The sequence below is a fragment of the Coccinella septempunctata genome, chromosome 8 (genome assembly GCF_907165205.1).
Source record: "Coccinella septempunctata chromosome 8, icCocSept1.1, whole genome shotgun sequence".
In the NCBI taxonomy this organism is placed as follows: domain Eukaryota; kingdom Metazoa; phylum Arthropoda; class Insecta; order Coleoptera; family Coccinellidae; genus Coccinella; species Coccinella septempunctata.
The window spans coordinates 1,967,973-2,040,061 of record NC_058196.1 but is presented as its reverse complement, the minus strand read 5'-3'; the positions used below and the strand labels follow the sequence as shown (position 1 = coordinate 2,040,061).

Below are 72,089 nucleotides of genomic sequence, written 5' to 3'. Positions count from 1 at the left end.
TCAACAAAACAGATATAAATAAGAGAAATCTAAACCGACACAGCCAAGTTCTAAAAAATGCCCTGAAGGACATGAGAACAAATAGATGGAACAAAAGAGTTCAAGAACTAAATACTATCGATCATTCTGCATGGAAAATGCAAAAATGTCTGAGAAGAGAAAAGACTAAAATACCACCTCTCCACGGAGAAAGAGGAATGGCATATACGAATATCGATAAAGCAGAAGCACTGGCGGACTCGATAGAAAGAGAATCGAGAATAAATTACAGACCTGATGACGATAATGACGAGCTGGAAGATCTTGTAGAGAACAACGAAGAAGAAATGGACGAACCACCAGTAGACGACAAAATAGAAAAACCAACTTCTCCATTTGAAATAAAAGAGATAATCAGAAGCTTGAAAAATAGAAAAGCTCCCGGAAGTGATAAAATATGCTATGTTGAAGAAATTACCTAGAAAAGGTATAGCTGCTCTCACAAATATTGCAAACGGTATAATGAGGACTGAACACTATCCGGAAAAGTGGAAAACTGCAGAAGTCATAGTGTTCAACAAACCAGGCAAAGATAAAAAATTCCCCCAAAACTACAGGCTGATAAGTTTATTGTCCGCCCTAGGAAAAGTAGTAGAAAGGGTAATCGCTAGGAGGCTTACAGAAGAAACTGAAAATCTGAATCTCATTCCAGCAGAGCAATTCGGATTCAGAAGAGACCACTCAACTGAACAGCAATTACTGAGACTCACAGAATACATAACAGAAGGATTCCAAAATAAACAAGCAACCGGTCTTGTACTACTAGATGTCGCCAGAGCATTCGACAGGACAGAGTATGGCATGAAGGATTGATTTACAAAATGAGATATGCTGGATATTCAATGAAACTGTGCAAGTTGATTAGGAATTATTTGAGGAACAGAAGATTCTACGTGAAAGTGGAAGGAGAAAACTCCACAACCAGATATATGGAAGCAGGGGTGCCCCAAGGGTCAGTACTTGGGCCGTTACTGTATAACATATATATTCACGATATACCAAAATCTCCAAGGACTGTGCTGACACTATATGCCGACGACACAGGAATCGCAATGCGACATCGCAAGCCAGAAATCATAGAAGGAATATTACAAGAAGCTATAGATGAAATAAATGACTGGTGTATTAAATGGAAAATAAAGCTCAACGGACAAAAGAGCCAAGCGATATTACTGCAGAAGAGGAGACTAAGAACTACAACAAATCTAGAGGTAGATGGAGAAGAAATCGAATGGAAAAACGAAGCGAAATATTTAGGTATCACCCTAGACAAAGGTCTAACATGGAGAAGCCATATCAAACAAGCCGTTGACAAAACCAAGGCAGCGATGAATATGCTCTACCCGCTGATAGGTAGAAAGAGCCACATGTCAAATGAGACAAAATTGAAAATAATCAAAGCCGTTGCTAGACCGCAACTGACTTATGGATCAGGTGCTTGGGGATTCGCGGCAAAGAGCCATATACAAAGAATTCAGGCAACAGAAAACAAGCTACTACGAAGTGCCATAGATGCGCCTTGGTTTGTCAGGAACAAACAGATACATCGAGATTTGAAGTGGGAAACCATCACCGAATTTATGAAGAGGAAAGCTGAAAAGTTATTCGAAACAGCGAAGGAACATCCAAACGAAGAACTCAGGAGACTAGTGGACTACGATCCGGAGGAAGACAGAAGAAGAATGAGAATTTACAAAAGGAGACCGCGAGATCAATTGAGGAGAGATTAAAATGAGTACGAAAACTTATTAAAACTATACTTAGAAGAGATATCCGAAATGGACGAACATGAAACCCCTAGCACGACAATGTGCAAGAATATATTAATCGATTAAGGGATAAATGGTTTATAGGCAAATGCCCGAAACCAATAAAAAGCAGGTTAGGTTTAGTGGGTCGCGAACTCAGGAGAGTGAGTAACCCCACAGTGTTCCCTAGAAATGGGTTCCTCTGGGCGAGAGATAGAGCCCCGTGTTTTCACGGTCGCAGATTCCCCCTGCTATAAAAAAAAAAAAAGGAACGACATTTGGTGGGACTCTGTGACAGGTGGCGTGATTCAAGGAACTTGATCACAAGTCCTAACAAGAACTGGGCATCTCTTGTGTTCTCTGCTAGAATAAGGAGGTCGTCGGCATAGCCCATGACGGAGATGTTAGTATTGCCCATCTGAATACCTCTCCTAATCCTGAGGCTGGCGATGATCTCATCCATAATCATGTTAAAGATTATGGGCGCCAGTGGGTCCCCTTGCTTGACACCCCTTCTCAGGGCGAGGGTGGTGACATCAGTGCCATTGCACGAGACCGTGGTGGTCTGGTCAAAATATGTCGCCATTACATATTCAGTGGTGTTTGGGTCAACCCTGAATCTTCTCAAAGCCCTTCGGATGGAGTTGTGGGATATCCTGTCAAATGCTTTTTGGATGTCAAGTGTTATGATGGTAAATGGACGACCCTGTTTCCTTCGTTCCTTGATGATTGTTTGCAAGGTGATGTTATTTGCAAAACCACCATCCACGCTGGTGAATCCTCGCTGGCACTCATCCAGGGTTATGTTGTCAGAGAGCCTCCTAGCGATAATAACATTGAGCAGACGGATCAGGATTGACGCGATGGTAATTGGTCTCCAGTTTTCCACCCGCTCAAGGTCCCCTGATGACTTGGGGATGAGGATTGTCCGACTTTGCCTGAGAGCTTTGGGGATGTATTTGGAAAACAACACTAAGTTGCACAGAATTTCCAACTTGGAGATTGGGATTTTAGTTAGTCTTCTTGAGTCGATCCCGTCTGGCCCACCGGCGGTTTTCCCCATGCTCTTGCGAGCCAACTCTATGTCTTGCCGAGATATGGGCGAATATACGTTGCAAGGTGTTGGTACAAAGTCATAGATAGGGTTTTCATCTTCGGGAGAGTCTGCGGAAAACACTTCCTCGTAGTGTTTCCTTATCTCCTCCGCACTCGGCCTGATGTTACTGGCTGAAATGGCGGCATTGTCGAGGATTTCGTGGGCTAAGTCCCTAGTGTTCTGGGAGAATTTATGCTGCATATATTTGTACAGTTTAGCTCTGTACTTGCGTCGTCCACAGTGGTCAGGATCTGGCCTAAGGGGGATGTTTTTAGGACCGGTCTTGGATTTCCTGCCGTGCTCTCGACAAATTCCCTCTGTCCAGGCGTCAAATGCCTGTTAAAAACCCTCCGCACGTGTGCAGACTTTCTGGCACACTTCAATCGCCTCAACATCATCAGACTCAGTGCACAGAGTCAGCAGATGCATAAGGACCGGATCTTGTAACAGCTCAGCTTCTCTCTGTTCTTCCATTTGTGGTGCTGCAGCCTCATCGGTTGGTGGTGGTTCCGATAGGTCGTTCTCCTCTGCTTCGCTCTCGGAATCATGCTCAGCATTGCCTGAGCCTGAGGGAGCCCCCGGGACGAGGGTTATAATATCCTCGCTCTCATCGGCCCCTTGGAGACGCGAAATTATGGCCAGATATTTTTCCTGCCGCCGTCTTTTCTTGATGGCTTCCTTGGTACGCCCCATATGCCTTGCTAGATGGTCAAGCAGGCTATCTCCCTCGTACTCCAGCTCTACGAGAGCCATCTCCTCCATTTCGCCATCTGTCCATAAGTTCTTCCTGGGCTTGCCCTCAACTTCCGCAACGAGCTCATCGTTGTATGCGTCAGGATGTGCTTGACGCATATGCTGCCTCATTGAAGCGTACGAGTTGTAATTGTTATGGCAAACTGGACATTGCCCTTCATTGCCGGTGGGGGGGCCTCTGCAAAATCTCCTCTGATGGTCCTTGAGATTTCGTTGTGTCGCATATGATTTACCGCAGACACATGGGAAAGGCATTTTGGATCAGATGTCGCCAAGCGGAAAAATACTCGCTTCGACTAAAGAAATAAAAGTTTAAAAATACACCTGCCAATAGTGTCCAAAACACAACTCTCCTCAAATATGGTATGACGGGGGGGGACCATAAAGTCCCTCCGATGGTGCTCCCGTGCCCAGAAAACCCATTTTCCAACCCCTTGTGACCAAATTCTAAGTTTGAAAATTTTTGACCCGGCGCATCCGCCAATTCAAAAATCGGGGGTCAGAAGGAATAAAAATGTACCCCCGAAACCCGATAACTTACGGTGGTTTTTTCACTCGTAGATGGTCCGCTGGTTCATTGCGCACATTTTGAGTCCAAGGCGCCATCTCCAGGACTGCTCTGCTGGCTGGAATCGGCTCGGGACTGGATCAAGTCAGGATCAACCATAAAAATGTGTGCAGTCTAGAATATGCGTCCTGGATCTTGCATCTCGGGTGGGTTAACATGCAGCCGGGTAGCCGGGCTGCGGTGCATCGGAAAAGCTCCGGTCGCAAAGCTCGAAAGCTCGGAAGCTCAAAGTTTCCCAATTATGAAAAAGCTCAAAAGCTCTAAAGTTCAAAAGCTCGAAAGCTCGAATTTGATGTCCGGCAAAAAGCTCCGGGGAGCTTTTGGGTAGTTTGAGCTCAATTGGTGCAAGAAGCTCACCTGGCCACATTGTGCGACTTCTCCTCCATCTCACTGGCGGAATACATTTGGAAGCAAGTAGGGGGGCCAGGAAGAACTCTGTCCCCAGTCGCTTTTTTAACTACGTCAATGAAGTCAATTTAAAACGTAGAATTGACGAATTCCTTTCCGCTCGATATGTTGGAATGAAATGAGACGGAGGGGAATGCGGCGATTGTCCGTGATGTTGTGGACATGTGGAGCGGTAGAAAAACGTCTTCGCGCACATTGTTTACTTGAATGGCCGGTCTTTGATACAGCGAAAAATGGAAAATTCGTTATGTTCAACCTGCCATAACTTTTGAACGGCTGAACCGACTTCACTCAAATTTCGCACAGAACTTGTCACTACATTTGCGCTTCTGATGACACAAAGATCACCCCGGTGGGGTGCACAGAACCCGAAAAATTTACTCAGACATCCGAGCGCTCCTCGCACGTCTGTCTCCCCCGACGGTTCGAAAGAGAGTCATAGTTACTCCCGCCGTTTACCCGCGCTTGCTTGAATTTCTTCACGTTGACATTCAGAGCACTGGGCAGAAATCACATTGCGTCAACACCCGCTGGGGCCATTGCATGTAAAGATCTACTCATAAAACAAAAAGACATACTGATAGAGGAATTGCATGATAAAATCAATATCCTTAAAAAGCAGGTGAACCTTCTTGAAAACTTCGAGTTATTGAAAGGGGTTGATCAAAATTTGACAAAAAAACGCAAAAGCAAAAATAATAGTCCAATATTGAAATCTGTAAACAAATCTCTATCCTTATCAGATTCATCAGGTAATTATGTGATATCAACATATAGTGGAGTAGATGAATTGTTGACACTAGAGAGAGAGAGAACAGAACAAAAATAAAGGAGAGGAACAGGATTGAAAAATTGTAGAAACTAAGAAGAGTAGGTCAATTAAATCGAACATTGATCCAATTGCTCTCAATAATGTCGATAAAACGACATCTGACACACAGATCGACATCGTAAATATAAACAATACTAACAAGTCCAATAACAAAACATTGAAGACCAAAAGACATCACCTGGCCTGATGAAGCATACATATCGAAATTTTCTCTGCAGAAACTGACAAGGGCATAAATAATGTAATTATTCCCGATAACGACCGATTGATTAATCACATTCAAAATGTTGATAGTCTCAATTTATTACATTTAAATGCTCAATGTATCAGAAACAAAATAAATGACTTGGAGGGTATGATTTACGCTCAACCAATAAAATATGACGTGATATGCCTTACCGAACATTGGCTCAAGGAGGAGTAATCCAAGGGCATGTGCATTGACGATTGGTATGTAGGACATGCCTTCACTAGGCAAACATTAAAACAAGGAGGAACAATGATACTGGTAAATTCCCAAATGGTCTGTTCAGAGTGTTCAACCATTGAACATAACTATCAGGGGAAAATCAATAGAATTACACTGCGAGTTGTCCGCTGTCAAGCTTCTCGATACAGGCTTCATAATTATATGTATTTACTCATCACCATCTAGAAACTTTGATATGTTCATTTCGAACTTAGAGTCGGTCCTTAATTGCTTCAGTGTTAGGAAAGATAGAGTAATAATATGTGGGGACTTTAATGTCAAGTTTAGTAAAAGTTGTGATGTTGATTTTGTTTTAGATGGGGAGGCAAAAGCAGTTGTTGATCTTTTGACGACTTTTGGTTTTAAACAAAAAATATTCGAACCAACCAGAAATAAGGCTTGCATTGATAACATATTCACAAACTTCAATACACATAATGAGCACATGGGTGTGATAGCAACAGAGTTTTCAGATCATGATGCTCAGTTTTTGCAGGTAAGCAGCTCTGGCTTAAGATCTAACAATGTCCACAGGGCAATAAGGCCTCTAACACAGAGAGGTTTTAACACTATGCATCATGAACTCGAAAAAGTCAATTGGAGTTTTGTGGGTGCTGAATCTGATTGTAACGAGTGTTTTCAAAAATTTCATGATATAATTGTGGATATCTTCAAGATGTCCTTTCTTATGCGGAATGAAAGGGTGAATAACTCGAATAAGGATAGTGGGTGGTTTTCTCGAGAGCTTCGAGAGATGAGATCGTCATTGCTACTTGTTCGGGAATTGTACGCAAGGTATAGGTCGGACAATCTTCTAAGTATTAGAAACAATCTGACTAGGAGATACAGAAAGGAAATAAGGAAAGCTAAAGTTTCCTACTATGATGGTAAAATAAAACGCTCGAATAATAAATGTAAAACAGCGTGGCAATTAGTAAATGACCATTTACAAGAAACAAAAGCTTCAACTCCTATAGGAATTGCTCCAGATGTGTTGAATCATTATTTCTCAACAATTCCGGAGGAAATCGTATCACATCTTCCCAGACCTACAATAGAATTTGATGAATCATTCAAAAAACAAGTGCCGCCCACCATCAAGTTTGAATTCCGTGAGGTAAGTTTCAATGAGGTGCGCGAAGTAATGAAAAATATGAAAAATAGCCGAAGCACTGACTTCTACGGTTTATCAGTTCGGATAATTGAATCCAATATAAACGGAATCATACTTCCTCTCACTAAACTCATAAACAAATGTTTAACAGCAGGATGCTTTCCAGAATGCTTGAAAATCTCTAAAGTAATCCCTATTCACAAAAAAGGTGATCGTAGCGATGAAGGAAATTATAGGCCCATTTCACTAGTTCCAATATTCTCCAAAATTATTGAAAAAATAATAGCCACCCAAGTGATAAAATATTTCGAGGAAAATGAACTATTTTCAAGTAGTCAATTCGGCTATAGAAGAGGTAAAAACACGATACAGGCGATTATCAACTTTGTTGATTTCACAGTTGAATGTTTTGAACAGGGTAAACATTGCTTGGCCTCATTCATAGACCTGTCCAAAGCTTTTGATTGTGTTGCAGCGGACAAGCTTCTTTATAAGTTAAAGAAATATGGATTCGATCTCTCGGCGATAAAGCACATCGGTTCCTTTCTGAGCGACAGAAGGCAGGTGGTTTTGGCGGATGGGATTTATTCGGGTATGAGAGACTTGACCATTGGAGTTACACAAGGGTCCAATCTTGGTCCTGCTTTATTCATAGTTTATATTAACGATCTGCCTGATTATGTTCCTGAAGTCAAGATCATACAATTTATTGATGACACCACAGTGGAGATTGGTACAGAGGATATTGAGAGTTTGTATGAAATGGAGCGAGCTACTCTGGCGGGGACTTTAGAGTGGTTCATATCTAATGGTCTAAGCATGAAAAACAGCAAGACACAATCTCTATTCCTGAGTCTGAGATGTAAGAACGATAGAAATATCACTGACATAGTAAAGTTTTTGGGCGTACATCTTGATGTTTCGCTCACATGGAATGCTCATGCGGATGAGCTGACATCGACTCTCAGCAGAAATACATTTGCCTTGAGAGTTGTAACGTGGTTACTCGGAGAAACCTAATCTCGAGCGCCAGCTATTCTTTTCAATAGGAAGAATAGCAAACCTACCAGAGTAGCTGCTAGCCGGAGACAGAGCTCGCTGTTATCTAGGGTGGTAGCGACAACGAAGAAGTCAAAATCGAATTATGTAAAAGTTTATTCACACCTTCGGAAACTAATTATATGTACAAGGGAGATATGTGTAGGTATGAAAGATTAGTGATTCTATAAGCGAACATACATTCGGGAAATCCTATCCGATCACGAGCACTTTATGGAATTTATACCGGGTGTAGTGAAAAATTAAAGGTTCAATAAAAATGCGCCAACCAGAACTGACGGAACGAATACTAAGGACTGGCTATACGGTATCGGGATGTAGTTGTATTTCTCCGGAAATGAAACACAACCAGGGCGGATCTATTCGAGCCTTTTATTCGCTACCCCAAGGGCTATAACGCACCATGACTGATAGCGAAGAAAAGGTCTATTTTTAGCTCAACCACGGAATTTCACTGACTACGAGCGGTATCTCTTATTCTCTGCCCCAAGGGCTATAACGCGTCATGACTGACAGAAAAGAAGAGATTTCGGATTCAACACTTATGACGCGGAACGCGGACAGAGGGGTTGACGGGACTTTCCCTTCAGTACCCCAAGGGCTTACGCACCATGACTGATAGCGAAGGGAAAAGTCAGACTCGCGAAACAGTGTAAAGAACGATAAAATACAACAGAAAGCGATACAGTACAGCAGTGTCAAAGTTAAAGAAGTAACGGCGTAGGTCTAACAAAGAAACTGAACGATACAGACGGGGACCTACCTCCTTTGTTTCAAGCACTCCGGAAACTCAAAGGAAAGAAAAGAAAACTAAAAAATTAATTCTAAGTAGCACTGATGCAAACACAAAATAATTATTCTTCAACGGCGAAAATACGGAAAATTAACTGAATTAAAAGAGAACTGAATTTGAAACAGAAGTCACCACGTTGAAAAGCGAAAAATCGAAATACTGAAGTAAAGTCAAAGATTAAGTCGAAGAACAGAAGTAAAAGTGACCGTCGCGGGGGAAAACTTGCCTTCATAGGCAAATCCCCTCTCACGGTAAAAATCTGAAAATTCCAGAATGCGACAAGAATGAAAAACGTTGCCAGCTCCGGTCTATCGCACATCAACAGATGAAAAACGTCGAAATCTTCAGCGGCATGTAAGAAAAACAACGCGAAACACAGACAAACGGTTTCCCACATTTACTCTGCCCATCGGAATGAACGTACGGAATATTCGAGAACCAAAATATTTTCAAAGACGGAAATCTAAAACGAAAGAAATGCACCAAAATGAACTCCAACTTTCCTCAGAAAACTGGACTTCATTACACCCTCCCTAGTTCGGAATAAATTAACTTACGATGAAATAGTGAGTTTAATTTCACGACTCTATCTACCCCTAGAAATAGTGACCTTACTTTCGCGCGCGCCACCTATATACTCGTGACCAGTTCACAAGTCAATCAAGTACTTATTCCTCTCTATCTCTCAAAGAACTTTGTTCAGCGTTCCGTGGATACATGATGTGGGTGTATAATAGTGGAAAATCTTCTTTCTCTATGTGGAAATCCATCTTCATCGCTGGTCGGAAACGTGCCATGCTTCATCCCTCCGGTGAGTACCTAATTTAACTGTGTTTGGCGGGTGTTTGAATTCCACCGTGGTTTGTAGGTTACCCAGGATTCGTGGGAGCTGCAACAGGTGGAAAGCCTCCAACAGCTCGACGTGGGGGCTCAATGGACTGGTATGACCCGGCTGTACGGACGTTGAGACTCTCGAATCCGGTATGAGACTTACAGGTGGGTAATTTCTAACAATAAACTCTCCGATCTTCATCGTTCCTCGTGGTCAACCTTTCTTCTTGGAACGGTTTTTCTCTGCTTTCTGTTTTCAGGTAGACGGTGTTTTCTTCAGGTAGACAGTGTTAAATTGACGGTACAATAATTTCGGTTCGGTTCAGAATAGAAATTGGTTAGATCTATTGGATTAATAGACGGATATACTCAGTTGTAATGTGAAACAGTATCCTTTATTGGTATTCCTTACATAAATAACAGATTTTTCAGACAGTTTTAACAGGTTTGATTTATAATTGCATGCTGAACGGATGAAAATCTGTAGATACAGTATTTCGGTCAACGGTGGTGCATGTACGGAATTTGAACGGAATTGTTACGGTGTAATCGGTTATAACGATCTTTAGTAACGGGCTTCAGATTTACGAGATTTCTCCTTGCAGGTGGCCTTGGTTTCTTGGACAGGCACGGAGGGCTAATTCCCTACTGGTTGGCATGCGGAACTTGTTCAACTTCTTTCGGGGTGGTTCTATCCGTTGATTCTTGGAGACAGATTGTCTGGATGCACTGGTTCTGGTTAGTTGAGCAACAACAGTTACTCAGATAAACAGGTAAACGGAAAATAATAATATAATCGGTAACAGAAAAAAAAATATATATATTCGGTAACGGATAAAAATAACGAATTTCCTCCTTTCAGAGGTTATTTCTATAGAACGGTTAACGGATCATGACAGTAATATATATTATGCATGAAATGGTTTTAGATCTTTAATGTGTATGTTAGTGATTTTTTTACCCCCTGTATCTTTCAGGTCATAGACGACAGGTGAAACAACTTTAACGACGGTAAACGGTCCGGAAAACTTCGGAGCCAACTTGGCGGCGAAACTGTCAACGGCCGAGGATAAAGGACGGTCCCGGCGTAGAACTTTATCTCCCACATGGTATCGGATTTCTCTTCGTCGAAGATTGTAGTGGTGAGCCTGTTGCTGGAAGGCACGGTACAGTTTAGTACGAACGAACTCATAAGCCTCCTGGAGATGTTTGATCTGTTGATGAGTACGGTAAGTCATGTCTTCATTTTCTTCTTCTGTACGGTTGGATTCCGTTCATTCCTTCATTGTGGGGGTTTGTCGAATAAATCGCCCTCGGGACTTCTAGTTCCCTTCCATAATTTAAAAATGCCGGTGTAAATCCAGTAGACTCCTGTTTAGCGGTGTTGATGGCAAACGTTAACTCTCCTATCTTTTCATCCCAGGTTCGTTGATCGGCTTCACAAAACTGTGCTATCATGGTCTTTAGGGTACGGTTAGCTCTTTCTACAGGGTTGCACTGAGGAGTATACGGTGGTGTGAAACGGTGAGCGATGTTCAGCTCTCGGAGACTGTTCTTGAATAGTCTGCTGTCAAATTGTACTCCATTGTCGGATATTACTAGTTTTGGGCAACCATATTTCAGGATAACTTGTTCGTAGAGGGCCGAATAAACAGTTTTGGCGGTGGCTTTCCGCAACGGACGACACTCTACCCACTTTGTGAACCGGTCTTGCATTACCACGATGTAGGAGTTTCCCTTTTTTGTCCGTGGCAATGGTCCTACAATGTCCGTGGATACTTCTTTGAACGGCGCATCCGCCATTTGGTGTGGTTGCATCTTCCCGGGGGTTTTCTGTTGCGAAACTTTGTACTTTTGGCACGATGTGCAGTTCCTCACGTATTTCGCAATGTCTCTAAACATCCCTGGCCAGTAGTAGTTTCTGGCTATCCGTGCAATCGTCTTGGCAATTCCCATGTGACCTGTTAGTTCTGAGTCGTGGTTTTCCTTCAGTACTTCGGTTCGCTGTTCGGTTGGTACACAGAATTTCCAGGATTGGCCGGTTCCATCTTCTGTGAAGTCGGATGAGTCCCAGAAATGTCGCAACAGTTTTCCATTTTCAACGGCGTAGTCAGGAAAATTTGCTGGGTCCTTTTCCACCTCCTGTAACTTCTTTTTGTACCATTTGCACTGGGTTGTTTCTATCTCGGCCAGGTATACGGAATCTACGGACGGTAACGGTTTAGGTGATGGGTTGTCCGCAGGTGGATTCCGGGATTTTCTCCGGCCCTGCACCCCAACAGCTTCTTGAATTTTCGGTGTTGGTTTGGCAATCAGTCAACCTTCCAGGTAACAGTCCGCGGTACTAAGTTTAATGGAAAAATTGAACCTTCCTAATACGTCCATTCCTAGAATGAGGTCAACTGGTAAATCAGGCACCAACAAAAATTTTATGTCGGTCAAGGAATAATCAGCCAGGTGAACGGCGGTAGTGTAGAGTTTGGGTGTTGTCGTGGGTTGACCATTTGCAACCACCACGAAACCATTCTCAACATGTTGTCCGGTGATTCCCTTGCTTTCACATTGTTTTGCCACTTTCCGACTTACGAAACTCTTCGTGGCTCCCGTGTCAATTAATGCTTTGTAGTGCTTTCCGGCTATCTTAACTTCGACAAGCGGTCGGTTATCATTCCAGGCAGTCGATGTCATGGGAGTCAGTGTGTTGGGAGATATGGTCGACTCCTTCTCCATACCTCCGTCTAGTTTTCCGGACGGCAGGGACAATCTCGTGAGAGAATGTTCTCCCTCTGGCATCGAGAACAGAAAATTTTCGGTGGCCAGCGACATTCTCGACGCATGTGGCCATATCCACCACATCGGAAACACTGTGTCTGGAAGGACACTCTCCTCCCTGATGATGATTCGGTCCGGTCAGCGTGGCTATTTTCGGCTCGACGGCGGGGTGGCGGTGTTGAAGTTCCGGATCTACCTTCGGACCTGTCTTCAGGAGTCTGACGGTGTGATTCCTGTTGATGTACTGTTGACTCTCAGGATCTGGGTGGCTTTGGACGGCTTTCCCTCGGCGGAGAAAGTCGTGTCTGGTTGGCTGGTGTCGGCGGGACTGATTCCCTGTGATCAGTTGCTTGTGCCTGTTCTCCGGTATCCACAGAAAAACTCGCCTGATATCGGTTCAGCTGACGGGGAGTGTACGTTAGGTGAGGTTCCTCCACGAAACCTGGTTTTGAGGGCGGCCGGGTGTACTGGCTCATCTGCCACTGGACTAGTTCAAAAACTTTTCCCTTACGGAGAAGTTCATCATAAGTCTTGGTCTCCTGGAAGGCCAAGGCCTGCTGTAAGGGCGCAGTCAACCTCTGTCGGATGAGTCGGATCTGCTCCACCTCGGATGGTTTTGTATAGGTGAGTTTCTGGAATAAGTTCTGCATCCGGGTAACATACAGAAGCAGCTTTTCTTCAGGACCTTGTGTTCGTCTTTTTATTTCCTCCAACAGATTCTTCTCATAGTTAACTGGCAGAAATGCTTCCTTCAGTTCGTTGCTGAAATCCTCCCAGTCGTTGAAAGTACCTCTCCTGGGAATAAACCAATCCCTTGCATCCTTTCGTAGTAATTCATAAACTGATTCAAAAACTTGTTCCAGGGACACTTTACGGGATTCAGCCAGCCTCTCCACTTCTTCAAGGAATCCGGTCACACTTCCAGTGCCATCAAATGAAATGTTCCACTTGTGTACAGGGACAGTCGGTATTGTTGATCGGGACTCCGGTTCTGATCTGGCAGGTGTTGTGATGACTGGTCGGTCAGGATTTATCCAAGGTGCAGGTAAGTGTGGAAAAGACACCCTTCGTGTAGAATTAATCCATCTATCCTGTGTCGGACCCTCAGGTGTTGCTGTCCCACAGTCCTGTGACTGTGTGAGAGGTATCGCTGGTAACTGTCGCAGTAATGCTCTACATGTCTGCCTTGTCTCATTCATGACCTCTTCTAATGTTGGATTCCTTACAGGTGTAACAGTACGTGAGACATTGGCTACTACAGGAGGATCGACACCATCTCCCAAGTCGATAAGTGATGTCTCGACCCTTGACATCCTCTCCGGTTGGATCGGTGACACTCCAGGTGAACTGGGCACCTCCACATCTATAAGAGACCTCTGATCTCGGCTGGATGGCTGCGGTTGTTCACGATTGCTCCCTTTACGCAGCTCCCTCAGTGTCTCCAATGCCCTAGCTGTAGTTGCCTTCATTTGTCCAACTAGTTTTAACTGTGTTGTGTCTGCAGTGGCAATAAAGTCCAGCCTTCCTTGAATGTGTATTAATCGGGTGTAAATTCGCGAAAATTCGTTAGCCGCATTCTCATGATTGAAGTTCTGAAGGGATTCCACCAAATCGGTGAGTTTATTTTCGCAAATCTCAATCTCGGAGGCGGGATTCAATGATGTTGGGGGTAGTAGAGGTTCATTAGACTGAAGTACTTGTCGTAGCAGACTCCGTTTAGTCATCACAGTACCCGGTATCGATTGTCCTCTCAGTTGTAATTCGTATGTAAGTTCATCACTGAGTAACCGGTTTACATCCATGTTCGACATATTATATTCAACTAAGTCCGATTCAGAACGCACCAATATTTCACACTCGGTATGTCTTTCACAATCTGTTTAAGTTCTAAGTCCAACCCGGTAAGCTAATCGTTGGCTAACCTATTCACTTAAGCTCGAAGTGGGTATCGGTGTAACCCCAAAAAAAAAATTAAAGTCTAAGTCCCGGCGTATCAGAAAAGAAAAAAAGTTCAAGTCCCGGCGCACCAAAAGCAATCTAAGTCCCGATGTATCACACTAAAAATTTTACAAGTCCGACGTTACTCGAAAAAAATTTCAATCAGTCCCACTAGTGTCCGAAAATATTCGCGAAATACCGCACACACTCGCAAGTCGTTTCGTATAGTCCGGAAAATTTCTCGAAATTCGAATCGCACCAGAACGCACAAGTTAAAGTTCAAACAGTTTTTCAAGTTCAATATCCAGAAAATAAATCGCAATAATCGAATTCCAGTTTTCAGAAGAATCAGAAATAATTGGTAAGTTTCAACAGTACTGGTCAAAAGAAAATATAAAACAGGTAGACAAGTTATCAACAGGGTAATAGGTGATTCACTATTACCGATAGGTAAATCAAACCTATTAAATTTCACCAAATGTGACAATAAATTTTCGATGTTCGGAAATTCACTCACCTTCAACGCGAAATTAAAACAGTTCAATTCAATAAAGCAGAAATAATAAGAAATCGGAAATAATTTTCACTGATTTAACGGCGCAATAACAGTTCAGTTTTCAATAACTCAATACAGTAATCAGCGAAACGAATAATCACAAATTATTTCCAATGGGTTTCAACAATAGGAAAATTTTCAAACTACAGTCCAATTCAAATCACAGTATAACAGTTCAATACAGAGTGGCAGGTAATAAAACACAAATAAAGTTTATCTTTCACAGTTTTCCATTCAAGAAACAGTTACTCACCGTTCCTAGGTTTCACTCACTGTTTCGGGAATTCACTCACTGTCCGGTTGATGTTTCTCACCTCTGTTGTTTCCTACTAGATTTTGCACGGTCCCTGCTCGGGCGCCATTTTTGTAACGTGGTTACTCGGAGAAACCTAATCTCGAGCGCCAGCTATTCTTTTCAATAGGAAGAATAGCAAACCTACCAGAGTAGCTGCTAGCCGGAGACAGAGCTCGCTGTTATCTAGGGTGGTAGCGACAACGAAGAAGTCAAAATCGAATTATGTAAAAGTTTATTCACACCTTCGGAAACTAATTATATGTACAAGGGAGATATGTGTAGGTATGAAAGATTAGTGATTCTATAAGCGAACATACATTCGGGAAATCCTATCCGGTCACGAGCACTTTATGGAATTTATACCGGGTGTAGTGAAAAATTAAAGGTTCAATAAAAATGCGCCAACCAGAACTGACGGAACGAATACTAAGGACTGGCTATACGGTATCGTGATGTAGTTGTATTTCTCCGGAAATGAAACACAACCAGGGCGGATCTATTCGAGACTTTTATTCATTTATTTATTTATTTATTTATTAACGGTACATGACCTTTTAGTTAAGAAAAAAAATACAAATCAATCCATCAAAACACAAAAGAGAGTAGACGTAGAGTAAATTCAAGTATACATACATATAAATATATACATCAAAACAGAAAGAAGACAATAGAGCAACAACTCAAATGTATCCAAAATATCACAGTCTTATCAGGTACTTCAAATCTCTTCTCAACCTCGAAATGGAATCATGAAATATATCAACTCCTAAGGAGTCCACGACATTAGCGTTTCTCATCATCCTCGAAACCGGAGAATTTAAACAATAATTAGTCCTCGACTGTGCGAGTCGAAACAAATCAAACCTTCGGATGGGTCTAGGAGGAACATACAGACTGAATTGCGATAACAAGTCAGGGGAGTACAAAAGACCTTGAAAGAGCTTAGCAATTAATATCACATCCGCATGAAACCTCCTCGTTCTCAAAGAGGACAGTCCAAGACGGTCGCGCATTCGACTAGCTGAGAAAGTATAGACCGAGAAAGTACCCATTCTAACAGCAGCACACCTGAGAAACCTGTTCTGAACCCTCTCCAGCAAAGAAACATCGATCGATAAGTATGGAGACCACACGACAGAAGAGAACTCCAACATAGGTCTAACTAAAGATATATAAAGATGTTGCAGAGTCTCGACGTTGAAGTCCCTAGCATTTCTAATAACGAATCCCAAAGTCCTGAGAGATGACGCAGAAATGGCCTGAATATGTGCCCTAAAAGACAATGTGCTATCATATGAAACACCCAGATCCTTGAAAACAAACACTCTGTAACGATACTTGATTGTTTTAATAAAAATCAAGCCTCGTTTTAAATATCCGTTTCCCTGAATTTTCCAGTTGAAACAATGCAACACCGTCTGATGGTGATTTCAGTTTCAATATAGTTATTCCGTTTCATTTTGGAAATATTTTTCAGAATCCTGATTATTAAATTCAAATTCCGTATAATTGAAATTTCCATCGTTAATCCGCCGTAAGAATCCAAAATAAAGAAAAAGTGTCTTTCTGCATTCGGCGTTGTTTTTCCGTCCACAAAAACACACCGAATTCAGTATAAAACAACGTGGATTGCAGATAACGACAGTTTCTTTTACCGATAAAGAGATAACCGCCACCGAGAATATTTCTTCTGGGGAGAATATTCGAGAATTCCGAATTTTTGAATGCAATTTTGATCACGTGACCGTCCACATGTTGGAGAGTTAATAAATAGGACCGCACCACCAGACGAGAAGAATTCATGATTATTCATTCGGTAGTCATTCTGCGATTCTGTTTTCAGTCTTGATTCGGTAGTGATTCTTTTCTTGATTTCTTCGTGATTCTTTAATTCATTTCCGCTTTAATTAAGTCTGTCTTCGTATTGAAGTTTTCCTTTGCTTTTCTTTATTTTTTTCTGCTAAGTGGTGGTGTGACCGTACCGGAACAAACTGTAAGTCTCTTCTTGATACCGCATACTTCGTGATTCAAAGTTGCATTCTTTTATTTGTTAAATTGTGTTAATCCTTGTTGTTAATCCTCCTGTTTAACGCAGACTTCTGTCGCCTGGTTCTCTGGTGAACCAAGACCAGTCGACGGAAATCTCGAAGTTTTTCTACTGGTAATGCTTGGCGTGTGACACCCAAGGTTGCCACAGAAAGACCACAGTAACCTATCCCGTCCTACCCCATTTGTGTTCCGTTTAGACTTCCCGTTTAACGCAGACTTCTGTCGCCTGGCTATCTGGTGACGGAAACCAATCGGCAGAGGTCTCGAAGTTTTTCTACTGGTAATGCTTGGCGTGTGACACCCAAGGTTGCCATAGAAAGACCGCAGTAACTTATACCGTACTACCCCTGTTGTGTTCCGTGTAGATTTCCCGTTTACCGCAGACTTCTCTCGCCTGGCTATCTGGTGACAGAAACCAATCGACAGAAGTCTCGAAGTTTTTCTACTGGTAATGCTTGGCGTGTACACCCAAGGTTGCCACGGAGAGACCACGATAAACTACCCCGTTATCCTGTAAATTGTTGCATTGTGTTTCACCTGTATCAGCCCCGTCCCGTTTATTAAATAGTTTCAAATTCTGATTGGCCTGTACACTGAAAATCACTGGAAGTGCTCGGGATCAAACCCATTGCTAAATTAACCGATTACAGAGACTTGGATCTTTCTGAGACACCCGGTTGCTGTAAATTTTGTGTAAACCCCGTACATCCGTTATTGTCTCAGAAGGAATCAAAGTGACTGCTATTAATTATTTGCTTTCTTTGATACCTGATAGTTTGACTGAATATAGTTGATTAGAATATTCTTTGATTCATTGATTTCACTTTCTGATCACCGTGACAAGTTATTACATTTCTGTTTTCCTTATTTTTGAACTTGGTCATCAGCTGAATATATTTCTTGACTTGGAAATAACTGTATAGTTCACTGTAATTTAGATTGTTGTAATAAATTCGGTTTTAAAGTACTTGTTATCGCTACCACCTTAGATAAACCCAACTCTGTCTCCGACTAGTAGGTACCTGGGTGGGTTTGCTATTTCTCCCTATTAAAAGAATAGCTGGCGCTCGAGATTAAACCCTTTTCCCGACCAAACCCGTTACAACTCTATCTATATTCTTACCACCTATACAATAATCGACCATGATGGGGCGCTCCAGACGGGATATTGTCATGAACTTACATTTATCGACGTTGATGGACAGACAATTGGCAGCACACCAATCCTCAACTGCCTTTAAGTCCGATCTCAATCTCTCAACGTCGGATAACGATTTTACTGAAAAGAAAAGCTTCAAATCATCCGCAAAGAGCAAGAACTTAACAAATCGGATGACAAGACTTAGGTCATTGATAAAAATCAAAAATAACAATGGGCCCAGGTGACTACCCTGGGGGACTCCCGAAGTTACCGGTATCGAAAATGATAATGTTCCGCCTACTTTAACGGTTTGGTATCTGCCTGAGACATAAGACATCAACCACCGACATAAGTTATCATGGAGACCAAACATCCTAAGCTTTCTACCAAGAATTTTATGGGACACACTATCGAAGGCCTTCGCTAGATCAGTGTAAACAACTTCGACCTGTCTGTGATCCTCCAAAGACTCAAGAACAAACTGAGTGAAAACCAGAAGATTTGTCTCAACGCTTCTACCCCGGAAAAAACCATGCTGTTCAGGAATAATTCTATCATATATTCTCGATTTTATTTGCTCATGAATTATTGATTCAAATAACTTAGGGATCACGCTGAGTATCGTTATTGGTCTATAATTGGAAACATCCTCCTTGGATCCCGATTTAAAAATAGGCTCGATGAATCCAGTCTTCCAAATATCCGGAAAAACGCCATCATTTAAGGACTTATTGAACAATATTTGAAGTGGGATAGCAATGAATTCCTTGCACTTCTTTGAAAACAAAACCGGAATGTTATCAGGTCCGGGACCCTTGTTTACGTCAAGAGATTCGATACCGCGCAACACCTGTTCAACATGAATCATCGTGAAAGAAATGGTGTTATCGTTATCACGAAATGCATCAGTGGCGTCGCAGGAGATGATGTCGTTATGCTGCTTATAAGTAGATTGGAAAAATCCTGCGAAAGCATCAACTAACTCGCTCTCGTTACGACATTCGTCGCCCTCGTACAACATAACATTGGATAAACAATTATCCCTTTTTCTGGCATTCACAAAATTCCAGAATTTTTTAAGTTTTTTTTTTTAATAGATATTTCGGTTTCCCTGATAAAACTGCTATAACATTCATTAGTCATCTTTGCACACTGTGACCTGAGGCTACTAAATTGAAGATAATCATCCCAGTCAATAGATATTTTATAAATTTTGTGAGCAATTTTTTTTCTGAAAACAAGATCTTTCAGTTCCCTCGAAAACCATTTGGGAAAATCTGAGTGTCTGATTACAATCTTTGGAACAAATTTTTCAATGGCATCATATAACATACTGTAAAAAACAGTACGCTACCCCAAGGGCTATAACGCACCATGACTGATAGCGAAGAAAAGGACTATTTTTAGCGCAACTACGGAATTTCACTGACTACGAGCGGTATCTCTTATTCTCTGCCCCAAGGGCTATAACGCGCAATGACTGACAGAAAAGAAGAGATTTCGGATTCAACACTTATGACGCGGAACGCGGACAGGGGGGTTGACGGGACTTTCCCTTCAGTACCCCAAGGGCTTACGCGCCATGACTGATAGCGAAGGGAAAAGTCAGACTCGCGAAACAGGGTAAAGAACGATAAAATACAACAGAAAGCGATACAGTACAGCAGTGTCAAAGTTAAAGAAGTAACGGCGTAGGTCTAACAAAGAAACTGAACGGTACAGACGGGGACCTACCTCCTTTGTTTCAAGCACTCCGGAAACTCAAAGGAAAGAAAAGAAAACTAAAAAATTAATTCTAAGTAGCACTGATGCAAACACAAAATAATTATTCATACGGAAAATTAACTGAATTAAAAGAGAACTGAATTTAAAACAGAAGTCACCACGTTAAAAAGCGAAAAATCGAAATACTGAAGTAAAGTCAAAGAGTAAGTCGAAGAACTGAAGTAAAAGTGACCGTCGCGGGGGAAAACTTGCCTTCATAGGCGAATCCCCTCTCACGGTAAAAATCTGAAAATTCCGGAATGCGACAAGAATGAAAAACGTCGCCAGCTCCGGTCTATCGCACATCAACAGATGAAAAACGACGAAATCTTCAGCGGCATGCAAGAAAAACAACGCGAAACACAGACAAACGTTTTCTTACATTTACTCTGCCCATCGGAATGAACGTAGGTAATATTCGAGAACCAAAATATTTTCAAAGACGGAAATCTAAAACGAAAGAAATGCACCAAAATGAACTCCAACTTTCCTCAGAAAACTGGACTTCATTACAGAGTTCTCTCATACTCGTTATCGGAGAGAACGCTGAGGTCGGTCTACTTTGCCTTGGTGGAGTCTAGACTGAAGTATGGGGTAATATTGTGGGGAAACTGCGCCCAACGTGAATCAGTCTTCAGACTGCAGAGACGTGCAGTTAGGATTCTGGGGGGCAGACCCCAACTTTACATTGATTTTATCTATATACACATAATTTATTGTTTTATTTATACACTTAATTTATTATTTTACATATACACCATCCGTTGTTATAATTTTATCTACGCTGTATTAATCACTCATTACCTGTGTTCACACTGCTTCTGCGAAAACTCCCTATCTGATACCGTATTTGGTGTTGTTCAATGCTTTGTGAAATTTTGTGTAACTATATTTTGTTTCATTATACCAATGACCTGTGTAAGCAATTCATGAAATTGTAAGAACACCAAAAAAAACTCTCTCTCTCTCTACTATTTTCTTTTTCAGAATTTACTTCATGGTTCAAATATACCGCGTTCTATCGAAAGGCATAACAAGTCAAAGGAGCATATAGCATCCCCTTGCATTGAAAATTAGTCTTAGAACTGGCAACTTTTCATTATATTGAAGAAGTATACTTTATTGACTGATAAGAGTTTGTTCCAACACTCCTCGAAAACTATTAGCCTCCTCAGCTCTCATGATCACGAGCCGCCACTGGTGAACAGTTATTGCAATCTGTGAAGATCATATAAGAAGGCTCATAAAAAAATAACAACACGAAGATTAGCTGGTTTCGTATAATATCACATATATATATCGACTTTCGCGTCATCGTCATATGGGGATGCCAGTCTCGCACATAGTCCTTGTTTTGCTATTGCGTCCAATATTTATCGAAAACGGACGGTTACCCGCTCGTATTTACATGTCCAATATTAAGTGAGTGAATTCTACTACCGCCGTTTACCCGCTCGTATTTACATGTCCTATATTAAGGTAGTGAATTCTACTACCGCCGTTTACCCGCTCGTATTTACATGTCCTATATTAAGGGAGTGAATTCTACTACCGCCGTTTACCCGCTCGTATTTACATGTCCAATATTAAGGGAGTGAATTCTACTACCGCCGTTTACCCGCTCGTATTTACATGTCCTATATTGAGGGAGTGAATTCTACTACCGCCGTTTACCCGCTCGTATTTACATGTCCTATATTGAGGGAGTGAATTCTACTACCGCCGTTTACCCGCTCGTATTTACATGTCCTATATTGAGGGAGTGAATTCTATTACCGCCGTTTACCCACTCGTATTTACATGTCCAATATTAAGGGAGTGAATTCTACTACCGCCGTTTACCCGCTCGTATTTACATGTCCAATATTAAGTGAGTGAATTCTACTACCGCCGTTTACCCGCTCGTATTCACATGTCCCATATTAAGGGAGTGAATTCTACTACCGCAGTTTACCCGCTCATATTTACATGTCCTCTATTGAGTGAATTCTACTACCGCCGTTTACCCGCTCGTATTTACATGTCCTATATTAAGGGAGTGAATTCTACTACCGCCGTTTACCCGCTCGTATTTACATGTCCTATATTGAGGGAGTGAATTCTACTACCGCCGTTTACCCGCTCGTATTTACATGTCCTATATTGAGGGAGTGAATTCTACTACCGCCGTTTACCCGCTCGTATTTACATGTCCTATATTGAGGGAGTGAATTCTACTACCGCCGTTTACCCGCTCGTATTTACATGTCCTATATTGAGGGAGTGAATTCTACTACCGCCGTTTACCCGCTCGTATTAACATGTCCAATATTAAGTGAGTGAATTCTACTACCGCCGTTTACCCGCTCGTATTTACATGTCCCATATTAAGTGAGTGAATTCTACTACCGCCGTTTACCCGCTCGTATTTACATGTCCAATATTAAGGGAGTGAATTCTACTACCGCCGTTTACCCGCTCGTATTTACATGTCCAATATTAAGTGAGTAAATTCTACTACCGCCGTTTACCCGCTCGTATTTACATGTCCAATATTAAGTGAGTGAATTCTACTACCGCCGTTTACCCGCTCGTATTCACATGTCCCATAGTAGGGGAGTGAATTCTACTACCGCCGTTTACCCGCTCGTATTTACATGTCCAATATTAAGTGAGTGATGACATGTAAATAGGAGCGGGTAAACGGCGGTAGTAGAATTCACTCACTTAATATGGGACATGTAAATAGGAGCGGGTAAACGGCGGTAGTAGAATTCACTCACTTAATATGGGACATGTAAATAGGAGCGGGTAAACGGCGGTAGTAGAATTCACTCACTTAATATGGGACATGTAAATAGGAGCGGGTAAACGGCGGTAGTAGAATTCACTCACTTAATATGGGACATGTAAATAGGAGCGGGTAAACGGCAGTAGTAGAATTCACTCACTTAATATGGGACATGTAAATAGGAGCGGGTGAACGGCGGTAGTAGAATTCACTCACTTAGTATGGGACATGTAAATAGGAGCGGGTGAACGGCGGAAGTAGAATTCACTCACTTAATATGGGACATATAAATAGGAGCGGGTAAACGGCGGTAGTAGAATTCACTCACTTAATATGGGACATGTAAATAGGAGCGGGTAAACGGCGGTAGTAGAATTCACTCACTTTATATGGGACACGTAAATAGGAGCGGGTAAACGGCGGTAGTAGAATTCACTCACTTAATATGGGACATGTAAATAGGAGCGGGTAAACGGCGGTAGTAGAATACACTCACTTAATATAGGACATGTAAATAGGAGCGGGTGAACGGCGGTAGTAGAATTCACTCACTTAATATGGGACATGTAAATAGGAGCGGTAGTAGAATTCACTCACTTAATATGGGACATGTAAATAGGAGCGGGTAAACGGCGGTAGTAGAATTCACTCACTTAATATGGGACATGTAAATAGGAGCGGATAAACGGCGGTAGTAGAATTCACTCACTTAATATGGGACATGTAAATAGGAGCGGGTAAACGGCGGTAGTAGAATTCACTCACTTAATATGGGACATGTAAATAGGAGCGGGTAAACGGCGGTAGTAGAATTCACTCACTTAATATAGGACATGTAAATACGAGCGGGTGAACGGCGGTAGTAGAATTCACTCACTTAATATGGGACATGTAAATAGGAGCGGGTAAACGGCGGTAGTAGAATTCACTCACTTAATATGGGACATGTAAATAGGAGCGGGTAAACGGCGGTAGCAGAATTCACTCACTTAATATGGGACATGTAAATAGGAGCGGGTAAACGGCGGTAGCAGAATTCACTCACTTAATATGGGACATGTAAATAGGAGCGGGTAAACGGCGGTAGTAGAATTCACTCACTTAATATGGGACATGTAAATAGGAGCGGGTAAACGGCGGTAGTAGAATTCACTCACTTAATATGGGACATGTAAATAGGAGCGGGTAAACGGCGGTAGTAGAATTCACTCACTTAATATGGGACATGTAAATAGGAGCGGGTAAACGGCGGTAGTAGAATTCACTCACTTAATATGGGACATGTAAATAGGAGCGGGTAAACGGCGGTAGTAGAATTCACTCACTTAATATAGGACATGTTAATAGGAGCGGGTTAACGGCGGTAGTAGAATTCACTCACCTAATATAGGACATGTAAATAGGAGCGGGTAAACGGCGGTAGTAGAATTCACTCACTTAATATAGGACATGTAAATAGGAGCGGGTGAACGGCGGTAGTAGAATTCACTCACTTAATATAGGACATGTAAATAGGAGCGGGTGAACGGCGGTAGTAGAATTCACTCACTTAATATGGGATATGTGAATAGGAGCGGGTAAACGGCGGTAGTAGAATTCACTCACTTAATATGGGATATATGAATAGGAGCGGGTAAACGGCGGTAGTAGAATTCACTCACTTAATATAGGACATGTAAATAGGAGCGGGTGAACGGCGGTAGTAGAATTCACTCACTTAATATGGGACATGTAAATAGGAGCGGTAGTAGAATTCACTCACTAAATATGGGACATGTAAATAGGAGCGGGTAAACGGCGGTAGTAGAATTCACTCACTTTATATGGGACATGTAAATAGGAGCGGGTTAACGGCGGTAGTAGAATTCACTCACTTAATATAGGACATGTAAATAGGAGCGGTAGTAGAATTCACTCACTTAATATGGGACATGTAAATAGGAGCGGGTAAACGGCGGTAGTAGAATTCACTCACTTAATATGGGACATGTAAATAGGAGCGGATAAACGGCGGTAGTAGAATTCACTCACTTAATATGGGACATGTAAATAGGAGCGGGTAAACGGCGGTAGTAGAATTCACTCACTTAATATGGGACATGTAAATAGGAGCGGGTAAACGGCGGTAGTAGAATTCACTCACTTAATATAGGACATGTAAATACGAGCGGGTAAACGGCGGTAGTAGAATTCACTCACTTAATATGGGACATGTAAATAGGAGCGGGTAAACGGCGGTAGTAGAATTCACTCACTTAATATGGGACATGTAAATAGGAGCGGGTAAACGGCGGTAGTAGAATTCACTCACTTAATATGGGACATGTAAATAGGAGCGGGTAAACGGCGGTAGTAGAATTCACTCACTTAATATGGGACATGTAAATAGGAGCGGGTAAACGGCGGTAGTAGAATTCACTCACTTAATATAGGACATGTAAATAGGAGCGGGTAAACGGCGGTAGTAGAATTCACTCACTTAATATAGGACATGTAAATAGGAGCGGGTAAACGGCGGTAGTAGAATTCACTCACTTAATATAGGACATGTAAATAGGAGCGGGTGAACGGCGGTAGTAGAATTCACTCACTTAATATAGGACATGTAAATAGGAGCGGGTGAACGGCGGTAGTAGAATTCACTCACTTAATATGGGATATGTGAATAGGAGCGGGTAAACGGCGGTAGTAGAATTCACTCACTTAATATGGGATATGTGAATAGGAGCGGGTAAACGGCGGTAGTAGAATTCACTCACTTAATATAGGACATGTAAATAGGAGCGGGTGAACGGCGGTAGTAGAATTCACTCACTTAATATGGGACATGTAAATAGGAGCGGTAGTAGAATTCACTCACTTAATATGGGACATGTAAATAGGAGCGGGTAAACGGCGGTAGTAGAATTCACTCACTTAATATGGGACATGTAAATAGGAGCGGATAAACGGCGGTAGTAGAATTCACTCACTTAATATGGGACATGTAAATAGGAGCGGGTAAACGGCGGTAGTAGAATTCACTCACTTAATATGGGACATGTAAATAGGAGCGGGTAAACGGCGGTAGTAGAATTCACTCACTTAATATAGGACATGTAAATACGAGCGGGTGAACGGCGGTAGTAGAATTCACTCACTTAATATAGGACATGTAAATACGAGCGGGTAAACGGCGGTAGTAGAATTCACTCACTTAATATGGGACATGTAAATAGGAGCGGGTAAACGGCGGTAGTAGAATTCACTCACTTAATATGGGACATGTAAATAGGAGCGGGTAAACGGCGGTAGTAGAATTCACTCACTTAATATGGGACATGTAAATAGGAGCGGGTAAACGGCGGTAGTAGAATTCACTCACTTAATATGGGACATGTAAATAGGAGCGGGTAAACGGCGGTAGTAGAATTCACTCACTTAATATAGGACATGTAAATACGAGCGGGTAAACGGCGGTAGTAGAATTCACTCACTTAATATGGGACATGTAAATAGGAGCGGGTAAACGGCGGTAGTAGAATTCACTCACTTAATATGGGACATGTAAATAGGAGCGGGTAAACGGCGGTAGTAGAATTCACTCACTTAATATGGGACATGTAAATAGGAGCGGGTAAACGGCGGTAGTAGAATTCACTCACTTAATATGGGACATGTAAATAGGAGCGGATAAACGGCGGTAGTAGAATTCACTCACTTAATATGGGACATGTAAATAGGAGCGGGTAAACGGCGGTAGTAGAATTCACTCACTTAATATGGGACATGTAAATAGGAGCGGGTAAACGGCGGTAGTAGAATTCACTCACTTAATATAGGACATGTAAATACGAGCGGGTAAACGGCGGTAGTAGAATTCACTCACTTAATATGGGACATGTAAATAGGAGCGGGTAAACGGCGGTAGTAGAATTCACTCACTTAATATGGGACATGTAAATAGGAGCGGGTAAACGGCGGTAGTAGAATTCACTCACTTAATATGGGACATGTAAATAGGAGCGGGTAAACGGCGGTAGTAGAATTCACTCACTTAATATGGGACATGTAAATAGGAGCGGGTAAACGGCGGTAGTAGAATTCACTCACTTAATATAGGATATGTAAATAGGAGCGGGTAAACGGCGGTAGTAGAATTCACTCACTTAATATAGGACATGTAAATAGGAGCGGGTAAACGGCGGTAGTAGAATTCACTCACTTAATATAGGACATGTAAATAGGAGCGGGTGAACGGCGGTAGTAGAATTCACTCACTTAATATAGGACATGTAAATAGGAGCGGGTGAACGGCGGTAGTAGAATTCACTCACTTAATATGGGATATGTGAATAGGAGCGGGTAAACGGCGGTAGTAGAATTCACTCACTTAATATGGGATATGTGAATAGGAGCGGGTAAACGGCGGTAGTAGAATTCACTCACTTAATATAGGACATGTAAATAGGAGCGGGTGAACGGCGGTAGTAGAATTCACTCACTTAATATGGGACATGTAAATAGGAGCGGTAGTAGAATTCACTCACTTAATATGGGACATGTAAATAGGAGCGGGTAAACGGCGGTAGTAGAATTCACTCACTTAATATGGGACATGTAAATAGGAGCGGATAAACGGCGGTAGTAGAATTCACTCACTTAATATGGGACATGTAAATAGGAGCGGGTAAACGGCGGTAGTAGAATTCACTCACTTAATATGGGACATGTAAATAGGAGCGGGTAAACGGCGGTAGTAGAATTCACTCACTTAATATAGGACATGTAAATACGAGCGGGTGAACGGCGGTAGTAGAATTTACTCACTTAATATGGGACATGTAAATAGGAGCGGGTAAACGGCGGTAGTAGAATTCACTCACTTAATATAGGACATGTAAATACGAGCGGGTAAACGGCGGTAGTAGAATTCACTCACTTAATATGGGACATGTAAATAGGAGCGGGTAAACGGCGGTAGTAGAATTCACTCACTTAATATGGGACATGTAAATAGGAGCGGGTAAACGGCGGTAGTAGAATTCACTCACTTAATATGGGACATGTAAATAGGAGCGGGTAAACGGCGGTAGTAGAATTCACTCACTTAATATAGGACATGTAAATAGGAGCGGGTAAACGGCGGTAGTAGAATTCACTCACTTAATATAGGACATGTAAATAGGAGCGGGTAAACGGCGGTAGTAGAATTCACTCACTTAATATAGGACATGTAAATAGGAGCGGTAGTAGAATTCACTCACTTAATATCGGACATGTAAATAGGAGCGGGTAAGCGGCGGTAGTAGAATTCACTCACTTAATATGGGACATGTAAATAGGAGCGGGTAAACGGCGGTAGTAGAATTCACTCACTTAATATGGGACATGTAAATAGGAGCGGGTAAACGGCGGTAGTAGAATTCACTCACTTAATATGGGACATGTAAATAGGAGCGGGTAAACGGCGGTAGTAGAATTCACTCACTTAATATGGGACATGTAAATAGGAGCGGGTAAACGGCGGTAGTAGAATTCACTCACTTAATATGGGACATGTAAATAGGAGCGGTAAACGGCGGTAGTAGAATTCACTCACTTAATATGGGACATGTAAATAGGAGCGGGTAAACGGCGGTAGTAGAATTCACTCACTTAATATGGGACATGTAAATAGGAGCGGGTAAACGGCGGTAGTAGAATTCACTCACTCAATATGGGACATGTAAATAGGAGCGGGTAAACGGCGGTAGTAGAATTCACTCACTTAATATGGGACATGTAAATAGGAGCGGGTAAACGGCGGTAGTAGAATTCACTCACTTAATATAGGACATGTAAATAGGAGCGGGTGAACGGCGGTAGTAGAATTCACTCACTTAATATGGGACATGTAAATAGGAGCGGGTAAACGGCGGTAGTAGAATTCACTCACTTAATATGGGACATGTAAATACGAGCGGGTAAACGGCGGTAGTAGAATTCACTCACTTAATATGGGACATGTAAATAGGAGCGGGTCAACGGCGGTAGTAGAATTCACTCACTTAATATGGGACATGTAAATAGGAGCGGGTAAACGGCGGTAGTAGAATTCACTCACTTAATATGGGACATGTAAATAGGAGCGGGTAAACGGCGGTAGTAGAATTCACTCACTTAATATGGGACATGTAAATACGAGCGGGTAAACGGCGGTAGTAGAATTCACTCACTTAATATGGGACATGTAAATAGGAGCGGCCCAGGAAACCACCTTTCGTTTATTAAACATATATAAGTCAACTTATTCCGACGTATAAATACGGTTTCATTAGACCAAAATAAGAAGGACAAATGTCCGCGTGGTAGACGTATAAAATCAATCCTGGATATACGTCTCCTATTCGTATTTTATATACGTCTGATATTCGTATTTCATGTACTTTTTTTAGACTACTTAAGTAATTCAGAAATTACGTCGAAAACCAGTCGTCTATAAACGTTCACAACTCATATATTATAGACTATATTTCAACGACTTCAATGTACCAAAAATAGACGTTTAATAATCGTATTTTGTACTACAATTTAGTATCAGTAATAGACGTCTCTGAACAACGTTAGACCTACTGTTCATGTATACGATATCCGACGATACGATGATCCGAAATTGCATTAATATGTGTTGATCGATTATTTCGAATATAATAAATTAAAAGAACAATAAATGCACTTTGGGATCATCATACTGTCGAATATCGTATGAATGAACATTAGGCTTATTTGTTGTTAGATATTACTGTTCTGAATATAGTCAATCTTCAACATTTATTATAACAATCTTACCCTCTTTCATACTTATCCTTTTCATAGTTTCGAATAAGACATAACATAGTGTCAATCGGATTTTAGGAAAACTAAATTTTAAACTATTTAGGTCTCAAACCAATTTATTCAGAAAATAATAAAATAGTAGTTTTCAAAATTCAGGTATATACATTGAGCACACCTCTTCAAATAAATATAATGGTCTATTCCTATATTTTCAGATTGCTTCAATCAGATGTACCCACATCAGCAATACGACCTCTGTAAAATGTTATTTCAGTTAGTTTTAGGAGAAAAAAATATGTCGAACAAAACATACCAAATATCTTTTTCATCATATTAGTAGACTTGAAAGTAGAGAGCTTTCTTCAAAATCGGTTATGTCATTTTGTTTTTTAGCAGATGTTTAAACATGTCCATCACTATGTTGAATCAGAATCCATTTTAATCACTCATGACAAAGTACAATTAATTTCCTCCAGACAAAACAAACACAGTAAACACACACAGCTTACGAAACTATTTCAAGATGGACGACAAGGAGAACGAACTACGAACAGCGCATGCCGCATAGCATAGCATAGAAACACGGCCGTGACTGCCACATGCGTGTATTGTAACGATAACTAATTGCCTATTGGCCGGTCGGGCCTGCGTAGATCCTCAATCCTCTGCCTACGTAAACATGGCACCAACGTTGCCAGGCTACTAAAAATGTAGTAGATCTTGAACATTCTCATAAATATGCTAGGCTTGTTTGAATTAGAACTAGTAGACTACAATTATATCAAGTGAATAGTAATTGAAGAGGGCTCATTCAGTTTTCCAGATCACAAGATAGACATCAGAATCTTTGATGGTTGAAGCAATCAGTGTATGGACAGGACATTATTTCATTTCATGTGACAACGCTGTGAATTGTCAAATTAGGGGACTTTTAATCAAAGATATTATATGTGTAATATTTTTGCTTTTAATTGGTTGACGACCATCAATCCGAATGAATTAAACTCCATTTGGCGAGGAAAATATAGAAAAATATGCAAATATGCATTTTTTTCGTTCAATGTATATATTTTTTTTTCATTTATTGCACCTATGGTTGTACCCTCTATTCAAGAATATCTAGTATGAATGTTATACATATAAATTATTCCTGCCACGGCTCAACCATTTATATACAGCTATCATTTAAATGGTGATTTTTATGGAAAAAGATTAAGTTCGATGTGAGCCGATTAATTAGCTACCTGGTGAAATCAGTTCAAACAATTAAAGCACTTATATAAGCTGAATCGCTTTTTCAACTTCAAAAAACTTGTTTGGAACTATATGTACTAGGTGTATAAAACTCAGAAACATAGATATGACAATAATGAATAAAGGACCAGTATTTTTTTTCTCCCTGATAACTAGAAGTAATGTAGTAGGTATCTACATATGGCTTATAATAATAGTCATATTTGAAACCTTTCATATATTTGTCCAGTGTAGACCTCAATGATGAGTGTTAAAAAAATTCGCTAATAGACAGATTGAAAACCTACCATATATCCGTTTAATATACCTAAGTTCATGGAGTAGGAAGGTAGGTTGAAATATGTACGACTTATAGTCGTATAATTTGTGGAATTCTATAGACCTAGTTTATAAATTATGAAAAATTATTAAAGCTGGGAAATAAGCGATATATATTGTAGGATGCATATTGTTCCAATCGTAAAAACACAACTGGAAGACAAAATAGATCTCATTATGTACATATGACTTCCACTTATAGACATTTCAAAAACCTATCACATATTCGTTTAATATAGGTGTAGGAAGTACGTCGAAAAGTACAATATATTCGACGTATAATTCGGAGATCTTGTAGACTTCATTAATAACTGATGAATATGACGAAGAGTTTAAAATAATTGAAGTATATAAACAAAAAATAATCTTCAGTTCTTGAAAAAACTATTGATAAGCAAAAAACATATATTGTGGTATATATAGCTAACGCTAAAAGACGTTTTATAAACCTACTACAGAAAAATGGTATAATATAGTGTAACGGGGTTTTCCTCGGTGTACTCGAGCGCCAGCTATTCTTTAAGGGAGAATAGCAAACCTACCCTGGCAGCTACCAGCCGGAGACAGGGCTCCCTTGTGTCTAGGGTGTTAGCGACGCACAATGATAGGCAGAATCAACGTTTACAACTTTTATTTGTCGATTCGAAAAAGGGGAACACAACTAGCACTATTACAAAATTCAGTGACTCGAAATCGGTGAGATTTACAGGGCAAAAACTAACGGAATAACAATGGATCCGATCTCAACGGTATACGGGGGTTAACGGAGTTGTTCGCCAGCCAGAACCTGAGACGTACACTTGACGGACAGATATTGGACTTCAGCCGGGTTAGGGGATAAAAGACAGCACAGAAATACGACGGCTCACCTTCAGGCTCGTTCGGCACTCCCCGGGCGTCCGCACCAGCAGAATGCCTCCCTAACCGTAAAGGTGAACACCGGAACGGGGTAAAAAGACGGGAACTGGGGAAAGGGTGCGTCACCCCAAAGTGTCCTCGGTACCCCCTGGGCGTCCGCACCTGCAGGGTACTTTAATGACAGTAGGGGTGAACTAGATAAGACGGGAAATTTCGGGAAAGGGTGAGTCACCCCAAAGTGTCCTCGGTACACCCTGGGCGTCCGCACCTGCAGGGTACTTTAATGACAGTAGGGGCGGAACTCAGACTCGGGTATGAGAGACGGAAAACTGAAGTTCCAATATTAAAAAAAAATATAACGGCGTGTCGTCTTACCTTTGGCTTGGCCACTTGCACTCCCGAATTTCAAAAATCTTCCAATATTACAGCGAGAGAAAAAAAAAACTAAAAAAAATTTGTATTCAGAACGGTGAGACCCAAAACTCAAAAAAAAAGAAATCTTCTAGTAAAACTCGGCGGCGGAAGGTAAGGCGGTTAAGCGTAATTAGAATCTAAAATCGTAAGTGAACACACTGAAAATAATTCGTAAGTGAAGTGGCCTGCGGGGGAACATCTGATTTTATACCCACAGGGGGGGGTGCGGAAATCAGATGTGCCCGACAGTCGAAATTCGGTAATTTTGCGTCGATGAAAACGTCTTAATTTCGACTTATCTGTGCTAGCGAACAAAAAACTCGGTTATCTTCCAATTCAGGATGTTTTATACGGTGCGACATCGTTTTTAGGAAATAAAAACGGAATAAAAACGGTGCGGTATGTTTACAATTCCGAACGATGTCGGAATCCTGAATTGGAAATTCGAAAAGATTTCTCGGAAATTAATTCGAAACAAAATTATTTAAAAAGAAAAACTAAAATAATTATTCTAAAATGAGGGAATAGGTTGGAAAACCCATTTTCTCATTACATCCCCTCGTCTCCGGTTGAAAAATTGAATCCACGATGAAATAGGGGATTAAATTTTTCACGGTGAAATCTACTAAGTCCGGTTAACGGTTTGACTATTCACGGCAAGACGATTGAGATCGGATTTACAATAAACAAGTTCACCTAATCTACTCCAGGTGGCGTATACTCGGCCAATGCTCCCACTCTATGGTCCGCGTTGACGTATGTCCGCTTCGATGGTGCTGTCGAAGCTCTATGTTCTATCAGCTAACCTCCAAAGTTGAATTGTCAAACTTCGCCGGGTGGTTCCAAACTTCGATTTCCATTTCCATCGGTGAAAGAAACGCCGGAAAATAGTGGAAACAGTGCAGGACAGAATCTTCAAAGTGAGTACCATTTCGATTTGTCATTCGTTGTGTTATTTCTGAACCATTTTAGGGTGGACTTCGCAAAGCCGGCTCCGGGCACATGTCATGGGGGTTAACAGTCCAACCAGGGTAGTTTGGAATACTGGACAGCGTCGTTGGCTCCCCCTGTGACGGTGGTGAGCTTCTCCGAGGGTGTTGGAGTCAGCAGCAGTTGGAGGTCGCATAAAAATGAGAGAAAAAGCATTCAGCATACTGATATCCTGGAGCAGAGGGATAACAGGGTGTTCGGTGGAATTTCGGAAGAAACGGTAAGTACGGTCGGTAATTTTAATAAGGAGATACAAATATACTGTTCTATTTCACTTACCGTTCAGGCCAGGTGGTAATAGCGGTGTCAGCCTTCTATTGCTATTTTCTATTCGGTTATTGTATTTAACAGTGACACAGGGGTGAAGTAGAGACAGACAGGACGGGTGTATCTCACTTGTTATTATCGGACCCACAATTAATACAGAAAAATTGAATTAACTGTAACGGTTCTTGTTTTTCCATTGAATTAACGGAATTTTCTGTTGTAGGTGTGTGGGATACCACTTACCCACTGGATGACAGTCAGACGGTCCTGTTTCGTGGCAATAAAGCTGCACAGAACAAACAAAAACTGTACGGAACAGAATCTTCCAACACTGGCAGACCAGGTTAGATCTATCGGTTATGGTGGAATCGCGGAAATATAGGTATATACATTCTGTCAGTTAATAAGGAGATACAAGTATAAGGCTCTATTTCACTCACCTGGGCACTTATTCAGTGAAAGCAACGGTAGTACCCCATTACTAACCTATTTTCGGTGATGAATATTACTTTTAACGGTAATAGAGGAGTGAAATAGAGTCAGACAGAACGGATGTATCCCATTTATTATCGGTGATCATAATATAACGGTACGGTTGGTTTTTATTTCGGTTGCTATACAGTGAACTTACTAATGATCAGACGGATGGAACGGTTTTAAATCCTTCACATGAATATTGGTGATTTTCTTACCACTGTCATCTTTCAGGTCATAAACAACGGGTGAAATTACTTTTACAACGGTATACGGACCAGAGAACTTCGGAGCCAACTTGGCTGCAAAGCTATCAACGGCGGATGACAACGGATTAGCACGGCGCAGAACTCTATCACCGACATGGAAACGAACTTCTCTTCGACGGAGGTTGTAATGGTGAGCTTGCTGCTCAAATGCACGGTACAACCTGGTATTGACAAACTCATAGGCCTCCTGAAGATGACGGATTTGTTCTGTACGGTGAGTAAGATTTACTCTACTTTCTTCTGGGCTTCTGTTTGTCTCCTCGGTGTCTTCGTCTTGGGTGTTTGACGAGTAGATTGCCTTTGGAACTGTTAATTCCCTTCCATAGTTCAGGAATGCCGGTGTGAATCCTGTAGATTCTTGTTTTGCGGTGTTCAGGGCGAAAGTTAGTTCACCTAACTTCTCATCCCAAGTACGGTGGTCGGCTTCACAGAACTGACCTATCATAGTTTTCAACGTACGATTGGCTCGTTCTACGGCGTTGCACTGTGGTGTATACGGAGGGGTGAAACGGTGAGCAATGTTTAGCTCTCGGAGACTGTTTTTGAACAGTCTACTGTCATACTGTACCCCATTGTCAGATATCACCAGTTTCGGACAGCCATATCGGAGTATAACCTGTTCATATAGGGCTGAGTAAACGGTTTTGGCGGTGGCTTTCCGCAACGGACGGCATTCAACCCACTTCGTGAAACGGTCCTGCATCACCACTACGTAAGAATTTCCCTTCTTGGAACGGGGGAGTGGCCCAACCACATCTGTACAGACCTCTTGGAACGGTGCATCAGTCATTCTATGTGGTTGCATTTTTCCAGGCGTCTTCTGTTGTGGTACTTCGTACCTTTGACAGGATGGGCAGTTCCTTACGTATTTTGCGACATCTCTGAACATCCCTGGCCAGTAATAATTCCGGGCTAGCCGAGAGATGGTTTTGGAGATTCCCAGGTGACCAGCTAATTCAGAATCGTGATTTTCTTTCAGGACCTCCAGTCGTTGTTCGGTGGGTACACAGAGCTTCCACGGTTGTCCGGATCCAACTTCAGTAAAGTCGGAAGAGTCCCAGAAGTGACGATACAGTTTCCCATCCTCAACGGCGAAGTCAGGGAAATCTTCTGGGTCTCTTTGTACCTCTTGGAGCTTTTTGTTGTACCAACTGCAGCGAACTTCGACGTCGGCCAGGCATACGGAATCTACAGACGGTAACGGGTTTCGGGACAGACTGTCGGCGACTTTGTTCAGGGCACCTTTCCGGTATTGGACTTCAAAGTCGAATTGCTGAAGGAAAACGGCCCATCGAGCAATTCTTCCGGACGGTGACTTGATGGAATTCAGCCATTTTAGACTCATGTGGTCGGAAATTACGGTGAAATGAAATCCTTCCAGGTATGGTCGCAGTTTCTCTATCGAGAAAACAATGGCGAGACATTCCTTTTCGGACACGGAGTAATTTCTTTCGGCGGTGTTTGAGGTACGGCTGACATAGGCGATCACCCTTTCCTCTCCATCAAGAACTTGGGTCAGGGCTCCTCCAAGGCCTACGTCACTGGCGTCTGTTTGCAGGACGAACGGTTGATTGAAATCCGGACAGGCCAGTATAGGTGATTCGGTCAGTTTTTGTTTCAGGAGGTCGAACGCTTTTTGTTGTTCCTCACCCCACTTCCAACGTGGTTTCTTCTTTAACAGGTGGGTCAACGGTGCAACGACATCGGAAAAGTTCTCTATAAAACGGCGGTACCAGCTAGCAACTCCCAGAAAACGGCGCAATTCACGGATGGTTTTCGGCGCTGGGAATGCTACGATAGAGGAAACTTTATCCGGGTCGGTACGGATTCCTTCGGAGGTAACGACATGTCCTAGGTATTTTAGGGATTTTCGCACGAAATCACAATTTTCGGGATTGAGACGAAGATTGGCTTCTCTCAACCGCCGGAATACTTCTCTTAAGTTCTCCAGGTGCTCCTCGAAAGTTTCCCCCAGGACAACTATGTCGTCCAGGTAAGCGAACGCCTCCGGTTCCATTTCTGGGCCAATAACGGTGTCTAAGAATCTCTGGAATGTGGCTGGACTAGCGTGAAGACCAAACGGCATGACGGTGAACTGGAACAATCCCCTTCCTGGAACTGTGAAGGCAGTAATCGGACGGCTTTCCTTTGCTAACGGTATTTGCCAATATCCTTGTTTCAAATCCAGTGTGGAGATGTATTTGGCCTTACGCAGTTTGTCCAGAATCCCAGAAATGTACGGCAACGGGTATGCATCTTTTACAGATACTTGGTTGACGGCACGGAAGTCGATGCAAAAACGGTATTTTCCGTCTTTCTTCCTAACCAACACTACCGGTGAACTCCACGGTGACTTGGAGGGTTCAATCACTCCCTCAGCCAGCATACGGTCTACTTCCTGATTGAAGATCTCCTGCATTTTCGGGTTTAGGGGTCGGTATCGTTGTTTGATCGGTTCGGTGCCCGGTTTCAGTTTGATCTTATGTTAAATCAGGTCGGTTGTACCATATAGGTCCTCAAACTTCTTTAATTCTTCTTTCAGAAATGCCTCCAGCTCCTGTTTCTGAGACTTCGACGCTGTCCAGTATTCCAAACTACCCTGGTTGGACTGTTAACCCCCATGACATGTGCCCGGAGCCGGCTTTGCGAAGTCCACCCTAAAATGGTTCAGAAATAACACAACGAATGACAAATCGAAATGGTACTCACTTTGAAGATTCCGTCCTGCACTGTTTCCACTATTTTCCGGCGTTTCTTTCACCGATGGAAATGGAAATCGAAGTTTGGAACCACCCGGCGAAGTTTGACAATTCAACTTTGGAGGTTAGCTGATAGAACATAGAGCTTCGACAGCACCATCGAAGCGGACATACGTCAACGCGGACCATAGAGTGGGAGCATTGGCCGAGTATACGCCACCTGGAGTAGATTAGGTGAACTTGTTTATTGTAAATCCGATCTCAATCGTCTTGCCGTGAATAGTCAAACCGTTAACCGGACTTAGTAGATTTCACCGTGAAAAATTTAATCCCCTATTTCATCGTGGATTCAATTTTTCAACCGGAGACGAGGGGATGTAATGAGAAAATGGGTTTTCCAACCTATTCCCTCATTTTAGAATAATTATTTTAGTTTTCCTTTTTAAATAATTTTGTTTCGAATTAATTTCCGAGAAATCTTTTCGAATTTCCAATTCAGGATTCCGACATCGTTCGGAATTGTAAACATACCGCACCGTTTTTATTCCGTTTTTATTTCCTAAAAACGATGTCGCACCGTATAAAACATCCTGAATTGGAAGATAACCGAGTTTTTTGTTCGCTAGCACAGATAAGTCGAAATTAAGACGTTTTCATCGACGCAAAATTACCGAATTTCGACTGTCGGGCACATCTGATTTCCGCACCCCCCCTGTGGGTATAAAATCAGATGTTCCCCCGCAGGCCACTTCACTTACGAATTATTTTCAGTGTGTTCACTTACGATTTTAGATTCGAATTACGCTTAACCGCCTTACCTTCCGCCGCCGAGTTTTACTAGAAGATTTCTTTTTTTTTGAGTTTTGGGTCTCACCGTTCTGAATACAAATTTTTTTTAGTTTTTTTTTTCTCTCGCTGTAATATTGGGTGATTTTTGAAATTCGGGAGTGCAAGTGGCCAAGCCAAAGGTAAGACGACACGCCGTTATATTTTTTTTTTTTTTTTACTTGTCGTAGCAGACTCCGTTTAGTCATCACAGTACCGGGTATCGATTGTCCCCTCAGTTGTAATTCGAATGTAAGTTCATCACTGAGTAACCGGTTCACATCCATGTTCGACATATTATTTTCAACTAAGTCCGATTCAGAACGCACCAAAATCTCACACTCGGTATGTCTTTCACAATCTGTTTAAGTTCTAAGTCCAACCCGGTAAGTTAATCGTTAGCCAACCTATTCACTTAAGTTCGAAGTGGGTATCGGTGCACCCCAAACAAAAATTAAGTCTAAGTCCCGGTGTATCAGAAAAAAAAGTCTAAGTCCCGGCGCACCAAAAACAATCTAAGTCCCGATGTATCACAAAAAAAAAAAATTTCAAAAAAACTTTTTAAAGTCCAACGGTACTCGAAAAAAATTTCTATCAGTCCCACTAAAGTCCGAAAATATTCGAGAACTACCGCACACAATCGCAAGTCACTTCGTATAGTCCGAAAAAACTCCTGAAATTCGAACACCACCAAAACGCACAGGTTAAATTTCCAAAAAGTTTTCAAAGTTCAATAGCCAGAAAATAAATCACAACAATTGACTTTCAGTTTTCAGAAAAATCAGAAATAATCGGTAAGTTTCAACAGTACAGGTCAAAAGAAAATAGAAAACAGGTAGATAGGTTATCAACAGGTAATAGGTGATTCCCTATTGAACCGATAGGTAAATCACACCTATTAAATTTTACCAATTTCGACAATAAATTTTCAATTTTTCAAAGTCCGGAAATTCACTCACCTTCAATGTGAAATTAAAACAGTTCAATTCAATAAATCAGAAATATGCAATTAGAAATCGGAAACAACTCAATACAGTAATCGGCAAAAAGAATAATCACAAATTATTTTCAACGGGGTTCAACAGTAGGAAAATTTTCAAAATATAGTCCAATTCAATTCACAGTATAACAGTTCAATACAGAAAGGCAGGGAATAAAACACAGTTCAAGTTTATTTTTCACAGTTTTCCGTTCAAGGAATAGTTACTCACTGTTCTGAGGTTTTACTCACTGTTTCGGGAATTCACTCACTGTCCGGTTAATGTCTCTCACCTCAGTTGTTTCCTGGTAGATTCTGAACGGTCCCTGCTCGTTGCGCCATTTTTGTAACGGGGTTTTCCTCGGTGTACTCGAGCGCCAGCTATTCTTTAAGGGAGAATAGCAAACCTACCCTGGCAGCTACCAGCCGGAGACAGGGCTCCCTTGTGTCTAGGGTGTTAGCGACGCACAATGATAGGCAGAATCAACGTTTACAACTTTTATTTGTCGATTCGAAAAAGGGGAACACAACTAGCACTATTACAAAATTCAGTGACTCGAAATCGGTGAGATTTACAGGGCAAAAACTAACGGAATAACAATGGATCCGATCTCAACGGTATACGGGGGTTAACGGAGTTGTTCGCCAGCCAGAACCTGAGACGTACACTTGACGGACAGATATTGGACTTCAGCCGGGTTAGGGGATAAAAGACAGCACAGAAATACGACGGCTCACCTTCAGGCTCGTTCGGCACTCCCCGGGCGTCCGCACCAGCAGAATGCCTCCCTAACCGTAAAGGTGAACACCGGAACGGGGTAAAAAGACGGGAACTGGGGAAAGGGTGCGTCACCCCAAAGTGTCCTCGGTACCCCCTGGGCGTCCGCACCTGCAGGGTACTTAAATGACAGTAGGGGTGAACTAGATAAGACGGGAAATTTCGGGAAAGGGTGAGCCACCCCAAAGTGTCCTCGGTACCCCCTGGGCGTCCGCACCTGCAGGGTACTTTAATGACAGTAGGGGCGGAACTCAGACTCGGGTATGAGAGACGGAAAACTGAAGTTCCAATATTAAAAAAAAATATAACGGCGTGTCGTCTTACCTTTGGCTTGGCCACTTGCACTCCCGAATTTCAAAAATCACCCAATATTACAGCGAGAGAAAAAAAAAACTAAAAAAAATTTGTATTCAGAACGGTGAGACCCAAAACTCAAAAAAAAAGAAATCTTCTAGTAAAACTCGGCGGCGGAAGGTAAGGCGGTTAAGCGTAATTCGAATCTAAAATCGTAAGTGAACACACTGAAAATAATTCGTAAGTGAAGTGGCCTGCGGGGGAACATCTGATTTTATACCCACAGGGGGGGTGCGGAAATCAGATGTGCCCGACAGTCGAAATTCGGTAATTTTGCGTCGATGAAAACGTCTTAATTTCGACTTATCTGTGCTAGCGAACAAAAAACTCGGTTATCTTCCAATTCAGGATGTTTTATACGGTGCGACATCGTTTTTAAGAAATAAAAACGGAATAAAAACGGTGCGGTATGTTTACAATTCCGAACGATGTCGGAATCCTGAATTGGAAATTCGAAAAGATTTCTCGGAAATTAATTCGAAACAAAATTATTTAAAAAGGAAAACTAAAATAATTATTCTAAAATGAGGGAATAGGTTGGAAAACCCATTTTCTCATTACAATAGACGTAAAATACTCGTACTGTGATAGACCAAAACGAAAAATATACCATCAGGATGAATATTAGACGTATACTAAACCAAGGTGTGTTTCCTGGGGGGTAAACGGCGGTAGTAGAATTCACTCACTTAATATGGGACATGTAAATAGGAGCGGTAGTAGAATTCACTCACTTAATATAGGACATGTAAATAGGAGCGGGTGAACGGCGGTAGTAGAATTCACTCACTTAATATAGGACATGTAAATAGGAGCGGGTGAACGGCGGTAGTAGAATTCACTCACTTAATATCGGACATGTAAATAGGAGCGGGTAAGCGGCGGTAGTAGAATTCACTCACTTAATATGGGACATGTAAATAGGAGCGGGTAAACGGCGGTAGTAGAATTCACTCACTTAATATGGGACATGTAAATAGGAGCGGGTAAACGGCGGTAGTAGAATTCACTAATTATTAGTAATTATCTTCTAACGCAAGCAGACGTGCGCAATAGCTCTTCATAAAATTGAGGATTTCAGTGCTTAATATTCGAAAATTTATATTAAAAAAACAACTAAAGTGATTATAAGTGATTAGTACATACGCACAAGTTGAAAAATTTCGTGAATTTTTGAGAGTGATAACTAAATCGAAGTTTATTGTTGCGATATCTCAGACTGCAAGGTGTTACAGTGTTGCCAACATGGCTGAATTGTGCAAAAATTGTCAGAAGGGAGTGGCTGACGAAGACGAAGCAGTATTTTGTAATGGATGCGATACTTGGATGCGTCGTCTTTGTATAAATATGTCGCAGAGGACCTACGTACGAATTAGCAAGTCTTCCGAAGAATGGTTTTGTGACCCATGCATTCAGCAGCAACCGAACAAAACAGCTAAAAGGAACAAAAATAAGACAACAACACAAGGTATAGGTCAAAGTAAAGAATATACGTTGGCTGATATGGACAAGAAATACAATGCACTCTTCATAAAATACAATGAGCAGATCGAAATTAATAAATCTCTTCAGTTAGAAGTGGCTGAAATAAAGAAGATACTTAATGAACGAGAACAAAGAGATTTGGAGAGTACTCTCATAGTTCACGGCGTACCCAGGGAGAATGATGAAAATGTTCAAGATATCGTCGAGAACCTGGTAACAAAATTAGAGGTGGAAATTCAGGGAAAAGTTCTGAGCGCCTATAGAGTTGGAAAAACTACTGGAAGAGCGGCACCGATCCGAATTAGTATGGAAAACAAGTCAGATAAGATAAATATGATTAAAAGCTGTAATAAAATCAAACTTACGGCAAAAGCTCTAGGATACAAATCAGATGAAAAAATATTCCTGAACCATGATTTGACTAAGGCCAATCGACAACTTTACAAGGAAGCTCGTGATTTCAAATACCAGAACGGATATAAATATCTGTGGATTAAGGAAGGTAATATTTTTCTTCGAAAGGATGATAACTCTAAAATACTACTGGTTCGAGATTCAAATGATCTGGAAAACTAATACAGAACCCTAAACAAAAAATTATATATATGAACTCACAAAGCGTGAGGAATAAATGGGACGAAATAACTTGCTTTGTGAAGTGCTATTATTGTGATATTTTGGTCTTGGTTGAGACCTGGCTGAATGAAACCGAGACGTCTTCCTACCAACTGGATGGGTTCAAAGGAGTTCATACTTGTAGAAACAAAATAGGGGGAGGTGCTTCAATATTTATTAGAGACCATATTAATTTCTCTATAATAGAAAAATCAGATTTAAATGAAGACATCAGCTGGCTTTGTGTGGAAGTGGGTGAACACAATTTAAAAGTGAGTGCACTGTATAAACCTCCATCTTATAACGACAGTGACTTTCTGGAGTATTTGGAGGACATAATGGTAAAGTACCAGAAAAAACATGTTATAGTAGGTGATATTAATGTAGACTTACTGAATCCTAGTTCGCAGATGTGCAAAAAATATCTCGATGTATTAAAATTGAATAACTTTCGTGTTGGTAATGTAATTTCTGAAGCAATGGCAACTCGGATAACATCACACTCAAAAACTTTATTGGACCATGTTATATTAGATCAAAACACTGTTTTATTAGACTCAGTTGAGGTTCAGAGCAATTCACGTTCTGATCACAAATACTTAACATTTAATATCAACGAATGTTTTAGAATATACCGGCCAAAAAACGTTTTTCAAAAGAAAACGGTTGATTACATAAAATTTAAGGCATTATTCAAAGAAAAATCACAACAGTACAATATTGATACATTCGCAAGACTAATTGATTTGATAACTGAGTGCAGGAGAGAGTGTGAATGTACGAAGAAAATTAAATGTCATTCTAATAATATGTGGGTAAACAATGAATTAATCGAACTCATTAAGAAACGTGATAAATTATATAGAAAAAAGTCTAAGCATCCAGCTGATCCTAATTTAGAAAAACAATTTAAGAGCTTAAAGAACGATGTAAACAATAAAATCAGATCCTTGAAAAATCGGTATTTCAGAATAGAATGGGAGAAAGTTGGCAACGATGTAAAGAAACAATGGAGATACATAAACAAACTGCTCTCGAGGAAAAAGAAAAACATTCCGGGTATAAAAAAGTTGTCGGTTGGCCACGATATCATAACAGATCGGGAAACTATACTTGAGAATTTTAACAATTATTTCGCAAAGGTGGGAGAAAATATTGTCGGGGAGGTGGAAAATGAAATCGTTAGTAATGAACCGGTTTTAAATGTTCAAGAGATCGATAATTTGAATTCATTTGTTCTCACTCCAGTAACCGAGAAGGAAATCAATGATATTTTACTCAATTTGAAAAAGAATTCTGCACCTGGTCACGATAAATTATCTGTCAGAGATATATTGAATTTAAAGGATGACTTATTGCCAATATTAACAAGGCTTGTTAATGCAATTCTTTCAAGTGGTAACTATCCTAGCGAATTGAAGATCAGTAAAATAACACCCATACATAAATCCGGAAAAACTGATGACTTAAATAATTACAGACCCATATCCGTTATTAGTACGTTCTCTAAAGTTTGTGAAACGGCCATAAAAAATAGAATGTTATCTTTTATTAAAAAGTATGTTGTGGTCGATCAATACCAGTATGGATTTACTAAAAACAGTAATACCCTCAGTGCGACAGTTGATTTGATTAATGAAATTTCGTCAGCTCTAGACAATGGCCAGATAGCCGTGGTTATACTGGTCGACTTGAGAAAGGCTTTTGACGTGGTTAGCAGAGATATTCTTCTTCATAAGCTCCAACGAATGGGATTCAGAGGAAAAATACATAAGTTGATTAAGTCGTATTTAACCGATCGCCGTCAATATGTGTGTATAGATGATAGCAAAAGTGACTGGACTTCCAATTCGTTTGGTATTCCCCAAGGGTCGGTTTTGGGTCCCCTTCTTTATTCATTATACGTGCTTAACTTGAGCAAGTCAAACATCCGGGCGAGGTATTTCGCTTTTGCAGACGACACTGTCTTGATATATACAGGTAATAACATAGAAGAATTGAATGAACAAATTAATGAAGATCTACAACGGTATTTACATTGGCTTTGGAACAATAAATTGAAAATTAATATAAATAAAACTAAGTATATGGTATTCAAGCAAAAGAACAAAAAAGTTACGAGTCTAAAGTTAAGCATAAATAATATTGAACTTCAAGAAGTTTGTGAGGCGAGGTACTTGGGTCTGATGTTGGATACACATTTGAGCTGGAAGAGCCACGTTGACTCCATAATCGAGAAAATAATACCGATGGTTTCGGCTTTATATAAGGTTCGATCTTATTTATCAAAAAAAAGTAAATATCAGGTCTACAATGCGTTTTTTATGTCACATATAAGATACTTAATACCGATTTGGGGAACTTGTGGAAAAACATACTTCAAAAAAATACAAACGTTACAAAATAAATTTATTAAAGTGTTGTTTAATTATGATCGATTAACAAATACTACACAACTTTACTCTGATTTGCAAATACCAAATTTGAAAAAAATATTAGAATTAGAACAATGTAAATTAATTTTTAAAATCATAAATAAAATACAAAAGTGCAATACAGAGTATAAATTTACGAAAGATATTCATAGTTATGAAACAAGAACACATCAAAACTTATATCAGACAAGAGTAAAAAGTCAAAAAGGGCTGAATAACCCAATAGCACAAGCTTCAAAAATATTCAATAAATTACCTACTCCCATAAAATCTGTCAGTTCAATTGGTAAATTTTCTGATCAAATAAGAGAATACTTAGAGTTGGTGTAATGTGATTTTGTCCGCTTTTTCAATAGAATGTTAAGTTGGCATTTTTTGAAATTTGTCTTGATGTGGAACTGCGATTCCTCAAACATCAGGTGTGTATGTACGAAATAAGATTTTATTTATTTTATTTAACAAAGGCACTGGTTAATTTCAATGGAATTCTGTATCTACTATCCTCGATACCAGTTTAGGGTACTGTTTAGAGGATTGTGAATGTAAATTTTTTTTTGTACTTGTATATTTTATTCAATAAATCATTTCAAAAAAAAAACTCACTTAATATGGGACATGTAAATAGGAGCGGGTAAACGGCGGTAGTAGAATTCACTCACTTAATATGGGACATGTAAATAGGAGCGGGTAAACGGCGGTAGTAGAATTCACTCACTTAATATGGGACATGTAAATACGAGCGGGTGAACGGCGGTAGTAGAATTCACTCACTTAATATGGGACATGTAAATACGAGCGGGTAAACGGCGGTAGTAGAATTCACTCACTTAATATGGGACATGTAAATAGGAGCGGGTAAACGGCGGTAGTAGAATTCACTCACTTAATATGGGACATGTGAATAGGAGCGGGTAAACGGCGGTAGTAGAATTCACTCACTTAATATAGGACATGTAAATAGGAGCGGGTGAACGGCGGTAGTAGAATTCACTCACTTAATATAGGACATGTAAATAGGAGCGGGTAAACGGCGGTAGTAGAATTCACTGACTTAATATGGGACATGTAAATAGGAGCGGGTAAACGGCGGTAGTAGAATTCACTCACTTAATATGGGACATGTACATAGGAGCGGGTAAACGGCGGTAGTAGAATTCACTCACTTAATATGGGACATGTAAATAGGAGCGGTAGTAGAATTCACTCACTTAATATGGGACATGTAAATAGGAGCGGGTGAACGGCGGTAGTAGAATTCACTCACTTAATATGGGACATGTAAATAGGAGCGGGTGAACGGCGGTAGTAGAATTCACTCACTTAATATGGGACATGTAAATAGGAGCGGGTGAACGGCGGTAGTAGAATTCACTCACTTAATATGGGACATGTGAATAGGAGCGGGTAAACGGCGGTAGTAGAATTCACTCACTTAATATGGGACATGTGAATAGGAGCGGGTAAACGGCGGTAGTAGAATTCACTCACTTAATATGGGACATGTGAATAGGAGCGGGTAAACGGCGGTAGTAGAATTCACTCACTTAATATGGGACATGTGAATAGGAGCGGGTAAACGGCGGTAGTAGAATTCACTCACTTAATATAGGACATGTAAATACGAGCGGGTGAACGGCGGTAGTAGAATTCACTCACTTTATATAGGACATGTAAATACGAGCGGGTGAACGGCGGTAGTAGAATTCACTCACTTAATATGGGACATGTAAATAGGAGCGGGTAAACGGCGGTAGTAGAATTCACTCACTTAATATGGGACATGTACATAGGAGCGGGTAAACGGCGGTAGTAGAATTCACTCACTTAATATGGGACATGTAAAAAGGAGCGGTAGTAGAATTCACTCACTTAATATGGGACATGTAAATAGGAGCGGGTGAACGGCGGTAGTAGAATTCACTCACGTAATATGGGACATGTAAATAGGAGCGGGTGAACGGCGGTAGTAGAATTCACTCACTTAATATGGGACATGTAAATAGGAGCGGGTAAACGGCGGTAGTAGAATTCACTCACTTAATATGGGACATGTGAATAGGAGCGGGTAAACGGCGGTAGTAGAATTCACTCACTTAATATGGGACATGTGAATAGGAGCGGGTAAACGGCGGTAGTAGAATTCACTCACTTAATATGGGACATGTAAATAGGAGCGGGTAAACGGCGGTAGTAGAATTCACTCACTTAATATGGGACATGTAAATAGGAGCGGGTAAACGGCGGTAGTAGAATTCACTCACTTAATATGGGACATGTGAATAGGAGCGGGTAAACGGCGGTAGTAGAATTCACTCACTTAATATGGGACATGTGAATAGGAGCGGGTAAACGGCGGTAGTAGAATTCACTCACTTAATATGGGACATGTAAATAGGAGCGGGTGAACGGCGGTAGTAGAATTCACTCACTTAATAAAGGACATGTAAATAGGAGCGGGTAAACGGCGGTAGTAGAATTCACTCACTTAATATGGGACATGTAAATAGGAGCGGGTAAACGGCGGTAGTAGAATTCACTCACTTAATATGGGACATGTAAATAGGAGCGGGTAAACGGCGGTAGTAGAATTCACTCACTTAATATGGGACATGTAAATAGGAGCGGGTAAACGGCGGTAGTAGAATTCACTCACTTAATATGGGACATGTAAATAGGAGCGGTAGTAGAATTCACTCACTTAATATGGGACATGTAAATAGGAGCGGGTGAACGGCGGTAGTAGAATTCACTCACTTAATATGGGACATGTAAATAGGAGCGGGTGAACGGCGGTAGTAGAATTCACTCACTTAATATGGGACATGTAAATAGGAGCGGGTGAACGGCGGTAGTATAATTCACTCACTTAATATGGGACATGTAAATAGGAGCGGGTAAACGGCGGTAGTAGAATTCACTCACTTAATATGGGACATGTAAATAGGAGCGGGTGAACGGCGGTAGTAGAATTCACTCACTTAATATGGGACATGTAAATAGGAGCGGGTAAACGGCGGTAGTAGAATTCACTCACTTAATATGGGACATGTAAATAGGAGCGGGTAAACGGCGGTAGTAGAATTCACTCACTTAATATGGGACATGTAAATAGGAGCGGGTAAACGGCGGTAGTAGAATTCACTCACTTAATATGGGACATGTAAATAGGAGCGGGTAAACGGCGGTAGTAGAATTCACTCACTTAATATGGGACATGTAAATAGGAGCGGTAGTAGAATTCACTCACTTAATATGGGACATGTAAGTAGGAGCGGGTAAACGGCGGTAGTAGAATTCACTCACTTAATATGGGACATGTAAATAGGAGCGGGTAAACGGCGGTAGTAGAATTATCGTAGTAGTAGTACATCGCCTATATTAAGTGAGTGAATTCTACTACCGCCGTTTACCCGCTCCTATTTACATCGCCTATATTAAGTGAGTGAATTCTACTACCGCCGTTTACCTGCTCCTATTTACATGTCCTATATTGAGTGAGTGAATTCTACTACCGCCGTTTACCCGCTCGTATTTACATGTCCTATATTAAGTGAGTGAATTCTACTACCGCCGTTTACCCGCTCGTATGTACATGTCCTATATTAAGTGAGTGAATTCTACTACCGCCGTTTACCCGCTCCTATTTACATCGCCTATATTAAGTGAGTGGATTCTACTACCGTTTACCCGCTGCTATTTACATGTCCTATATTAAGTGAGTGAATTCTACTACCGCCGTTTACCCGCTCCTATTTACATGTCCCATATTAAGTGAGTGAATTCTACTACCGCCGTTTACCCGCTCCTATTTACATGTCTCATATTAAGTGAATGAATTCTACTACCGCCGTTTACCCGCTCCTATTTACATGTCCTATATTAAGTGAGTGAATTCTACTACCGCCGTTTACCCGCTCCTATTTACATGTCCTATATTAAGTGAGTGAATTCTACTACCGCCGTTTACCCGCTCCTATTTACATGTCCCATATTAAGTGAGTGAATTCTTCTACCGCCGTTTACCCGCTCGTATCTACATGTCCTATATTCAGTGAGTGAATTCTACTACCGCCGTTTACCCGCTCCTATTTACATCGCCTATATTAAGTGAGTGAATTCTACTACCGCCGTTTACCCGCTCCTATTTACATGTCCCATATTGAGTGAGTGAATTCTACTACCGCCGTTTACCCGCTCCTATTTACATCGCCTTTATTAAGTGAGTGAATTCTACTACCGCCGATTACCCGCTCCTATTTACATCGCCTATATTAAGTGAGTGAATTCTACTACCGCCGTTTACCCGCTCGTATTTACATGTCCCATATTAAGTGAGTGAATTCTACTACCGCCGTTTACCCGCTCCTATTTACATGTCCCATATTAAGTGAGTGAATTCTACTACCGCCGTTTACCCGCTCCTATTTACATCGCCTATATTAAGTGAGTGAATTCTACTACCGCCGTTTACCCGCTCCTATTTACATCGCCTATATTAAGTGAGTGAATTCTACTACCGCCGTTTACCCGCTCCTATTTACATGTCCCATATTGAGTGAGTGAATTCTACTACCGCCGTTTACCCGCTCCTATTTACATCGCCTATATTAAGTGAGTGAATTCTACTACCGCCGATTACCCGCTCCTATTTACATCGCCTATATTAAGTGAGTGAATTCTACTACCGCCGTTTACCCGCTCGTATTTACATGTCCCATATTAAGTGAGTGAATTCTACTACCGACGTTTACCCGCTCGTATTTACATGTCCCATATTAAGTGAGTGAATTCTACTACCGCTGTTTACCCGCTCCTATTTACATCGCCTATATTAAGTGAGTGAATTCTACTACCGCCGTTTACCCGCTCGTATTTACATCGCCTATATTAAGTGAGTGATTTTTCTACTACCGCCGTTTACCCGCTCGTATTTACATGTCCCATATAATGTGAGTGAATTCTACTACCGCCGTTTACCCGCTCGTATTTACATGTCCTATATTAAGTGAGTGAATTCTACTACCGCCGTTTACCCGCTCGTATTTTCATGTCCTATATTAAGTGAGTGAACTCTACTACCGCCGTTTACCCGCTCCTATTTACATCGCCTATATTAAGTGAGTGAATTCTACTACCGCCTTTTACCCGCTCCTATTTACATCTCCTATATTAAGTGAGTGAATTCTACTACCGCCGTTTACCCGCTCCTACATGTCCTATATTAAGTGAGTGAATTCTACTACCGCCGTTTACCCGCTCCTATTTACATGTCCTATATTAAGTGAATGAATTCTACTACCGCCGTTTACCCGCTCCTATTTACATGTCCCATATTAAGTGAGTGGATTCTACTACCGCCGTTTACCCGCTCCTATTTACATCGCACATATTAAGTGAGTGAATTCTACTACCGCCGTTTACCCGCTCCTATTTACATGTCCCATATTAAGTGAGTGAATTCTACTACCGCCGTTTACCCGCTCCTATTTACATGTCCTATATTAAGTGAGTGGATTCTACTACCGCCGTTTACCCGCTCCTATTTACATGTCCCATATTAAGTGAGTGGATTCTACTACCGCCGTTTACCCGCTCCTATTTACATGTCCCATATTAAGTGAGTGAATTCTACTACCGCCGTTTACCCGCTCCTATTTACATGTCCCATATTAAGTGAGTGAATTCTACTACCGCCGTTTACCCGCTCCTATATTCATGTCCTATATTAAGTGAGTGAATTCTACTATCGCCGTTTACCCGCTCCTATTTACATGTCCCATATTAAGTGAGTGAATTCTACTACCGCCGTTTACCCGCTCCTATTTACATCGCCTATATTAAGTGAGTGAATTCTACTACCGCCGTTTACCCGCTCCTATTTACATGTCTCATATTGAGTGAGTGAATTCTACTACCGCCGTTTACCCGCTCCTATTTACATGTCCTATATTAAGTGAGTGAATTCTACTACCGCCGTTTACCCGCTCCTATTTACATGTCCTATATTAAGTGAGTGAATTCTACTGCCGCCGTTTACCCGCTCCTATTTATATGTCCCATATTAAGTGACTGGATTCTACTACCGCCGTTTACCCGCTCCTATTTACATGTCCTATATTAAGTGAGTGAATTCTACTACCGCCGTTTACCCGCTCCTATTTACATGTCCTATATTAAGTGAGTGAATTCTACTACCGCCGTTTACCCGCTCCTATTTACATGTCCTATATTAAGTGAGTGAAGTCTACAACCGCCGTTTACCCGCTCCTATTTACATGTCCCATATTAAGTGAGTGGATTCTACTACCGCCGTTTACCCGCTCCTATTTACATGTCCCATATTAAGTGAGTGAATTCTACTACCGCCGTTTACCCGCTCCTATTTACATGTCCCATATTAAGTGAGTGAATTCTACTACCGCCGTTTACCCGCTCCTATTTACATGTCCTATATTAAGTGAGTGAATTCTACTACCGCCGTTTACCCGCTCCTATTTACATGTCCCATATTAAGTGAGTGAATTCTACTACAGCCGTTTACCCGCTCCTATTTACATGTCCCATATTAAGTGAATTGATTCTTTTACCGCCGTTTACCCGCTTCTATTTACATGTCCCATATTAGGTGAGTGAATTCTACTAGCGCCGTTTACCCGCTCCTATTTACATGTCCTATATTAAGTGAGTGAAGTCTACTACCGCCGTTTACCCGCTCCTATTTACATGTCCCATATTAAGTGAATTGATTCTTTTACCGCCGTTTACCCGCTTCTATTTACATGTCCCATATTAGGTGAGTGAATTCTACTACCGCCGTTTACCCGCTCCTATTTACATGTCCCATATTAAGTGAATGGATTCTACTACCGCCGTTTACCCGCTCCTATTTACATGTCCCATATTAAGTGAGTGAATTCTACTACCGCCGTTTACCCGCTCCTATTTACATGTCCCATATTAAGTGAGTGAATTCTACTACCGCCGTTTACCCGCTCGTATTTACATCGCCTATATTAAGTGAGTGGATTCTACTACCGTTTCCCCGCTGCTATTTACATGTCCTATATTAAGTGAGTGAATTCTACTACCGCCGTTTACCCGCTCCTATTTACATGTCCCATATTAAGTGAGTGAATTCTACTACCGCCGTTTACCCGCTCGTATTTACATGTCCCATATTAAGTGAGTGAATTCAACTACCGCCGTTTACCCGCTCCTATTTACATGTCCTATATTAAGTGAGTGAATTCTACTACCGCCGTTTACCCGCTCCTATTTACATCGCCTATATTAAGTGAGTGAATTCTACTACCGCCGTTTACCCGCTCCTATTTACATGTCTCATATTGAGTGAGTGAATTCTACTACCGCCGTTTACCCGCTCCTATTTACATGTCCTATATTAAGTGAGTGGATTCTACTACCGCCGTTTACCCGCTCCTATTTACATGTCCTATATTAAGTGAGTGAATTCTACTATCGCCGTTTACCCGCTCCTATTTACATGTCCCATATTAAGTGAGTGAATTCTACTACCGCCGTTTACCCGCTCCTATTTATATCGCCTATATTAAGTGAGTGAATTCTACTACCGCCGTTTACCCGCTCCTATTTACATCGCCTATATTAAGTGAGTGAATTCTACTACCGCCGTTTACCCGCTCCTATTTACATGTCTCATATTGAGTGAGTGAATTCTACTACCGCCGTTTACCCGCTCCTATTTACATGTCCTATATTAAGTGAGTGAAGTCTACTACCGCCGTTTACCCGCTCCTATTTACATGTCCCATATTAAGTGAGTGGATTCTACTACCGCCGTTTACCCGCTCCTATTTACATGTCCCATATTAAGTGAGTGAATTCTACTACCGCCGTTTACCCGCTCCTATTTACATGTCCCATATTAAGTGAGTGAATTCTACTACCGCCGTTTACCCGCTCCTATTTACATGTCCTATATTAAGTGAGCGAATTCTACTACCGCCGTTTACCCGCTCCTATTTACATGTCCCATATTAAGTGAGTGAATTCTACTACAGCCGTTTACCCGCTCCTATTTACATGTCCTATATTAAGTGAGTGAATTCTACTACCGCCGTTTACCCGCTCCTATTTACATGTCCCATATTAAGTGAATTGATTCTTTTACCGCCGTTTACCCGCTCCTATTTACATGTCCCATATTAGGTGAGTGAATTCTACTACCGCCGTTTACCCGCTCCTATTTACATGTCCCATATTAAGTGAATGGATTCTACTACCGCCGTTTACCCGCTCCTATTTACATGTCCCATATTAAGTGAGTGAATTCTACTACCGCCGTTTACCCGCTCCTATTTACATGTCCCATATTAAGTGAGTGAATTCTACTACCGCCGTTTACCCGCTCGTATTTACATCGCCTATATTAAGTGAGTGGATTCTACTACCGTTTACCCGCTGCTATTTACATGTCCTATATTAAGTGAGTGAATTCTACTACCGCCGTTTACCCGCTCCTATTTACATGTCCCATATTAAGTGAGTGAATTCTACTACCGCCGTTTACCCGCTCCTATTTACATGTCCCATATTAAGTGAATGGATTCTACTACCGCCGTTTACCCGCTCCTATTTACATGTCCCATATTAAGTGAATGGATTCTACTACCGCCGTTTACCTGCTCCTATTTACATGTCCTATATTAAGTGAGTGAATTCTACTACCGCCGTTTACTCGCTCCTATTTACATGTCCCATATTAAGTGAGTGAATTCTTCTACCGCCGTTTACCCGCTCGTATCTACATGTCCTATATTCAGTGAGTGAATTCTACTACCGCCGTTTACCCGCTCCTATTTACATCGCCTATATTAAGTGAGTGAATTCTACTACCGCCGTTTACCCGCTCCTATTTACATGTCCCATATTGAGTGAGTGAATTCTACTACCGCCGTTTACCCGCTCCTATTTACATCGCCTATATTAAGTGAGTGAATTCTACTACCGCCGTTTACCCGCTCGTATTTACATGTCCCATATTAAGTGAGTGAATTCTACTACCGCCGTTTACCCGCTCCTATTTACATGTCCCATATTAAGTGAGTGAATTCTACTACCGCCGTTTACCCGCTCCTATTTACATCGCCTATATTAAGTGAGTGAATTCTACTACCGCCGTTTACCCGCTCCTATTTACATGTCTCATATTGAGTGAGTGAATTCTACTACCGCCGTTTACCCGCTCCTATTTACATGTCCTATATTAAGTGAGTGAAGTCTACTACCGCCGTTTACCCGCTCCTATTTACATGTCCCATATTAAGTGAGTGGATTCTACTACCGCCGTTTACCCGCTCCTATTTACATGTCCCATATTAAGTGAGTGAATTCTACTACCGCCGTTTACCCGCTCCTATTTACATGTCCCATATTAAGTGAGTGAATTCTACTACCGCCGTTTACCCGCTCCTATTTACATGTCCTATATTAAGTGAGCGAATTCTACTACCGCCGTTTACCCGCTCCTATTTACATGTCCCATATTAAGTGAGTGAATTCTACTACAGCCGTTTACCCGCTCCTATTTACATGTCCTATATTAAGTGAGTGAATTCTACTACCGCCGTTTACCCGCTCCTATTTACATGTCCCATATTAAGTGAATTGATTCTTTTACCGCCGTTTACCCGCTCCTATTTACATGTCCCATATTAGGTGAGTGAATTCTACTACCGCCGTTTACCCGCTCCTATTTACATGTCCCATATTAAGTGAATGGATTCTACTACCGCCGTTTACCCGCTCCTATTTACATGTCCCATATTAAGTGAGTGAATTCTACTACCGCCGTTTACCCGCTCCTATTTACATGTCCCATATTAAGTGAGTGAATTCTACTACCGCCGTTTACCCGCTCGTATTTACATCGCCTATATTAAGTGAGTGGATTCTACTACCGTTTACCCGCTGCTATTTACATGTCCTATATTAAGTGAGTGAATTCTACTACCGCCGTTTACCCGCTCCTATTTACATGTCCCATATTAAGTGAGTGAATTCTACTACCGCCGTTTACCCGCTCCTATTTACATGTCCCATATTAAGTGAATGGATTCTACTACCGCCGTTTACCCGCTCCTATTTACATGTCCCATATTAAGTGAATGGATTCTACTACCGCCGTTTACCTGCTCCTATTTACATGTCCTATATTAAGTGAGTGAATTCTACTACCGCCGTTTACCCGCTCCTATTTACATGTCCCATATTAAGTGAGTGAATTCTACTACCGCCGTTTACCCGCTCCTATTTACATGTCCCATATTAAGTGAATGGATTCTACTACCGCCGTTTACCCGCTCCTATTTACATGTCCCATATTAAGTGAGTGAATTCTACTACCGCCGTTTACCCGCTCCTATTCACATGTCCTATATTAAGTGAGTGAATTCTACTACCGCCGTTTACCCGCTCGTATTTTCATGTCCTATATTAAGTGAGTGAACTCTACTACCGCCGTTTACCCGCTCCTATTTACATCGCCTATATTAAGTGAGTGAATTCTACTACCGCCGTTTACCCGCTCCTACATGTCCTATATTAAGTGAGTGAATTCTACTACCGCCGTTTACCCGCTCCTATTTACATGTCCTATATTAAGTGAATGAATTCTACTACCGCCGTTTACCCGCTCCTATTTACATGTCCCATATTAAGTGAGTGGATTCTACTACCGCCGTTTACCCGCTCCTATTTACATCGCACATATTAAGTGAGTGAATTCTACTACCGCCGTTTACCCGCTCCTATTTACATGTCCCATATTAAGTGAGTGAATTCTACTACCGCCGTTTACCCGCTCCTATTTACATGTCCTATATTAAGTGAGTGGATTCTACTACCGCCGTTTACCCGCTCCTATTTACATGTCCCATATTAAGTGAGTGGATTCTACTACCGCCGTTTACCCGCTCCTATTTACATGTCCCATATTAAGTGAGTGAATTCTACTACCGCCGTTTACCCGCTCCTATTTACATGTCCCATATTAAGTGAGTGAATTCTACTACCGCCGTTTACCCGCTCCTATATTCATGTCCTATATTAAGTGAGTGAATTCTACTATCGCCGTTTACCCGCTCCTATTTACATGTCCCATATTAAGTGAGTGAATTCTACTACCGCCGTTTACCCGCTCCTATTTACATCGCCTATATTAAGTGAGTGAATTCTACTACCGCCGTTTACCCGCTCCTATTTACATCGCCTATATTAAGTGAGTGAATTCTACTACCGCCGTTTACCCGCTCCTATTTACATGTCTTATATTGAGTGAGTGAATTCTACTACCGCCGTTTACCCGCTCCTATTTACATGTCCTATATTAAGTGAGTGAATTCTACTACCGCCGTTTACCCGCTCCTATTTACATGTCCTATATTAAGTGAGTGAATTCTACTGCCGCCGTTTACCCGCTCCTATTTATATGTCCCATATTAAGTGACTGGATTCTACTACCGCCGTTTACCCGCTCCTATTTACATGTCCTATATTAAGTGAGTGAATTCTACTACCGCCGTTTACCCGCTCCTATTTACATGTCCTATATTAAGTGAGTGAATTCTACTACCGCCGTTTACCCGCTCCTATTTACATGTCCTATATTAAGTGAGTGAAGTCTACAACCGCCGTTTACCCGCTCCTATTTACATGTCCCATATTAAGTGAGTGGATTCTACTACCGCCGTTTACCCGCTCCTATTTACATGTCCCATATTAAGTGAGTGAATTCTACTACCGCCGTTTACCCGCTCCTATTTACATGTCCCATATTAAGTGAGTGAATTCTACTACCGCCGTTTACCCGCTCCTATTTACATGTCCTATATTAAGTGAGTGAATTCTACTACCGCCGTTTACCCGCTCCTATTTACATGTCCCATATTAAGTGAGTGAATTCTACTACAGCCGTTTACCCGCTCCTATTTACATGTCCTATATTAAGTGAGTGAATTCTACTACCGCCGTTTACCCGCTCCTATTTACATGTCCCATATTAAGTGAATTGATTCTTTTACCGCCGTTTACCCGCTCCTATTTACATGTCCCATATTAGGTGAGTGAATTCTACTAGCGCCGTTTACCCGCTCCTATTTACATGTCCTATATTAAGTGAGTGAAGTCTACTACCGCCGTTTACCCGCTCCTATTTACATGTCCCATATTAAGTGAATTGATTCTTTTACCGCCGTTTACCCGCTTCTATTTACATGTCCCATATTAGGTGAGTGAATTCTACTACCGCCGTTTACCCGCTCCTATTTACATGTCCCATATTAAGTGAATGGATTCTACTACCGCCGTTTACCCGCTCCTATTTACATGTCCCATATTAAGTGAGTGAATTCTACTACCGCCGTTTACCCGCTCCTATTTACATGTCCCATATTAAGTGAGTGAATTCTACTACCGCCGTTTACCCGCTCGTATTTACATCGCCTATATTAAGTGAGTGGATTCTACTACCGTTTCCCCGCTGCTATTTACATGTCCTATATTAAGTGAGTGAATTCTACTACCGCCGTTTACCCGCTCCTATTTACATGTCCCATATTAAGTGAGTGAATTCTACTACCGCCGTTTACCCGCTCGTATTTACATGTCCCATATTAAGTGAGTGAATTCAACTACCGCCGTTTACCCGCTCCTATTTACATGTCCTATATTAAGTGAGTGAATTCTACTACCGCCGTTTACCCGCTCCTATTTACATCGCCTATATTAAGTGAGTGAATTCTACTACCGCCGTTTACCCGCTCCTATTTACATGTCTCATATTGAGTGAGTGAATTCTACTACCGCCGTTTACCCGCTCCTATTTACATGTCCTATATTAAGTGAGTGGATTCTACTACCGCCGTTTACCCGCTCCTATTTACATGTCCTATATTAAGTGAGTGAATTCTACTATCGCCGTTTACCCGCTCCTATTTACATGTCCCATATTAAGTGAGTGAATTCTACTACCGCCGTTTACCCGCTCCTATTTATATCGCCTATATTAAGTGAGTGAATTCTACTACCGCCGTTTACCCGCTCCTATTTACATCGCCTATATTAAGTGAGTGAATTCTACTACCGCCGTTTACCCGCTCCTATTTACATGTCTCATATTGAGTGAGTGAATTCTACTACCGCCGTTTACCCGCTCCTATTTACATGTCCTATATTAAGTGAGTGAAGTCTACTACCGCCGTTTACCCGCTCCTATTTACATGTCCCATATTAAGTGAGTGGATTCTACTACCGCCGTTTACCCGCTCCTATTTACATGTCCCATATTAAGTGAGTGAATTCTACTACCGCCGTTTACCCGCTCCTATTTACATGTCCTATATTAAGTGAGCGAATTCTACTACCGCCGTTTACCCGCTCCTATTTACATGTCCCATATTAAGTGAGTGAATTCTACTACAGCCGTTTACCCGCTCCTATTTACATGTCCTATATTAAGTGAGTGAATTCTACTACCGCCGTTTACCCGCTCCTATTTACATGTCCCATATTAAGTGAATTGATTCTTTTACCGCCGTTTACCCGCTCCTATTTACATGTCCCATATTAGGTGAGTGAATTCTACTACCGCCGTTTACCCGCTCCTATTTACATGTCCCATATTAAGTGAATGGATTCTACTACCGCCGTTTACCCGCTCCTATTTACATGTCCCATATTAAGTGAGTGAATTCTACTACCGCCGTTTACCCGCTCCTATTTACATGTCCCATATTAAGTGAGTGAATTCTACTACCGCCGTTTACCCGCTCGTATTTACATCGCCTATATTAAGTGAGTGGATTCTACTACCGTTTACCCGCTGCTATTTACATGTCCTATATTAAGTGAGTGAATTCTACTACCGCCGTTTACCCGCTCCTATTTACATGTCCCATATTAAGTGAGTGAATTCTACTACCGCCGTTTACCCGCTCCTATTTACATGTCCCATATTAAGTGAATGGATTCTACTACCGCCGTTTACCCGCTCCTATTTACATGTCCCATATTAAGTGAATGGATTCTACTACCGCCGTTTACCTGCTCCTATTTACATGTCCTATATTAAGTGAGTGAATTCTACTACCGCCGTTTACTCGCTCCTATTTACATGTCCCATATTAAGTGAGTGAATTCTTCTACCGCCGTTTACCCGCTCGTATCTACATGTCCTATATTCAGTGAGTGAATTCTACTACCGCCGTTTACCCGCTCCTATTTACATCGCCTATATTAAGTGAGTGAATTCTACTACCGCCGTTTACCCGCTCCTATTTACATGTCCCATATTGAGTGAGTGAATTCTACTACCGCCGTTTACCCGCTCCTATTTACATCGCCTATATTAAGTGAGTGAATTCTACTACCGCCGTTTACCCGCTCGTATTTACATGTCCCATATTAAGTGAGTGAATTCTACTACCGCCGTTTACCCGCTCCTATTTACATGTCCCATATTAAGTGAGTGAATTCTACTACCGCCGTTTACCCGCTCCTATTTACATCGCCTATATTAAGTGAGTGAATTCTACTACCGCCGTTTACCCGCTCCTATTTACATGTCTCATATTGAGTGAGTGAATTCTACTACCGCCGTTTACCCGCTCCTATTTACATGTCCTATATTAAGTGAGTGAAGTCTACTACCGCCGTTTACCCGCTCCTATTTACATGTCCCATATTAAGTGAGTGGATTCTACTACCGCCGTTTACCCGCTCCTATTTACATGTCCCATATTAAGTGAGTGAATTCTACTACCGCCGTTTACCCGCTCCTATTTACATGTCCCATATTAAGTGAGTGAATTCTACTACCGCCGTTTACCCGCTCCTATTTACATGTCCTATATTAAGTGAGCGAATTCTACTACCGCCGTTTACCCGCTCCTATTTACATGTCCCATATTAAGTGAGTGAATTCTACTACAGCCGTTTACCCGCTCCTATTTACATGTCCTATATTAAGTGAGTGAATTCTACTACCGCCGTTTACCCGCTCCTATTTACATGTCCCATATTAAGTGAATTGATTCTTTTACCGCCGTTTACCCGCTCCTATTTACATGTCCCATATTAGGTGAGTGAATTCTACTACCGCCGTTTACCCGCTCCTATTTACATGTCCCATATTAAGTGAATGGATTCTACTACCGCCGTTTACCCGCTCCTATTTACATGTCCCATATTAAGTGAGTGAATTCTACTACCGCCGTTTACCCGCTCCTATTTACATGTCCCATATTAAGTGAGTGAATTCTACTACCGCCGTTTACCCGCTCGTATTTACATCGCCTATATTAAGTGAGTGGATTCTACTACCGTTTACCCGCTGCTATTTACATGTCCTATATTAAGTGAGTGAATTCTACTACCGCCGTTTACCCGCTCCTATTTACATGTCCCATATTAAGTGAGTGAATTCTACTACCGCCGTTTACCCGCTCCTATTTACATGTCCCATATTAAGTGAATGGATTCTACTACCGCCGTTTACCCGCTCCTATTTACATGTCCCATATTAAGTGAATGGATTCTACTACCGCCGTTTACCTGCTCCTATTTACATGTCCTATATTAAGTGAGTGAATTCTACTACCGCCGTTTACTCGCTCCTATTTACATGTCCCATATTAAGTGAGTGAATTCTTCTACCGCCGTTTACCCGCTCGTATCTACATGTCCTATATTCAGTGAGTGAATTCTACTACCGCCGTTTACCCGCTCCTATTTACATCGCCTATATTAAGTGAGTGAATTCTACTACCGCCGTTTACCCGCTCCTATTTACATGTCCCATATTGAGTGAGTGAATTCTACTACCGCCGTTTACCCGCTCCTATTTACATCGCCTATATTAAGTGAGTGAATTCTACTACCGCCGTTTACCCGCTCGTATTTACATGTCCCATATTAAGTGAGTGAATTCTACTACCGCCGTTTACCCGCTCCTATTTACATGTCCCATATTAAGTGAGTGAATTCTACTACCGCCGTTTACCCGCTCCTATTTACATCGCCTATATTAAGTGAGTGAATTCTACTACCGCCGTTTACCCGCTCCTATTTACATGTCTCATATTGAGTGAGTGAATTCTACTACCGCCGTTTACCCGCTCCTATTTACATGTCCTATATTAAGTGAGTGAAGTCTACTACCGCCGTTTACCCGCTCCTATTTACATGTCCCATATTAAGTGAGTGGATTCTACTACCGCCGTTTACCCGCTCCTATTTACATGTCCCATATTAAGTGAGTGAATTCTACTACCGCCGTTTACCCGCTCCTATTTACATGTCCCATATTAAGTGAGTGAATTCTACTACCGCCGTTTACCCGCTCCTATTTACATGTCCTATATTAAGTGAGCGAATTCTACTACCGCCGTTTACCCGCTCCTATTTACATGTCCCATATTAAGTGAGTGAATTCTACTACAGCCGTTTACCCGCTCCTATTTACATGTCCTATATTAAGTGAGTGAATTCTACTACCGCCGTTTACCCGCTCCTATTTACATGTCCCATATTAAGTGAATTGATTCTTTTACCGCCGTTTACCCGCTCCTATTTACATGTCCCATATTAGGTGAGTGAATTCTACTACCGCCGTTTACCCGCTCCTATTTACATGTCCCATATTAAGTGAATGGATTCTACTACCGCCGTTTACCCGCTCCTATTTACATGTCCCATATTAAGTGAGTGAATTCTACTACCGCCGTTTACCCGCTCCTATTTACATGTCCCATATTAAGTGAGTGAATTCTACTACCGCCGTTTACCCGCTCGTATTTACATCGCCTATATTAAGTGAGTGGATTCTACTACCGTTTACCCGCTGCTATTTACATGTCCTATATTAAGTGAGTGAATTCTACTACCGCCGTTTACCCGCTCCTATTTACATGTCCCATATTAAGTGAGTGAATTCTACTACCGCCGTTTACCCGCTCCTATTTACATGTCCCATATTAAGTGAATGGATTCTACTACCGCCGTTTACCCGCTCCTATTTACATGTCCCATATTAAGTGAATGGATTCTACTACCGCCGTTTACCTGCTCCTATTTACATGTCCTATATTAAGTGAGTGAATTCTACTACCGCCGTTTACCCGCTCCTATTTACATGTCCCATATTAAGTGAGTGAATTCTACTACCGCCGTTTACCCGCTCCTATTTACATGTCCCATATTAAGTGAATGGATTCTACTACCGCCGTTTACCCGCTCCTATTTACATGTCCCATATTAAGTGAGTGAATTCTACTACCGCCGTTTACCCGCTCCTATTCACATGTCCTATATTAAGTGAGTGAATTCTACTACCGCCGTTTACCCGCTCGTATTTTCATGTCCTATATTAAGTGAGTGAACTCTACTACCGCCGTTTACCCGCTCCTATTTACATCGCCTATATTAAGTGAGTGAATTCTACTACCGCCGTTTACCCGCTCCTACATGTCCTATATTAAGTGAGTGAATTCTACTACCGCCGTTTACCCGCTCCTATTTACATGTCCTATATTAAGTGAATGAATTCTACTACCGCCGTTTACCCGCTCCTATTTACATGTCCCATATTAAGTGAGTGGATTCTACTACCGCCGTTTACCCGCTCCTATTTACATCGCACATATTAAGTGAGTGAATTCTACTACCGCCGTTTACCCGCTCCTATTTACATGTCCCATATTAAGTGAGTGAATTCTACTACCGCCGTTTACCCGCTCCTATTTACATGTCCTATATTAAGTGAGTGGATTCTACTACCGCCGTTTACCCGCTCCTATTTACATGTCCCATATTAAGTGAGTGGATTCTACTACCGCCGTTTACCCGCTCCTATTTACATGTCCCATATTAAGTGAGTGAATTCTACTACCGCCGTTTACCCGCTCCTATTTACATGTCCCATATTAAGTGAGTGAATTCTACTACCGCCGTTTACCCGCTCCTATATTCATGTCCTATATTAAGTGAGTGAATTCTACTATCGCCGTTTACCCGCTCCTATTTACATGTCCCATATTAAGTGAGTGAATTCTACTACCGCCGTTTACCCGCTCCTATTTACATCGCCTATATTAAGTGAGTGAATTCTACTACCGCCGTTTACCCGCTCCTATTTACATCGCCTATATTAAGTGAGTGAATTCTACTACCGCCGTTTACCCGCTCCTATTTACATGTCTTATATTGAGTGAGTGAATTCTACTACCGCCGTTTACCCGCTCCTATTTACATGTCCTATATTAAGTGAGTGAATTCTACTACCGCCGTTTACCCGCTCCTATTTACATGTCCTATATTAAGTGAGTGAATTCTACTGCCGCCGTTTACCCGCTCCTATTTATATGTCCCATATTAAGTGACTGGATTCTACTACCGCCGTTTACCCGCTCCTATTTACATGTCCTATATTAAGTGAGTGAATTCTACTACCGCCGTTTACCCGCTCCTATTTACATGTCCTATATTAAGTGAGTGAATTCTACTACCGCCGTTTACCCGCTCCTATTTACATGTCCTATATTAAGTGAGTGAAGTCTACAACCGCCGTTTACCCGCTCCTATTTACATGTCCCATATTAAGTGAGTGGATTCTACTACCGCCGTTTACCCGCTCCTATTTACATGTCCCATATTAAGTGAGTGAATTCTACTACCGCCGTTTACCCGCTCCTATTTACATGTCCCATATTAAGTGAGTGAATTCTACTACCGCCGTTTACCCGCTCCTATTTACATGTCCTATATTAAGTGAGTGAATTCTACTACCGCCGTTTACCCGCTCCTATTTACATGTCCCATATTAAGTGAGTGAATTCTACTACAGCCGTTTACCCGCTCCTATTTACATGTCCTATATTAAGTGAGTGAATTCTACTACCGCCGTTTACCCGCTCCTATTTACATGTCCCATATTAAGTGAATTGATTCTTTTACCGCCGTTTACCCGCTCCTATTTACATGTCCCATATTAGGTGAGTGAATTCTACTAGCGCCGTTTACCCGCTCCTATTTACATGTCCTATATTAAGTGAGTGAAGTCTACTACCGCCGTTTACCCGCTCCTATTTACATGTCCCATATTAAGTGAATTGATTCTTTTACCGCCGTTTACCCGCTTCTATTTACATGTCCCATATTAGGTGAGTGAATTCTACTACCGCCGTTTACCCGCTCCTATTTACATGTCCCATATTAAGTGAATGGATTCTACTACCGCCGTTTACCCGCTCCTATTTACATGTCCCATATTAAGTGAGTGAATTCTACTACCGCCGTTTACCCGCTCCTATTTACATGTCCCATATTAAGTGAGTGAATTCTACTACCGCCGTTTACCCGCTCGTATTTACATCGCCTATATTAAGTGAGTGGATTCTACTACCGTTTCCCCGCTGCTATTTACATGTCCTATATTAAGTGAGTGAATTCTACTACCGCCGTTTACCCGCTCCTATTTACATGTCCCATATTAAGTGAGTGAATTCTACTACCGCCGTTTACCCGCTCGTATTTACATGTCCCATATTAAGTGAGTGAATTCAACTACCGCCGTTTACCCGCTCCTATTTACATGTCCTATATTAAGTGAGTGAATTCTACTACCGCCGTTTACCCGCTCCTATTTACATCGCCTATATTAAGTGAGTGAATTCTACTACCGCCGTTTACCCGCTCCTATTTACATGTCTCATATTGAGTGAGTGAATTCTACTACCGCCGTTTACCCGCTCCTATTTACATGTCCTATATTAAGTGAGTGGATTCTACTACCGCCGTTTACCCGCTCCTATTTACATGTCCTATATTAAGTGAGTGAATTCTACTATCGCCGTTTACCCGCTCCTATTTACATGTCCCATATTAAGTGAGTGAATTCTACTACCGCCGTTTACCCGCTCCTATTTATATCGCCTATATTAAGTGAGTGAATTCTACTACCGCCGTTTACCCGCTCCTATTTACATCGCCTATATTAAGTGAGTGAATTCTACTACCGCCGTTTACCCGCTCCTATTTACATGTCCCATATTGAGTGAGTGAATTCTACTACCGCCGTTTACCCGCTCCTATTTACATGTCCTATATTAAGTGAGTGAAGTCTACTACCGCCGTTTACCCGCTCCTATTTACATGTCCCATATTAAGTGAGTGGATTCTACTACCGCCGTTTACCCGCTCCTATTTACATGTCCCATATTAAGTGAGTGAATTCTACTACCGCCGTTTACCCGCTCCTATTTACATGTCCTATATTAAGTGAGCGAATTCTACTACCGCCGTTTACCCGCTCCTATTTACATGTCCCATATTAAGTGAGTGAATTCTACTACAGCCGTTTACCCGCTCCTATTTACATGTCCTATATTAAGTGAGTGAATTCTACTACCGCCGTTTACCCGCTCCTATTTACATGTCCCATATTAAGTGAATTGATTCTTTTACCGCCGTTTACCCGCTCCTATTTACATGTCCCATATTAGGTGAGTGAATTCTACTACCGCCGTTTACCCGCTCCTATTTACATGTCCCATATTAAGTGAATGGATTCTACTACCGCCGTTTACCCGCTCCTATTTACATGTCCCATATTAAGTGAGTGAATTCTACTACCGCCGTTTACCCGCTCCTATTTACATGTCCCATATTAAGTGAGTGAATTCTACTACCGCCGTTTACCCGCTCGTATTTACATCGCCTATATTAAGTGAGTGGATTCTACTACCGTTTACCCGCTGCTATTTACATGTCCTATATTAAGTGAGTGAATTCTACTACCGCCGTTTACCCGCTCCTATTTACATGTCCCATATTAAGTGAGTGAATTCTACTACCGCCGTTTACCCGCTCCTATTTACATGTCCCATATTAAGTGAATGGATTCTACTACCGCCGTTTACCCGCTCCTATTTACATGTCCCATATTAAGTGAATGGATTCTACTACCGCCGTTTACCTGCTCCTATTTACATGTCCTATATTAAGTGAGTGAATTCTACTACCGCCGTTTACTCGCTCCTATTTACATGTCCCATATTAAGTGAGTGAATTCTTCTACCGCCGTTTACCCGCTCGTATCTACATGTCCTATATTCAGTGAGTGAATTCTACTACCGCCGTTTACCCGCTCCTATTTACATCGCCTATATTAAGTGAGTGAATTCTACTACCGCCGTTTACCCGATCCTATTTACATGTCCCATATTGAGTGAGTGAATTCTACTACCGCCGTTTACCCGCTCCTATTTACATCGCCTATATTAAGTGAGTGAATTCTACTACCGCCGTTTACCCGCTCGTATTTACATGTCCCATATTAAGTGAGTGAATTCTACTACCGCCGTTTACCCGCTCCTATTTACATGTCCCATATTAAGTGAGTGAATTCTACTACCGCCGTTTACCCGCTCCTATTTACATCGCCTATATTAAGTGAGTGAATTCTACTACCGCCGTTTACCCGCTCCTATTTACATGTCTCATATTGAGTGAGTGAATTCTACTACCGCCGTTTACCCGCTCCTATTTACATGTCCTATATTAAGTGAGTGAAGTCTACTACCGCCGTTTACCCGCTCCTATTTACATGTCCCATATTAAGTGAGTGGATTCTACTACCGCCGTTTACCCGCTCCTATTTACATGTCCCATATTAAGTGAGTGAATTCTACTACCGCCGTTTACCCGCTCCTATTTACATGTCCCATATTAAGTGAGTGAATTCTACTACCGCCGTTTACCCGCTCCTATTTACATGTCCTATATTAAGTGAGCGAATTCTACTACCGCCGTTTACCCGCTCCTATTTACATGTCCCATATTAAGTGAGTGAATTCTACTACAGCCGTTTACCCGCTCCTATTTACATGTCCTATATTAAGTGAGTGAATTCTACTACCGCCGTTTACCCGCTCCTATTTACATGTCCCATATTAAGTGAATTGATTCTTTTACCGCCGTTTACCCGCTCCTATTTACATGTCCCATATTAGGTGAGTGAATTCTACTACCGCCGTTTACCCGCTCCTATTTACATGTCCCATATTAAGTGAATGGATTCTACTACCGCCGTTTACCCGCTCCTATTTACATGTCCCATATTAAGTGAGTGAATTCTACTACCGCCGTTTACCCGCTCCTATTTACATGTCCCATATTAAGTGAGTGAATTCTACTACCGCCGTTTACCCGCTCGTATTTACATCGCCTATATTAAGTGAGTGGATTCTACTACCGTTTACCCGCTGCTATTTACATGTCCTATATTAAGTGAGTGAATTCTACTACCGCCGTTTACCCGCTCCTATTTACATGTCCCATATTAAGTGAGTGAATTCTACTACCGCCGTTTATCCGCTCCTATTTACATGTCCCATATTAAGTGAATGGATTCTACTACCGCCGTTTACCCGCTCCTATTTACATGTCCCATATTAAGTGAATGGATTCTACTACCGCCGTTTACCTGCTCCTATTTACATGTCCTATATTAAGTGAGTGAATTCTACTACCGCCGTTTACCCGCTCCTATTTACATGTCCCATATTAAGTGAGTGAATTCTACTACCGCCGTTTACCCGCTCCTATTTACATGTCCCATATTAAGTGAATGGATTCTACTACCGCCGTTTACCCGCTCCTATTTACATGTCCCATATTAAGTGAGTGAATTCTACTACCGCCGTTTACCCGCTCCTATTCACATGTCCCATATTAAGTGAGTGAATTCTACTACCGCCGTTTACCTGCTCCTATTTACATGTCCTATATTAAGTGAGTGAATTCTACTACCGCCGTTTACCCGCTCCTATTTACATGTCCTATATTAAGTGAGTGAATTCTACTACCGCCGTTTACCCGCTGCTATTTACATGTCCTATATTAAGTGAGTGAATTCTACTACCGCCGTTTACTCGCTCCTATTTACATGTCCCATTTTAAGTGAGTGAATTCTTCTACCGCCGTTTACCCGCTCGTATCTACATGTCCTATATTCAGTGAGTGAATTCTACTACCGCCGTTTACCCGCTCCTATTTACATCGCCTATATTAAGTGAGTGAATTCTACTACCGCCGTTTACCCGCTCCTATTTACATGTCCCATATTGAGTGAGTGAATTCTACTACCGCCGTTTACCCGCTCCTATTTACATCGCCTATATTAAGTGAGTGAATTCTACTACCGCCGATTACCCGCTCCTATTTACATCGCCTATATTAAGTGAGTGAATTCTACTACCGCCGTTTACCAGCTCGTATTTACATGTCCCATATTAAGTGAGTGAATTCTACTACCGCCGTTTACCCGCTCCTATTTACATGTCCCATATTAAGTGAGTGAATTCTACTACCGCCGTTTACCCGCTACTATTTACATCGCCTATATTAAGTGAGTGAATTCTACTACCGCCGTTTACCCGCTCCTATTTACATCGCCTATATTAAGTGAGTGAATTCTACTACCGCCGTTTACCCGCTCCTATTTACATGTCCCATATTGAGTGAGTGAATTCTACTACCGCCGTTTACCCGCTCCTATTTACATCGCCTATATTAAGTGAGTGAATTCTACTACCGCCGATTACCCGCTCCTATTTACATCGCCTATATTAAGTGAGTGAATTCTACTACCGCCGTTTACCCGCTCGTATTTACATGTCCCATATTAAGTGAGTGAATTCTACTACCGACGTTTACCCGCTCGTATTTACATGTCCCATATTAAGTGAGTGAATTCTACTACCGCTGTTTACCCGCTCCTATTTACATCGCCTATATTAAGTGAGTGAATTCTACTACCGCCGTTTACCCGCTCGTATTTACATCGCCTATATTAAGTGAGTGATTTTTCTACTACCGCCGTTTACCCGCTCGTATTTACATGTCCCATATAATGTGAGTGAATTCTACTACCGCCGTTTACCCGCTCGTATTTACATGTCCTATATTAAGTGAGTGAATTCTACTACCGCCGTTTACCCGCTCGTATTTTCATGTCCTATATTAAGTGAGTGAACTCTACTACCGCCGTTTACCCGCTCCTATTTACATCGCCTATATTAAGTGAGTGAATTCTACTACCGCCTTTTACCCGCTCCTATTTACATCTCTTATATTAAGTGAGTGAATTCTACTACCGCCGTTTACCCGCTCCTACATGTCCTATATTAAGTGAGTGAATTCTACTACCGCCGTTTACCCGCTCCTATTTACATGTCCTATATTAAGTGAATGAATTCTACTACCGCCGTTTACCCGCTCCTATTTACATGTCCCATATTAAGTGAGTGGATTCTACTACCGCCGTTTACCCGCTCCTATTTACATCGCACATATTAAGTGAGTGAATTCTACTACCGCCGTTTACCCGCTCCTATTTACATGTCCCATATTAAGTGAGTGAATTCTACTACCGCCGTTTACCCGCTCCTATTTACATGTCCTATATTAAGTGAGTGGATTCTACTACCGCCGTTTACCCGCTCCTATTTACATGTCCCATATTAAGTGAGTGGATTCTACTACCGCCGTTTACCCGCTCCTATTTACATGTCCCATATTAAGTGAGTGAATTCTACTACCGCCGTTTACCCGCTCCTATTTACATGTCCCATATTAAGTGAGTGAATTCTACTACCGCCGTTTACCCGCTCCTATATTCATGTCCTATATTAAGTGAGTGAATTCTACTATCGCCGTTTACCCGCTCCTATTTACATGTCCCATATTAAGTGAGTGAATTCTACTACCGCCGTTTACCCGCTCCTATTTACATCGCCTATATTAAGTGAGTGAATTCTACTACCGCCGTTTACCCGCTCCTATTTACATCGCCTATATTAAGTGAGTGAATTCTACTACCGCCGTTTACCCGCTCCTATTTACATGTCTCATATTGAGTGAGTGAATTCTACTACCGCCGTTTACCCGCTCCTATTTACATGTCCTATATTAAGTGAGTGAATTCTACTACCGCCGTTTACCCGCTCCTATTTACATGTCCTATATTAAGTGAGTGAATTCTACTGCCGCCGTTTACCCGCTCCTATTTATATGTCCCATATTAAGTGACTGGATTCTACTACCGCCGTTTACCCGCTCCTATTTACATGTCCTATATTAAGTGAGTGAATTCTACTACCGCCGTTTACCCGCTCCTATTTACATGTCCTATATTAAGTGAGTGAAGTCTACTACCGCCGTTTACCCGCTCCTATTTACATGTCCCATATTAAGTGAGTAGATTCTACTACCGCCGTTTACCCGCTCCTATTTACATGTCCCATATTAAGTGAGTGAATTCTACTACCGCCGTTTACCCGCTCCTATTTACATGTCCCATATTAAGTGAGTGAATTCTACTACCGCCGTTTACCCGCTCCTATTTACATGTCCTATATTAAGTGAGTGAATTCTACTACCGCCGTTTACCCGCTCCTATTTACATGTCCCATATTAAGTGAGTGAATTCTACTACAGCCGTTTACCCGCTCCTATTTACATGTCCTATATTAAGTGAGTGAATTCTACTACCGCCGTTTACCCGCTCCTATTTACATGTCCCATATTAAGTGAATTGATTCTTTTACCGCCGTTTACCCGCTCCTATTTACATGTCCCATATTAGGTGAGTGAATTCTACTACCGCCGTTTACCCGCTCCTATTTACATGTCCTATATTAAGTGAGTGAAGTCTACTACCGCCGTTTACCCGCTCCTATTTACATGTCCCATATTAAGTGAATTGATTCTTTTACCGCCGTTTACCCGCTTCTATTTACATGTCCCATATTAGGTGAGTGAATTCTACTACCGCCGTTTACCCGCTCCTATTTACATGTCCCATATTAAGTGAATGGATTCTACTACCGCCGTTTACCCGCTCCTATTTACATGTCCCATATTAAGTGAGTGAATTCTACTACCCCCGTTTACCCGCTCCTATTTACATGTCCCATATTAAGTGAGTGAATTCTACTACCGCCGTTTACCCGCTCGTATTTACATCGCCTATATTAAGTGAGTGGATTCTACTACCGTTTCCCCGCTGCTATTTACATGTCCTATATTAAGTGAGTGAATTCTACTACCGCCGTTTACCCGCTCCTATTTACATGTCCCATATTAAGTGAGTGAATTCTACTACCGCCGTTTACCCGCTCGTATTTACATGCCCCATATTAAGTGAGTGAATTCAACTACCGCCGTTTACCCGCTCCTATTTACATGTCCTATATTAAGTGAGTGAATTCTACTACCGCCGTTTACCCGCTCCTATTTACATCGCCTATATTAAGTGAGTGAATTCTACTACCGCCGTTTACCCGCTCCTATTTACATGTCTCATATTGAGTGAGTGAATTCTACTACCGCTGTTTACCCGCTCCTATTTACATGTCCTATATTAAGTGAGTGGATTCTACTACCGCCGTTTACCCGCTCCTATTTACATGTCCTATATTAAGTAAGTGAATTCTACTATCGCCGTTTACCCGCTCCTATTTACATGTCCCATATTAAGTGAGTGAATTCTACTACCGCCGTTTACCCGCTCCTATTTATATCGCCTATATTAAGTGAGTGAATTCTACTACCGCCGTTTACCCGCTCCTATTTACATCGCCTATATTAAGTGAGTGAATTCTACTACCGCCGTTTACCCGCTCCTATTTACATGTCTCATATTGAGTGAGTGAATTCTACTACCGCCGTTTACCCGCTCCTATTTACATGTCCTATATTAAGTGAGTGAAGTCTACTACCGCCGTTTACCCGCTCCTATTTACATGTCCCATATTAAGTGAGTGGATTCTACTACCGCCGTTTACCCGCTCCTATTTACATGTCCCATATTAAGTGAGTGAATTCTACTACCGCCGTTTACCCGCTCCTATTTACATGTCCCATATTAAGTGAGTGAATTCTACTACCGCCGTTTACCCGCTCCTATTTACATGTCCTATATTAAGTGAGTGAATTCTACTACCGCCGTTTACCCGCTCCTATTTACATGTCCCATATTAAGTGAGTGAATTCTACTACAGCCGTTTACCCGCTCCTATTTACATGTCCTATATTAAGTGAGTGAATTCTACTACCGCCGTTTACCCGCTCCTATTTACATGTCCCATATTAAGTGAATTGATTCTTTTACCGCCGTTTACCCGCTCCTATTTACATGTCCCATATTAGGTGAGTGAATTCTACTACCGCCGTTTACCCGCTCCT

General features: G+C 41.5%; 1 protein-coding gene across 1 annotated transcript; it reads right to left on the bottom strand.

Moving 5' to 3' along the window:
• Positions 1-15,795: 15,795 nt before the first annotated feature.
• Positions 15,796-18,507, bottom strand: LOC123319063. The gene is made up of 2 exons (XM_044905911.1): positions 18,426-18,507; positions 15,796-16,595 (listed from the first exon to the last, which is right to left on the bottom strand). The coding sequence occupies exons 1-2, from the start codon at positions 18,493-18,495 to the stop codon at positions 15,970-15,972; spliced, it is 696 nt and encodes a 231-aa protein (XP_044761846.1). The 5' UTR covers positions 18,496-18,507; the 3' UTR covers positions 15,796-15,969.
• Between the last annotated feature and the right edge of the window lie 53,582 nt (positions 18,508-72,089).

Bases quoted from the DNA above. Each gene is read 5' to 3' on its own strand.
- LOC123319063 (XM_044905911.1), bottom strand. From the start codon at position 18,495: ATGACAATATCCCGTCTGGAGCGCCCCATCATGGTCGATTATTGTATA. The intron at 16,596-18,425 runs TTGTAACGGGTT...ATCGTTACAGAG, and splicing joins TGGTAAGAATATAGATAGAG to TGTTTGTTTTCAAGGATCTG.